The following is a 72,089-nucleotide window of genomic DNA, read 5'->3' as shown; positions in this document are numbered from 1 at the left end:
TGACATGCTGTACAATCATACTTTCCATTTCTTTATCAGTACAAAAAATAATTTATCTGTAAGAGAGTTGAAGTTTCTTCACCAGTGTATGGGCAGCATGGGGGCAATACAAAGTTCATTCCATTTGTTTGGAGCTGGGTAGATTTAAATTATATAAGTTGTGTCTTCATTTGTTAAATGGGAAAGCAGTGTCTACCTTACAGTGCTACAGGTAATATAAGTTAAATGTCTGTCACAGTGCTAGAATACACTCAGTACATAACAGTTGTTCTGTTGCTTCAAAGTAAAATTATAAAACAACTGACATGCAGACAATTTTATCTTGTGAGTTCTGGAACGATAGAATTTTTGAGGTCAAAAGGCCCTCAGATGAGGAAACTGAAGGCCTGAGGAAGCAAAAAGACTTGCTAAGATCAAACATTTAGTTTTCCTCATTCAATAACTATTTGTTGAATGAAAGAATAACATTACATCATCACCAGAAACCAATTTCCTATGTGTCAGGTAATGATCTATCTCCTACAAGTGTGGCCTGTGACCTACATGTGACAATGTGAAATGTTAAATGTGAACAGGAATGAGAAAATTTTCCATTTTTTATCGGAAAATATGTATTGATTGCACTTCATGCTTAACCAATTTAACTTGTTTATTCAATTAAAAATGGCATTGATTTATTGTTTCAATCAATTGCCTGCTTATACTTTTATAATTATTATATATTACATATTAAAGAAAAGGAGTAAGTCACACATGGCTTATTATGAGAACAACAGTAATGCATTTAATTGTTGGTTCATTGCTCATTCATAAAAAATAAAATTATTGGAAATAAATTCGTTAGCATATAACGCAGCTCATTTGGCATACTTTATATGCTCAGAATTTAGTAAGTTCTATTTTCCATTATATCAGTCTTATCAGATTGATGTAAGAAAAATACTTAAATGGTGGATTTTCATATAAAAGAAGAGGGCATTATGATGTATGAATTTTTAAATAGTGGTTTCCGAGAAATTGCACTGTGGCAGTCCTGCCTTCCTGGGGTTATTCAACAGCACTTCAGCTTATATAATTACCACACATGCCTCCTGTACAGAGCCTACGAGGCTCCCAGGTCGGTCACCATGGCAACAGATTCTGAATGGAGTAGCCCCATCCTGATACCGTGCATAGAGCCTCTTCCTGGAAAAAGTTTTATTCTTTAAATTTAAACACCTTCTCCCAAATTACAGATATACAATTTCAGAGTACTTGTTCCAGTTTTCTTATAAGTGTAATGTGAACACTAAATGTCTGGGCACACACAATTTCTTGAATAACAAAGGAAATATAAAGCAAACATTTAAATACAGATTGCCTTTTCATTCTGAGCACCATTTTGAAAAGAAGAGGAAAATAACCTTTCAGAATAAAAAACACCTGAAGGAACAGCTATGGGAGGAAATCAGCTCTCTTTGATCATTTGCTGCAAAAGGAACTTTTACCCTTTCTTTAAAAAAAACTCCTAATCCATAGATCTAAGCAAATGAAATGCAATTTTTACATTAAAAATGTTTTAAAATAATGAACAAACACTTGTAGACAGGGCCACTTTGATAAATCTTGTGCAATAAAAGTATATTTTTATCAATAAAGCGGAAAGTACACATATTTGCTCAAGATTCTCTGTCCACCCCCACACCTCCAGGAGGTCGGTAAGAACTCTCTGAAGCTGTGGTGTCAGATCCTTTCTCATTTCCTGTTTGCTCTTTGGACAGGCCTGGCAGCTGTGGCGACTGAATCTAAGAAGAAAGGCTGATAATGCTCTGGCTGGTTTCATAATAGGACTTTTCAAGGCACTGTCCCATCCATTAACTCATTTGAAATGAAAGGTAGGGTTTTTTTTCTCCCCCCATTAGGAAAGATACTTACATGTTTTATTCAAAATTCTTTTAAGCCACCACCAAAGAAGAGAAAGAAATTAACATAATAACTCTCAGGGTGGTTCCCTGTTTACAAAGTAAGTTTTAACTTTTACTTTGTTTTCCTTCAGAGCCCTAAATTCAACTCCTACTTTATTCCATATTTCCATTTTCAGTCATCCTTGATGCCTGAAATGATTTAGTTGATGCCATATTGATTTTGTTCTTGTTGGCTTCCTCAAAATGTCTCTCATTTTTCTGTCCCCTTGGCTCATTTCTAAGTGTGTTTTCTAATGTCCATATCCTGCACAATTGCCAGCAGCACCACGACCTAGGGAGGACCCTCATTATGAAGTGGGTTCTACAGAAAAATAGACACACGTCCCCTTCAAATGATGTGGCTTGCCCCATGGAAAACAGAGTTGGTGTCTGAGTCAGGTTTGCTTCCCCAGAGCTCCAGGGCCATTGCTATTGTCCTCTTTCCTGCAGGCTTCCTCATTTGCAAAACAATGTGAATTCTGTTCTTGCTCTTATGATTAAAGGAAAAATGAGGATGATCAAGAGTGGTTGCTTCAGGGACCTTCCACACTGCTAAGAAGGCCACCTCTATTTTTCCAGGCTCCAGGTATATTTTAAAATGAAGACATGTCAAAATAGGTTTCTGTTGTAGTTAAAATGTTTACACTTATTAGCAATCACATTTGTATGAGAGTTGAAGGCTCTTCCAACACTGTCAGTGTACTTCTGTGACTGTATGTATCTGAACTCATTTGGAAATAAACAATAATTGTCTAATTTTGGCCCTTAATTAACCTGAGGTCCTGGCCTAATGCCCTTTTCTCATAAAGGAATGCCATTACATGAACATTAGGACTTTAGAGGACAGAAGTGGTGGCAACAGCGGAGTTGACTGCAGCTGGGGCAAAGGTAGCAGGTTAATATCAGCTAACACCTCCAGAGCATTTGACATGTGCCAGGCACAATGCTATGTATTTTATGTGTGCTAACACTGTGCTTTCTTAGGCAGGTACCATTATTATCTGCTTTTTTTAACAGATGAAGAAACCTTGCCACACAGAGGTTAAATAACTTGCCCAAGGGTGCACAACTACTAGTAGTATTGAGTCTATACTCTTAAGTATTGTGTCTATACTCTTAAGTATTGTGCTATTCAATTTCTTACTGAATACAAAGCAAAAAAACATAAGGATCAGAGGAGGAGTGTGAGCGTCCTCATACTCACAGCAAAAGGAGGTGAGTGGGTGTGTGTGGTGGTGGGAGGGGACTTACAATATCAATAATGTCACTAGGTGGGGGCTCAGTAGCTCATGCCATTTTGATTATCTACCAATGTGTGGGTGTCCCCAGGCTGAAGGAATTGGGTTAACAAGGTTTATATCTGCACTCATATTCTTTCCCCAAAGGCCATATGATGTGTCCAAAATTGAAAGTGCCATTTTTCAATGACACATAGAATCTGGGCAGTAGCACAGGACCCTGTGTTCAGAATGACCAGATGGCTTAGACGAATGATCTGTTGCCGCCATCTTGAAAATCTCAATACTATTTAAACAAATCTCAATAATATTGGAACATTTTGCACTGGGCCCTGCAAATTATGTACCTGGTCCTGTGTGGAATTCTGAGCAATTTGTAGACACTAGTAACTCCAATCTGCTGGGGGAAACAAGGTTCTATCTCCCTGTGATTCCTGTGGAATTGCAGTGCTATAAATCTGCAGTTGCCTGTTAGTTGATTTGCATTTTACTGCAATGTAATACTTTTCCTCACAGGGAAAAGCAGTCTACTCTCACTAATAGGGGTTTTAATGATGCTCTGCCAAGGTCCACGTGCATAGCCTCAAGCAAAAAGGCTCAGGACAGGCTGTGAATTCCACAGCAGGGTTAACTACAAGGGAGCTTCTTTGCAGTATGATAAAACACGGTTAACCTCAGCTAGATTTGCAGCTAGCCCCAAGGAGCACTCCTCAGGAGCAACACAGGTCTATCTATAACATTTCAGCTCTGGTCCACCCAGAAACGTGCACTTCCTGTCCCACGGTGTTTGCATAATTTAGGCATGCTATAGTTAAGATTTGCCAAAACTTGTAGAGAAAAATCAAACTGTCTCAGTACAAAGAAGCCAAACCGCTAAATCCTCTATTTCCTCTCTTGATGCTTCAGCAGTTTGGCAGTAGAATAAATGATTGCTCACCAGTGGCAAGTTTCCATGGAGGCGGTAGCTCCTAATGTCTTTTCTGAAGGGACAGGCAGTGAGCTGATTTTCTCCACCAGGGAAGTAATGATCCCAATGCTCAGAAACTAGGAGAGAAAAAAAAGTCAAATTCTCAAAGAAGACAAAAAGGGAATTTCTCACCTCTATCCGTCAGAGGAGTCAGAGCTTTCCCATTCAAGGAGACCTGTCGGGTTGCACTGAATTAATCATGATAGCTAACATCTTCTAGCATTTACTATGCCCTAGATACCCTTGTAAGGGCTTTACACATGTCAACTTAGTTAATCCTCACAAGAACCCAATGAGGTATTATTATTATCTCCATTTTAGACGTGAAGGACCCAAGACACAGAGAGGGTAAGCAGTTAAGTCAGGAGAGCAGCTGCCTAGCTGTGAGAGCCACAGGTTTATCCAGGACAATAACAAGCAGTGATGAGTTCCCAGCGGAGCCTGGCTGGGTGTGCAGCTGCTAGGCCTCGTACTGTTTCTCCTTACAATAAACCCCCATTAATGAGGGAAGCACGATTGGTCTCCCTTGCTCTTGCAACCTGAAAGAGCCTATAGAATACAGATGCCATTGTGAATGCTTTTGTAATTTGGAGATTCCTTTTTTTTTTTTAATCAACGGAATAATCAGCCTCTTCACATAACCATAGGGAATTCAGGAGAGGATTGAAGAAGCGGTTCCTGTTTTGAGGCATTTGCAATCATTGCTGGAGAGACAGAACCAACAGATGGGGAACAATGGCCAGGGACTCAGGCCCGGTTTAAGCAAATGCCGCCCTGTGGTCTTTACCCATGAATGGTGTGGAAAGTGAGAGCAAGGAAGAGGATTTACTCACTGGCTGTGGAGTTAGGTCAGAGGGGGGATGGAAAGAAGGAACTGGATGGCTTTGGGGACATTTCTTAATCTTTAGGCTTCACCTTCCTTAACTGAAAATAAAGCCGTAAGTTACCTCCAGAACTCTTTTAGCCTTAACATTCAATGAATCTCGATCTTTTCTGTAAAGCTAGATTTTTATGTGTGGTATTTGCTAAAAGTTGGGGCGCATCCATACTTGATCTGGCCCAGACTATAGATCACATGAAGATCACGTTAAATCAGGTCGAAAGACTTTTCTGACTTCACATTAGCGCATACGTGTGCTGAACCTTAGTCTTTTCCTTTTCTTGAAAATTCAGTTTAATAATCGTCTCTGCCATTTTACACATTTATTTTTCTTGGCTATTTATATTTTCCTTTTGGGGAGGTCAAATATAAAAATAGGATATACATGGACTGTAGCGGTTGATAATAACTTGTGTGCTTTGATTTTTTAAAGAAACAAAAGTTACCAAAAGGGATCTTGCTCACTTATCAGTTTGTTTTTTTTTATATCTCTGTTTTTGTACATATCTCTTAACATTTTAAGTTATTCTAGCCCCCTACAACTGGACACCTGGTTATGATTGCAGAATGTGCAGTTTAAAATCCTATTTTAAAACTTAGTTTTTGTTTTTCTTTTTGAGACAGGGTCTCATTCTGTCATCCAGGCTGGAGTGCAGTGGTGCAATCACAGCTCACTGCAGCCTTAACCTCCTGGGCTCAAGCAATCCTTCTACCTCAGCCTCCTGAGTAGCTGAAAGTACAGGCACATGCCACCATGGCAGGCTAATTTTAAAAAAAATTTTTTTAGAGATGGGTGTCACCATGTTGTCTAGGCTGGTCATGAACTCTTGGGGCTCAAGCAGTCCTGCCTCAGCCTTCCAAAGTGCTGGAATTATGGCATGAGTCAGCACGCCTCATCTAAAAATTAGTTTTTATATCATTATGCATACCGTGTTTTCAACAGTAAAATGGTTTTACCCCAAATAGGCGTGTAGCTAAGGTAAAAATTATCTAATGTTACTGATCATTGAGATTTAGAAACAGTAATTAAGGAGAAGGGATGCAGGAGATACTTTTGCAGTATGATCCTTAGGACGAGGTGGCTTTCTATAACCTGGCAAATGTTCTGTAGAGTCTATAGACAAGCTGTTTTTTATGTATAGTGCCTAGACCAGCAACACTGGCATTTAACAAGAACTCAGATCTCACTCAGACTCTGTCAGGTGTGACCCAGCAGTCTGTGTTGTAACAAGCCCTCCAGAGGACTCTGAAGTACCAAAAAATTTGAGAAGTGCTGTCATAATCCAGGCTGTCAATAGAACAGAGTAGGGTCATATACTATACACTCACTACACTATAGCCAATGACCCTCCTTCTTTACATAGTCCCTCCCCATGCCCACCTGGATGTAGAATTTAGAAGTAAAATCACAACCCAGAATATTGGCAGTGGTCAGTGACTCCATTGCAGGTTGAATTTAATTAATTAATTATTTTTTGAGATGGAGGCTGGCTTTGTCACCCAGGCTGGAGTGCAGTGGCTCAATCTTGGCTCACTGCAACCTCCACTTCCCAGGTTCAAGCAATTCTCCTGCCTCAGCCTCCCGAGTAGCTGGGACTACATGTGCGTGCCACCACACCCAGCTAAGTTTTGTATTTGTAGTAGAGACGGGGTTTCACCATGTTGGCCAGGCTGGTCTCAAACTCCTGATCTCAGGTGATCCACCCACCTCAGCTTCCCAAAGTGCTGAGATTACAGGCATGAGCCACCATGCCCAGCCTTGAATTTATTTAATAGCTGAATTGCTCTACTTGCATTCAAGGTCTTCTGTCTTTATAAAACCAAATCATGTATTCCAGTGTCATCTTCTATTTTTCCTGCTCATATTCTTTATCTTTTAGTAAAATTGGATGGCCATTCTCTCCCCCATCTCTAATCCTTGCCATGAGCTGGCAAGATTGTGAAGAATCTTTAATTAGTTAAGATTTATGGGAGTGCCTTCCTAAATTGCATCACAGTGTAAACAAAGAAATGAAGTCACCTGAACTTCTCGGTCTCTATGTATCAAGATCCCAAGATCCTATTTCAAATACCATTTCCTCTGTGAAATCTTTCTTGATTCCTCAAACTTTCCTTTTTATAATGCCAGCCCCCTGTGTTTCATATTTCTTGCACCATAGATTCTGGTCTGCCTTATTGTATAACCAGTATGGTCTAATTTCATTCGTCTATAAGTTCTTGAGATTGGGGCTGAATCCTACACATCTATCGGTCCCTACTACACCTATCACAGTGTCAGACACCTAATAATAATTCAGTCAATAGTGTTCAAATTGTGGTATGCAGTGGCAACGCTTCCAGCCCAGCCCAGCCCAGAGTCATCAGATAGCTTTCAGCCAAGGCTGTTAGCTGTGTGAGGTAGGTGTGTATTGCATGCTTGTCCCAAAATATTCTCTTGCAGGTGACTGACATTCTTTTTTATATTTAAAAAAAAAAAAAGATTTATAGAAAGCTCACAGCCCATGTTTAAAATAGAAAATTCACCTATGAGAAATCAAGAAATAGAAGGAAGACCTAGAGGACAAGCCTAGTTCTTTTACCCCCTGGAGCAATCAAGGGGCAGCTACAGACACTAGAAAAGACCAGGGCTGGGAAACGGGAACAAATCTTTGATTTCACAGTCTTGCCTGGGGCCTTGACTGACAGTAGCTGCTGCTTTAACCTCCATCTGTGGCTTCACGCCTTTTTAGAAAGGACTCAGGAAATCACACTCTGGTCTTATAGGGAATATTTTCAGCCTAGGAGAAAAATTGTGAGCATGAGAAGCAAGCTTGTCTTGCTTTCCCACACCCAAAGACAGAGACTCATAAGACAACGGTCTGTAAAGAATCTGGAGACACATGGTACGAAACATAGTTAGCTTATTATTTTGAATGTTCTTCTTAATACCACTGTAGCAAAAACAAACAATAAAGGGGCAACACACTCCTCCTCCAAACAATGTTTAATTTATATATTTGTTAGATACATATTGAAATTCATTTTATGAAATCATAAACCCATAGCAAATTCTCAGTAGAGAAATTCATTGTAGGAAAATATGATCAGGAAAGATATGGTTTACGTGGATTAAAACAAAATTTTCAAAATCCACATTTGTGGTTTAATCTGGATCATGTTTTATCCGCATTGGCTCGGATTTTTTTCCCCCCAGGATACTGCAGCTGTTCCTCCGGGTTCATTTATCAAGGAACACTGCCATCATGTGGCCTGACGTGTTAACACAGTCCCTAAAAGACAACTAGCAGCACGGTTTTAATTTTGATTCTCTAGAAAAATGTTTGTGGCTTTAAAATGTGCTTCGTTATTTGAAGCTGTGTTTGTTAATACCTTTCTGAAATGGCATCCTTAAAATGTTTGCCAAAGGATCAACTCTACGTCACCTTTTGAATTTCTCAAGTATATAGTTATCACATCAAAAAATATATAAAATAATAATTGAACATTGCTCATTTTATAAATTTGTCAAGTTTTCACAAACTTATCTACTGTAAAAAGAGTGGAATGCTTTTCTTATATACACTAGTGTGGCTGCTTATTTTTTCTTTACACTGTCAGTTTAGGGAGAGGAGATGCAAAACTATAGAAAACTACAGAGAGGCAGCGTTGTGTAGTTCAAAAACTAAAGTATGAAGCTTGACATTAGGTTGGAGACTTTGCTTTGCGACTAATTAATTATGCAATTTTGTGCAAACATGTAAGTGAGATGGCCTCAGTACTTTTTTTCTTAAATGAGAAGATTTGATACCCTTAACAAGAACCTTTTTTTTCTTTTTGCTATAATTCTGTGATTCTACAAGCAAAATTAAGTTCTTTTAAAAAGCAAGAGTGTTGTTTCTCTTTAGGTATACTATTTTTCTATGGTTTTCTGAAAATATGTGCCCCCTTTCTCTCTACTCCTCTTTCCCGTTCCTAACTACAGCTTTGTCTGCATAATTTGTTGTGCAATTTTTTTTTTCCTGCAAGGTCCCATAGTTTTGGTGTTGTATTGAGGATTGCTCCAGCTCAGTTTTCATGAATTAGATACTTCCATAGCATAAAATAAAACTGATGAATCTTTGCAGTTGGTAAACAACTTATTGGCTTCTGACAATTGTGGGTGTAAAAAGAATGTTACAAAAGACAATTCAGAGGACAGTCCAATTTCTTTACCCCTTAAAAGGGAAGGATAATTTTTTTCTCTTACTGCACCTCTGCATCATAAATTTGTCAAAAGTAAAAAGAGAATGCAAATGCTGCCTAGAGTATAGCTGTGAGGCTAATGTTCTGATGAGACAAAATTATGGTAAATTATTCCCTCGAGTTGATGTTGTGAAGTGTGTAACTGGGTGAGGGATGGAAATACAAGCTGGTGTTGATGTTTAAACTGTGCTGGACGGCGTGTAAATGCAGGTCAGTTGCTAGGAGACCTGGAACACAGAGCTAATGCCCCCTCTGTGGGGCAGGAATGTTTGATCTCAAGAAACCTTGTTTTTCAGTCAAAGATGACATGAAATGAATAGTCTGTCAAAATTAAGGTGAGCCAGTGCTTGGTTACTGCTTATGTCAATCCAGCCATTCTGACATCCACCACCTGTAAAGAGAGTCGCTGAAAGGGAACAGTCTAGCATCCTGCCAGTGACCAAGATTCTCCGGAAACACTCAGGGTAATTAGCTATGGATTCAGTTTAAATACTCTTACATGAAAGGCAGCTGGTTTGTTCGCTGATATGGGATCCAAGAAGTGGGCAGTAGGGGCTAAATAATCACTTCAGCATTCCAAAGAGAGGGATGCCAGGCCACAAATAGAGTTCCAAGCGAAGATGTGCTTGCGTAGGACTTTGGACCCTCCCGTTTACAAAGCAATCATTTCTGCCATTTGTGGGGATTGTTGAACAGATTTTATGTTAAACACACATGCTCCCAGTATGTAATTACGATTGAGAATAAATACGCCGAACTTTAGAGCTGAAGCATCTTAGCAGTTCTTCCAGCGCCCCCCACTGCTTGAAGACAGAACCTGAATCAGTCTGTGGACAAGGGCAGCCCGTAACATGGCTTCCACAGGGAAGACTTTCAAAAAATCTCAGCAAGGTCTTCTGCCCTTGCAAAACGGTGTTAATCTTTGCCAATGTCCAGGACACTGTGTTCCATAAGGGAGAAAAAAGCCCTAAACGCTGAGGAGTGTGTCTAGTAGGTCTCATTTTACTTACAGGAAAAGAAGTCACTGAGAGGTATTTTGAATTATTTGAAACACACAGCTTATGACCACCAGAGCTGGGAATACGATCCAGGTGTCTCAGTCTGACGGTCTTTCACCGTAACACCACTTAGTATTTCTCAGGAAAAACTGTGATGTTCTGTTAGTCTACTGATATGAACAACAATAATAATATGTAACTCTCCTATAATGCTTCACAATATGAAAAGTACGTTTATATACGTTGTTTCATATGATTTTTACAAGCCTGGTAATTATTCTTATGAAATAGTATGCTTAGTCCACAGAATTGATCTGTATTGTTATAAAAGTATAGATTTAATTGTACTAGCTTGCTGGCTCTTTATTATAATATTGTGGCCATGCCCCCAAATCAAGATGGCCTCTGGGAATAGATCACTGAAATCCTAACGTGGTTTGAAAATTTTTTGTGTGTTTGCCCCACTTTTTTCTGTTAAATATTGAATATCCACTGATAAAATATGCACTTTATTGCTTGTCTACGGAACAAACAAAACTATCATCAATTATAAGCCATTTTGGAGAACCTGCTATGTATCAGGCCTAAAACACAGCAGATAATGAGGATGCTGTTGTGGGTTTAGCTTTGAGAGAATTGGACTTGGGTTCAAGAAGTAGAAGAAAGGAAATAAATGCATATTCATCAGTTCTACTCCTAAGCTTCATTGAGCTTCAAAAATATCTGAAAAGAGGTGCAGGCATCTGAATAGGATGGCTTCCTGCTGTCCCTTCCTGTTTCTTGTCTCAGGGTCTTAGAATCTACTGCTCCCATGGCCTAGAAATCTCTTTCCCTAAATATCAGCATAGCTCATTCCCACAATTCAAGTTTTTGTTCAAGGCAAGTGAATACTTCTCTGACCATTTATTTGAATTTGCAGTGCTTTCCAGGGCCATAACACCTTCCCAGGACCAACCTGGAAGTGGAGGAGACTTTACTTACTTCTTGGTCCACAGGAGCACACCTTGTTCTGATCTATACAAGGGTGGCTTGTGGTGTGGCTGCAATCCTAGACCTTACCCAGTTTACTTTTCTTGGTAGCACATATTACCATGTGACAACCTATGTATCTTACGGTCTGTTTTTTTGTCTGTTCCCTTGTAGCCCCTCCACTGGTATAAAAGCTCCATAAAGGTAAAGATTTTAACATGTTTTCTTTGTGTATCTGCAGTACTTAGAAAAAGTACAGGTGGTAGCTAAGATGGACCCCATTGATTCTCACTTCCTGGTTTTCACACCTTTAACAAAATCCTCTCTCACACTGAATCGGGGCTAGTCAGTGTGACCATAGGATATGATAGAAGTAGTGGTATATGACTTCCTAGGTTAGGTCATAAAAGATGTTGCAGCTTCCAGCTGGCTTTCTTGGATCTTTCATTCTGGGAGAAACCAGTTACCATGTTGTGAGGATACTCAAGCAGCCAATGGGGAGAACTACACGGACACAAATCATATAACCAGCATCAACTTGTTAGCTAAGTGACTGAGCCACTTTTAAAGGGGATTGTCTAACCCCCAACCTTTGTGTCTTTAGTTTGAGGCCACAGACATCATAGAGAAGAGACAAGCCTTTCCCACTGTGTCCTGATCCACAGAAACCATGAGAGATAATAAATGATGACTGTTGCTTTAAGCCAGTACATTTTGAGGTTATTTGCTGTGCAGCAAAAGATAACTAATACAGTGTCTGGCTCATAGTAAGTTCCCAAAAAATATTTATTGAACGAAGGGCTAAATGTGAGCTGATTTCTTACTAGATTACTCAGTGATCAAATAGAATATCTAATTAACCTGAAAAAAACCATATAAAAATCCATTTGAGCAATAGGAACATTGGTTGGGAGTCTCAAGATCTAGGCTTGAGTGTTATATCTGCTGCTTATTTGCTATCTGACCTTGTATAATTCATTTATAGTCTTTGATTCTTAGCTTACCTGATCTGTAAACTAGAAATAAAAATAACAATTAAAATTTTACCACAAATAATACCTCCTGCCTGGAAGAGCCTTGTTGACATCGAGAACTTCTGGATCAGACCTCTGCTGAAACCCAAACACTACAACTGGTATTTTCCATTATAGGAACCAATAAATCTTTACTGGTTCAGTTCCAGTTGCCGGTGTTACTTACAAACAAAGGCATCTTTATGCTAAGCATTAACCCTAACATATAAAAGAATAGCAAAAAAAAAGGAAAAAAAAAACCCAACAAGATGACGTGTAATAAGTAAGATGCTACATATTAGAGAAGTATAACAGATGAGAAGAAAGGGATGTCAGACCACCTAATCATCCATTTCTGTAATAGCAAGGACATCCTAATTCAGCTGCTGAGAAAGTCAGGAGTCCCAAGGGGTTCTGTTGCCACAGAAATTCTAGTTTCCAATTCTAGCTGGCTTCAAATTTCTTCCCTATGGTTGCATTTGATAAGTGATTGTGGCTTAGTAGCATCAAATTCATGTTTAAATGCCATGATAAACCAAGGAGCTATTTGTGTTCTAGAGAAGATACTCCAAGTAGACAGATTATGTTGTACACAGACAAGCAGCTGGGACTTTGTGCCTGCTGTCTCAGCCATGGGTCCCCAGAGAGTACACCACGGTCTTATGGGCCACTTGCCACACCATTGCCATGTCAGAAAGGTCTTCATACTATTTCAAGAGCAAAGGACACTGTTCTGGACATGTCATGAAACAGTAATAAAAAGCTTATCTTATAGGATGGAGAGTTTTCATTTTTAAGAGCTGAGGAGACAGGAATTTCTGACAGGCCTGACTAGACAGTGTGAAGCATGACCACTGTGTAATTTGACCTCCTGAAGTGACTTGAAGTGGTGGCTTGGATGGTGGAGGCAGGTCTCAAACCTACTATTAGCATTGGTGGCGTTGCTTCCTCTGTTAGAAGGACTTTGATGGGCAATTTAATTAAGCTGCTATTTGCTTTGTACGTGCAAATAATCTGTAAGTTTTATCCTTTGCTGCTCGGGTAAATTGATCAATTGATTTTTAGCAGAATTATATAGATAACATTTTCAACTTGATACATTTTTTAAATGAAAATTTGCTTTGTTTGTTTTCTTGGATTATTCCACCAAGTTTAGATATAGTATTTATTTATATAGCTATGGGATAAGACTGAAATAGCTTCTGTGGGAAAAATTATAGCCATCTCTTTAGGCTAAAATTTTAAATTTGTATCCAGATATTAAAGCAATGCTTTAAAATTTCATTCTGAAGTCATGTTCCCTGTGGCCTTCGACCTTGAGGGCCAAGTTTTGAAGTTTGCCAACCCGAGGAAAGGACTGAAGGACAATCTGTCCACTGATCAGCTTTAATTCTCAATGCAGACACTTAGAAAGACAGCCATTGTGAGACTCAAGCATTAGGAAATGAGGATATTTCTAAATCACCTTATCTCATTATTTAGCATTTCAAGGACCATGCCTGAAGGACTCACGTCATAGGGTTTCTTTCACAAGGCAAAGATGATAACCGTTCCACCTCTGGAGGGAGATCAATAGGCTTGCTGACGTAGGGAGAAAAAGAAAAGCTAGAGAGGCGGTAAATAGTCCAACTGGACCCTTGTAGCTCAGAAGGCTAGAAGTCTTGATGGATTATGAGAGGATATATAGCCTGATCCAGGGGTCAGATGGCACATACTCAGCCCTCCTCACACACTTCTTCCGGGGTTGAACTTTGATGGGATGGGGGGTGGTTTAGAAACAACCAGATATGCCTGAGGAAGTTCGAGGACGCTGAGGTTAGCAGTTCAGCATTAGAGAGAATGTAGACCCCTTGGAAACTCCATTCCTTAGCTTAGGTTCATGTCTATTCTGGCCCCAAGAACATGGCAAGAAGGTGGCACAATAGAAGATGACTTGGTCTTCATCGTCCTTGTCAGCCGATGGGCTGCAGTGTTTGAGAGCATCAAAACTGTAGTCAAATGACCAGAATCACACACTCCAGTAGCCAGATAGGACCAAGTAAGTGAGGACCCATTCTGCCACAGAGATATCAGGGAGGGTCCAGAGGACAATGACTCCATCTGAGGATCCCCTTGTCTTTCAGTCACCATGAGGTCTCGTAAGCTGCACTCTTACTGCTTACTGCTATTCACTTGATACACGTGGTCTGGCCATACTGGTAATTTATGACAAAAGTCTCTTCTAGTTAATACCAGTTGTTAAATATTGGCATTGTGAATATTGTTCCTCCGTGTATCCCATATTCCCTGAAGCTCTCTGAGAGGGAAAGCCTGAACTCTCAAACACAGAGAATTTTATTCAAAGAGACTGATCATTTACCTAAAGAGACTGCTAAATATTTGGATCAGATTAACACATCAGGTTGGACCAAAATTAAATTGTCCTTCTTTTTGCCACTAAGTTTGGTGGGGAGACCCATAATGGGGGTCAGATCAAATGATTAGATGTAAACAAATTATATTATTTTTGTATGAAATTTAGTATATTTGCAACTTTGTGACAAATTCTAGTGTATAGGAAATGGAGGCGATCTAGGGATTCCCGTCACCACTTAAATCTGTTAGTGAGCTAAGTTACATACGGGCAGGGATTTTTGTGTTTGTTCACTGCTGTATCTGCAGTGCCCAGAATAAGTGTCTGACAAATGGTAGATACTCGATGGGTATTTGTGGAAAGAATCATAACAATAGCATAAAACAGACTTGCAAACTGCTCCCTAAAAATGCCAATGCAATTTCAACAAAAGCAGTGTGTCACAGAGAGTCAGCTGGGAGCCAATCCCTTGGTTGAGGAAGTATTTCCATATATGGCTCTTTTTGTTGTTGCTATTTTTCAAAAATTATATAATTTAAAATTTTCAAAAATTGTAAAATGTTTAACATTAAAACGTAAAAAAAAAAAAAAATTGGCAGGCATGGTGGCTCATGCCTGTAATCCCAGCGCTTTGGATGGCCGAGGCAGGAGGTTCACTTAAACTTAGGAGTCAGAGATCAACCTGGGAAACGTGGCAAAACCCTGTCTCTTCAAAAAAACATACAAAATTTAACCAGGTGTGCTGGTTGCGTGCCTATAGTCCTAACTACTCCAGAGGCTGAGGTGGGAGGATGGCTTGAGCCTGAGAGGCAAAGGTTGCAGTGAGCCCAGATCACACCACTGCACTCCAGTCTGGGTGACAGAGTGAGACCCTGTCTCAAAATAAAATAACAAACAAAACTAATCTACAGTATTAGAAGTTAAGATGTATTGTTATCTCTTTGAGGCAGGTGTTTTGATTGGAAGAGGACATACAGGGGCTTCAGGTAAACTTGAACTAGTCTATCGTTTAACCTCAGTGTTGGTTACATGAGTTTGTTCACTGAAAATTTGACAAGCTGTATACCTATAACTTGTCAATTTCTTGCATTTATATTACACATCAATAAAATAAGTTTAAAATTATGTTGTGATTTGCATCATTTACATACCTAAGTAAATTCTAAGAATCAAATAGTATCATTGTAAGTTTTTAAAAATTCATGTTTTTAATTATTCTGCAGGAAATTTGCACTAGTTTTGACTTCAACACACGACATATAAAAATGCAATTTATTTGCATTCTCTTTAGTACTTGCTATTATAATTTTCCTAATTTTTAATGATTTTATGTAAGAAAAATTAAGTATATACTTTTCTCTCCAACTTTTTATTTGAAAAATTTAAAACTTACAGAAAAGCTGAAAGAATAATCTAATGGACACCAATATATCCCTTACTAGATTCACCAACTCTTTAAGTTTTTGCCACACTTGCTATCTCTCTGTTTCTATTTACACATACATATATATGTGTGTGTATATATGTATATATGTATATGTGTTCATATGTATGTATATATATGTGTATATAAGTATATATATGTATATACACATACACACACATCTATCTGTCTGCATTTCTGAGCTATTTTTAAAGAAGTTTTAGACATCATGACAATTTATCCCTTAATATATCACTTAAAGTAAGAATATTTTTCTACATAACCACAATACATTTATCATTACACTTCTATATTGTCAAGTAATATCTAGTCCACATTTATAGTTCCACAATTGTCCCAATACTGTCTTTTCTAGCTGACTAAAAAACAGGATTCAATAAAGTTCATTCACATGTTGCATTTAGCTGTTTTATCTCTTCAGTTTCTTTTTTACCGAAAAGAGTCCCTGCCCCCGACCGACCGTCTCCCCATCCCCTCCCCTCCCGGATTTTCATATTAAAATGTTTCAAGTCTAGGTCACTTGAAAACCTCCTGTTTGTCTTCAAATATGTATGACCATGGTTGATTTTACAAGCTCATACTGCAAAATTATTACAGGTTTTTAGAAGCAAATGTATCAACAACTGTAACAGATTTTCATTTTTGGATATTGGCTAGTCAGAGCAAGACGCTGGATCTCCAGCCAGGCACCAGATGTTTTTATTGAGGGGAAAAAAAGAGCATTAGGAGCTTTTAAATCTTATGTTACTACTTTGATCATATAAGAAATAATTGTGACATTTCATGCTTGGAAATGTATCATGGGGGCTTTCCTTCATATTGACACTATATATAACTGAATGGATCAGTTAATATATAACCAGTTTAAAGGACCTGAAAATGTAGTGACAGCCAAGAAGGATATTTTGAAGTTTGAAATGATCCCTATATAAATAGAACGGATCAGCATAACTTTGGGATAAAATTAGCCGACAGTTTGTGGACTCTCCAGCATGCGCCTGTTTGCTCGGCGCTGTTCTCTTGATAAATCACAACAAAGCTTCCAGAGGGAGAGGAAGGATGGACGGCACCACTGCCCCTGTCACTAAATCTGGAGCTGCCAAGTTAGTTAAGAGAAATTTCCTTGAGGCGCTAAAGTCCAATGACTTCGGAAGATTGAAGGCTATTTTAATCCAAAGGCAAATAGATGTGGACACTGTTTTTGAAGTCGAAGATGAGAATATGGTTTTGGCATCTTATAAACAAGGTAAAAACAAATAGGTGTTATTGTAGAACTGGTAGAAAATGTTTTTTTTTAATGCACAGTGTCAGTTATCCACTCTAAACAGTAGCTTTTATTGTTTCTTTAAGTATTCATTTAAAAATATTTCTAAATTGATATTTTCTTTCTTTTTGAACTAAAACACATCGTGGGCTGATATATATGTATAAGTTGTGTCTCTCCTTTTCTTTTCCCACCCTTGGGCCTAGGACTTGAAATCCCAGACAATCATTTTTAGCAATGCACTCTCCGTTTTTAACTTTTCTTCTGACTATGATGATATAGAAGGAAGAAAACATTTTTAGATTATGGCTAAGCAGATTGTTGAAACCCTATCTTAGACAATGTACCTGGTTTAAGAACAGGCTGCTAATTCTCCATTAACAGCTACTTAAAGATATGTCCTCTCTACGTCCATGTGGATGAAAAAGAGGAATCTCCCCAGCATTTGGAGGGTTAATAAATGGATAAAGCAGTGCCACAGGCACTTTCATGGTCTTCATCGTTTTAATGAGTTTTCAGTTCAGGCACAAAAGCTGAATTCAGCAAAACCAAAAAGTTAACTTTTTTCCTGGACTACAATAATTGTTCAAAATTGTAGATGTGTTTAATACAGAATACCTGCCTTATAAAGACCTAAGGAAAACAAAAATTAGAACAATTTTTTTTAGCAAGGAAATTTCTGGAACCCATGCTTAATAAATCAGAAATAAATTAGAGTTCCACTGATTCTGATTTCCCAAATCAACTGGTTAATGGGGGGAATGTGAGTAGTTAGATCATCTAGTGAGCATACTGCAAACATGCTGCTCAACGTCACTAATGTTTAATACAACATAGATGCTAAGGTCTTGTGTATAGCATTTAGAGACAGTCATTATTTTAATGTTTAAAGATGATTTCTGGCCATCTATAAATCGTCAGTATAATACATTTCCAGATACAAATGCTAATGGTACAGTATATATTTCTTCATTAATTTACTGTCCTCTGATTGTCAGTTCTGAGGGACATATAGAAGAGTTGAGGCTAGCTACTGTGTTTATGATTTTTACTCAAGGGCTTTATAATATTTTGGCATTAATGGCATTAATATTTTGATGGGAAGACAAAGAAGGGATCTATTTTTTCAAAAGTTTACGGGGTCTGTTAGAAAGAAAATTTGTATACTATATAATTAGATTGCTTTCATCTTATAACTTTGTTCAGTGATAGAATGTCTGAATGCTAAACTAATTTTTAAGGTGTTTTTAAAAAGCTTATATTTGTGCCTAGGGTGAAAGAACTCAGGTTTAGGTCAGTGGGTAAGTTATTTGACCCTGAGTTGCAAAGACTGTCTTCTCTCATCTCCTGAGCAAGCCAATTTGCACAGATTGTGTGAAGTTTCTGAGGATATAAGAAACCAAGTTTTAGGTGCAGGCTCTAGGGAAGTGGAGGGGAGGGGTGGGGTTGGTTCTCCTGCTTCCACCGGTGTCATCACCCGTGAAAGAAAAGAAAATAAATTTTAAATTCTTCTTGTCAATATGAGCTGACTCCTATGGTCCTCATGGAGCTAAATTTTCATTCACACGAATTGAGGTGTTTTCATAGTGTTAGGACTGTGGGATGTAGCTTTCAATTAGGGAGATAGCAAATTACACCCTCTGGAAAAGGAAAAGAACAGTTCCTTTCTTATGTATGCCAGGTGGATGTTTGCACAGAACTAGTAAAATTCGTGGTCTTACTTTTAGGGTTTATGCAGGAAATTTGTGTCTGTGCACACATGTGTAGAAAGAAACACACTACTCCACTACTCTGTTTAATATGAATATGGGCACAAGGACCTGTCTCTTTAGTCTTAAACCCAGGTTAAAACATCATCTTTCTTAAAAGTTTCTTCAGGCCGGGCGTGGTGGCTCATGCCTGTAATCCCAGCACTTTGAGAGGCCAAGGTGGGCGGATCACGAGGTCAGGAGATCGAGACCATCCTGGCTAACACGGTGAAACCCTATCTCTACTAAAAACACAAAAAATTAGCCGGGCGTGGTGGCGGGCGCCTGTAGTCCCAGCTACTCCGGATGCTGAGGCAGGAGAATGGCGTGAACCCGTGAGGCGGAGCTTGCAGTGAGCCGAGATCGCGCCACTGCACTCCAGCCTGGGCGACAGAGCGAGACTCCGTCTCAAAAAAAAAAAAAAAGAAATTTCTTCCAATTTGTTTCACATGCTTTCAGCCTTGTCATCGATCCTTTTAAACTTAGGAATGGAAAGTTAGGAATGGAAATGATAAATAGAAACCTAGCTGCTAGTAGATCTAAGTGGTTATATCAATTTCTTAAGTCATAAAGTCATTGTCAGGCAACAGCGTGGAGCTGAGCAGTCTACAGTGGTTAGTTAGTTCTTGTCTAAATAGTTCAAAGGAACAGGACCCATTTCTGTGTGGCCTTAAAAGGTATGTGGCTGGATTAAAGTTTGTGAGACTTTATTAAATCAAAGAAGTTTTGGACGTTGGACGCTGTTGAACTGCTGCATACTGCTCTTTGATTTTTTTAAAGCACTTTTGAAAAGCTATCCACAGAAGTGCATAAATAAGTGTGCAGCTTGATTACTTTTCACAAAATAACAAACCTATGTAACCAGCATCCAGATGAGGAAACAGAACATTCGTGTTTACTTTTAAAGTGTGGGAATCTTCAGGTTTCAGTTATTTTTGGCTTAATAAGAAAGACAATGCACAAAACCTATAAAAATCTCACGCTACTCTTTAATTTCCTTGTGTAATCAATACTAAAATTCTATATTCAACATTTGATAGTCCTATAGAAAATGAAAACTAGTACAATCAATTCTAAACCATTCTTATTTATTTAGAACATACAGCATTTTTATAGGATTTAAGAAGTAACTAAATTTTATCCCTAAATATAGTGTATCTAAGCCTATATGAAAGTCAGTGTATAATTTTTGAGAAGGGAACTCAGAACTCTGCTGGCAAATAAATCACCTAAAATCTAAATAGTGCTTCCCAAATTTACAATCTATTGGGCATAACAGTAATCAAAAGTTTAGCTCATAAGCAAATATGAAGTGTGTATTTTGTGAGGAAGACAGAATAAAGCTATTGGATTACAAATAAGTCTGGAAGCTCATTTCTGCTTTCCTCTGTAGCACTGGGCCCATCTCATTGAGTAGCTTCTCTTACCAGTTTGACAGAGAACAGATTTAGAAGCCAGCCTCCAGAGTTCGTGTTCAAACTGTGGATCCTGTCTTTCTCCAGCACCTAATCATGATTCTTAAAGTTAGAGAGCTCTCACTTTACTTTTCTAAGTTATTTTAAGCTTCATAGTAAAATCTTCAGATGAAATAATGTTTTATTAATTTAAAGAAACTTTTCTCACATTTTGTAAAGCAAACATTTAAAATGTGCTGCTTGGCATTTGAGAGACCTCCCTGGGAATGGCGGAGATAATGGGTCTTAAAAGCAAAAACAAGTAAGCAAAAATTGCGTTTACCAGATGATCACTTTAAAATAAAAATGATACAAAGAAAACATAAAGAATAACTTTCCAACTGCCAAATGCAATAAGTCATTGAAAGTCAAGGGCTGTCAGTGATATAACATTTATTATGAGCCAACCACTGAGTATTTAGAGTGAAGTCAAGCACAGAAGAAATCTTTAAAGAAAACACAAAGGTCCCTTCTATTGGTTTTCACTGGTGACCTCCATACTGGAAACATGAAGGACTGTCCATAAAACTGTTTCCAAAGGCTTTACCAACTTGATCTTCCTTCAGATGTATAAGCTTTGGCTCATAAATGATACAGGCAGAATTTCATATTTATCTCTTTGGTGGGAAATTCCCTAGTCAGCAAGATTAATCAGAGTCCTTTTATTAATCAGGGTAATGCACTTTAAGTACTTCATTTATGGCCCATAGCCACTGATTCCTTGGTTGGTAGTCATATTTTTAATTAAAATAACCAGTGAATGATTTCACTTAAAAAACTTTCTGGCAGGTACTCTATCTACTTTACTAAGTAGCAACTTATATCCAAATATCGTGAAAGCTCTTATTTCCACTCTCTGAATGGATAATTTCTTTATCACCTAATTTTCCTCTTTGCCAGAAATTCACTCTCCTGCTTTCCCATTTCCATCCTAGGGTTCTTTTCCTTTCTTTGATGTTCAAACTTTTTTCTTTTACATTTTACACTTCAAACTTGCTTTTATCCCCCCTTCCCAGGGGAACTTTGAGTTATCTGGAAAATATTAGCTATTAAAAAATAGCCAAGAATTGTGCTTCAGTCTGTAATCCTTCAGGACTGTGTAAATACGTGGACACAGGCAGAGCAAATGTCTGCTAATCCAGCCACGAGCAGTGTGTGTAACCTTTGGCTGTAATAACAGAGGCTTCTCGTGTGTGGGGTTCTTTTGACTCAGATAACGTTATAGTTGATAACTGTTGCAGAGCCCAGGCTTAGCTGAAGGTTTACCAGAAATGTGTGCATCCTCTCCAAACGCTGAAGCAGAACCAATCCCCTCTTCCAAAAGAAGGCCCGAACACTTTGCTCCTTGCTATATTTCTAGGCAGCTTTCTACTCAGCTATTGGGGCATATCTCTTTGGTTTCAGATTTAAATTAAACACACACACGCGCGCGCACACACACACAAGATTAGTCTGCATATTTTCTTTTCGGGGATAAAACTTCTAAAATTCCTTTAGAACTTTTAGCTACAAGTGATACCAGTTTGGAGGTAAACTGCATGTAGCCTTTGGATCATAGATGGCTATTTAAAGATTTGGGGGCAATGGAGTTTGAGAGTTAGAGTTGATTCTGTGGGTACTTGTTATATGAACATGAACACTTTATACTACTTAACCTCTTCCAGACTAATTATCTTCATTTGTAAAATGGAAGCTTTGACAAGACCCTCTCTAAGTTCAGATTCCGGCATGCAGATAATTAATCACATTATGAAGGTGAAACTGTGTAAACAGATTATGTATCATAGTCAAAGCCACATGGGCATGGCCTGTATTTGGGAGTTCCTGTGGGTTTTGTACATAGGGGAAATAATCTGTATTTTTCTTTTCTTCTTAGTGGAGCTTCTTATTCAAACAGAACTCTTCTGCAAGGAGCTGTCACTGCACACAGACTTTAGACATGGGGTAGCGTGTGAGTGGTTTACATTAGAGGGAGGCAGCCTCTGCTTCACCTCCCACCCCCAGCTCCCATGGGCTTGGTTCCCCGGTTCTGCCTCACCTCTGTCCTTTGTGAAGTCTAAACACATAGTAAAAGGGCAGCCTGAAATCTGCAGAGGTGAGCAGAGGGGGGCTTTTGAAAGACAAATACTAGGAATAAATCACATTCTAGGTTTCGAAGCACTAGGAAAATTTTGCTGTGGGAAGAAGGGAGTGTGTAAAAAATGAATATGCCTGATCAGTTAATTGTGTTTCTAGCATGCTGTGATCATTGGTGGTTATATTTTGGGGGACAAATTCTGATCTCTTGACATATCAGCATCAGCAGAAGATTGTGAACAGGCACAGCCTCATCTGTGGTTTTTGAAGATAGCTTTACCTGGGGTTTGGTCCTCCATGACAGTAAGTGTATTTACTTCCACACTTGCTACACAGTGACCTGTAGGCCCAGCCTCATTTTAAAGTGATGATTGTACGTTGATGGCCCTTTTGCCAGGGGCTGCTCTTTTCTCTGCTCAAAGCAGCAGGCTTTCCTGGTATGCTCAGGGCTGAATTATTCAAAAATCCCTCACCCCACATTACCACCAAAGTTTTGCAACACAGCTTCCAGATACACTTCAGTATACCCTAAGCTATAGCCTGCAATCTGTCCTCTTCCCATTTCTCCACTTCAGCTCCCCAGGGGCAGCAGCTAAGGTGTCTTGTTATCACCTACCTACACATATTCCTATCTTAGGAGAGGTGAGTTGTAACCACAGCTCCATTCTGGGAGTTGACTGAATTCCAGGACCTGTGAGCCTGATTGACCAGTTAATGTTTATGATTACAGGAGATGCAGAAGAAACTGACTGAGAGGCCAAGGATGACTGATTCACATAATACATGAACAGGATAGATTCTTTAGGTAGTACCTGGAAGTTAGGAGGAGGAAAAAAATTCAACTAGCAAATGCATTTCCATATCAGAGATGCGAAATATTACAGATGAATTGAGGATCTTCTTCCTTTCCTTGTGATTTGTGAAACAGGCTTGGAGGTAATTCTATTCGGCTTCCACAAAGACAAAGACAGATGGAAACTGCATTGCGGGTATTCTGAGTCCATGAGTTTGGATTGAGGCAGGCGACTCATGGCTCTAGCAGGCTGAAAAAGTGGCAGTTTTCTCATCTGGAAAAGGAAAGGCTTGGACTGGATAATCTTCCCTCCAGTGCTAACATTCTGTGTTTCTTGGATTTTACATCAAAATGGTGTTTTCTTAATCAGCTCTCTGCTGCTTCCTTTCTGGGATCATTTTTCTTCCCATTGCAGAGCAGGCGCAAATTTCCAATCAGTTGTCACAGAGAGCTGCCTAATTTTTGCTGTTAATCAGCAGGCAAAACACATCCTGGTTTTCAGACCTGGAACAAACTTCTTAGGCAGTTAGAAAAGACTGTTTTTGCCAGTTGCTTTTTGAGGAAATTTGAGTATTAAAATGACTGATTAAGTATTGAAGTTAATGTGATTCATTCATCATCAAAAGCAAGCTGCAAGACATACAGCTTAGGAACTCTGCTTGGAACAGAGATTCAATGTACATAACTCAATAGAAATGTATAAATGAATCTATATGTACATACATTGTGTGTGCATATCAATTTGCACACACATACACACGAGGCGTGGAGTTGATACTCCCCAGCTCAGACTGTCTATGACACTACTTAGTTTTGCCATGGAAAGTCCATATAATCCAACACCATCTCTTCCCAGTGTCTGGAATCTCAAATTAATATCTTAGAATTTAATTCTATTGGCTGAATATAGATTCTTCCATAAATTCAGATAATCCTGAGAGTGATCATACTTTAAACAATCCTCAGTCCATTAGACCTTAATGTGAAATAACTGGATTTCTTTTTAAAGAGTAGATTTGGATAAAGGGAAAGGTGGGAGGGAGAGAAAGCAAGATGGCTCTAGAATTCTGAATGGAGTAAAAAAGGGATTAAAGTTGTGTGTGTGTGTGTGTGTGTGTGTGTGTGTAGCTAGGTTGGAGGATACAGTGCAGAAAGACAAACTTTGGGTTGAGTTCATTCATTCCTGTGGGATTAATCACTGTGCACAACCTTGTAAATAGCTTCTTTAAATTAAATTATTCTTTCCCTTCTGGACAGAGAGACAATAGGTTATTTTAATTTTATTTATTTTTGTTAAAAAGCAATACATGCAAAGGATACTAAATTTAGAAGTAACAAGAACAAGTGCACGTCTGTCCTGATCCCCCAACCCCCGAGTTCTTCTTGGAGGCCACCACTATAACCAGTTTCGTGTTCTCAGTGTATACAAATACATTTGCATATGATAGCATAGTTTGTACACTGTTTGGCTCTCTGCTTCTGTCACTCAGTAATATATCTTGAGATCTTTCCATTTCAGTCTATATAGAACTGCTCCTTTTTTAAATGGTTGTATAGTATTTGATTGGATGGATGTATCATAATTTATTTAAGCAGTCTCCTATCAATTAACATGGAGGTTGTTTAACCATTCGAACAATGCTGTAGTGTAGTGCATGTTCTTGTATGTAGACCAGGTTGGCAAGATTCCTAAGTCCAGGAGCACATTTCACAGAGTACAATGCGAATGGTGTTTTTTGTGGAGTTGTGCAATACAGTGGTCCTTTAGGACATTTCACATGGGTGTTTACGCTTATAGGATAAACACCCAGGAGTGGCATGTCTCTAGTGTTTTTCACTTAAATGAGAGAAATTTAATACCTGATCACCAGGCCCACTTTTAATGTTGTCATCATCCTCAGAGCACCCACTAGTAGTTCATCATTTCTTGTAAGGGGCAACGTCCAGTAGTAATCGTAATACTCTAGATTTCTTATGACCTTATCTAATCAGTGAAGAATACAACGTTTACTTCTCTTGTTCTGGGCACTACGCTTTTATTAATGTAGTTTCAGATTGTATTAGTTTTTTGGCAGCACCATCCCACTGTTGGCTTATTTTGAGATTACAGCTCAAATCCCTGGGTTGTTTCTCAAATAAATGACCATTAAATCATATTCTGCTTACTTTGTACTTATAAGTGGAATTTTTATAATCTATAAGCAAACTTCTGATTTATCCATGTTAAAATTTATTTTGTTGTTTCAGCCCTAGTAACTTCTACACTGTGACTGTTGAAGAACTATCTCTTCATCTTCTTGCCCTCAGTATTTTTTCTTTCTGTACCTATTTTCCATTCTCCATTCATAAAAGCTTAAATGCTATGGCTATTGGCACTGACATAGAAAGAAGGTTTATAAAGTCATCATAGTTATAGCTTGCCAAATGTGGCAATAGTTTGGAGATTTATAGAAAAAAGACCAGCTCAGCGTATCGAAGTCAGAGATCAGTGGGAGAAAAGAGAGAGAGAGAGGCAGAGAGAAAGAATGCACATTTCCAAAATCCAATGGGAAAAATTATTGAAGATCTCAGTTCTAGGCCCATCTATGCTTCCCCTGCCCAATTCATTTATATATGGATTGTAGACATAGTTAATTATGCAACATGTCTTATTTTCCTGTTTATTTTGGCTGCTAGGAAATTCAAAGGCAAATTTGCAACGCCATTTTAGGGTATAGGATACAGTTTATATTTTGTGTATGCATTTGTCTTACTTTTGACATTTTTATTTTCCTACTTTTTAATTTTGCCCTTATGTTATAAATCGTTTGAGAAATCTTTAAGTGTGTGAAAGTTGAGAGTTGCCTTAAATTCGTCTTTGGAAAGCGATATTGCATAAATCAACAGGCAGGCAAATAAAATCTTGGAGTGATAATTTTTTAAAAAAGATTAAATACATTCATATGTTGGATTGACAACAACTATAGGAAAAAAATTTTGGATAGAATAAAAATTACAAGCTTGCAACTGACAGCCTTGGAATCATTCAAGACAAACTCTCAATGATTGAAAGTTTTTTTAAAAAAAAATCCTTGAAGCATCTCAAATAACTCAGCGTGCAAAATAAAATACAATTACATAAACGAAGATCCCAAACTTAAATGCCTTCAAGACCTAGAAAGGTAAAGTAAATAAAGGAACAAGACACAGTAATAAGAAATAGTAGAGACAGTGAGAGCTTGAGAAAGCCTGTTCCCCTGATGAACATCAGAATAGGCTATGAAACAAAACGCCTGCAGACCCATTAGCTGTTAGTTTAAAACCTCTGTCATCCCCTCTCCACCCCACTTTTATAAATGTGGCCAAAATAAAATACTTGTAAAAATCCTCACAAAACAGGGAGAAAGCCTAGGTCAAGAAGTTAAACTTTCTTTCCTTTTCCTTTTTTTTTTTTTTTTTTTTTTCCAGGTTACTGGTTGCCTAGCTATAAATTGAAGTCTTCCTGGGCCACAGGCCTGCATCTCTCTGTCTTGTTTGGTCATGTGGAATGTCTTCTGGTGCTACTGGACCACAATGCTACAATCAACTGTAGACCCAATGGGAAAACCCCTCTTCACGTGGCTTGTGAAATGGCCAATGTGGATTGTGTTAAGATCCTCTGTGATCGTGGGGCAAAGCTCAATTGCTACTCCTTAAGTGGACACACAGCTTTGCACTTTTGTACAACTCCAAGTTCCATTCTCTGTGCCAAGCAATTGGTTTGGAGAGGTAAGCCTTTCTGGGTGGCCAACATTGTTGTCTTCTTGTACACTCATGGTTTCAAGACTTTGTGACCCCTACCTACCTCAGGTGATGTAGTAAGCATAAAGATGCAATTATGCCTAGTACAGAAGCCCCTAAAAAATACATAGTTCTGTTGATTCAGGTAATTCAGTGATGATCACATTAAAATCTTATTATTATTATCTAATAGCAGGAAGTTCATTCATTTACTCATTTACTTAACAAATATTTATTTAGCTCCTATTAACAAATATTATTTAGCTCCAGGTAATGCACTAAGTAAATGAAAAAGAGAAAATACTCCTGCCCTCAAAGGAAGTATATTCTAATAGGGGAGATAAATATTAACAAAATAAATTCATAAATATATAATTATAAGTTGGGAAAGTGTTGTGAAGGAGAAAACAGGAGTTATGAATGAGAATGTCAGAAGTGAATTACTATAAAATGTGTAAAGGCTTCTCTAAGGATATTATGCTAGGTAGGCTGAAACTTTAATAATGAAAAGGAGGGCCAGGTGCTGTGACTCATCCTTGTGGTACCAGAACTTTTGGAGGCTAAGATGGGAGGATCACTTGAGCCCATGAGTTCGAGACCAGTCTGGGCAACATAGGGAGACCCCATCTCTACAAAAAGTAAAAAAAATTAGCCGGGCATGGTGGCATGCACCTGTGGTCCCAGCTACTCAGGAGACTGAGGCAGGAGGGTCACTTGATCCCAAGAGCTCAAGGCTGCAGTGATTGTGATTATGCCATTGCACTCCAGTCTGACTGACAGAGTGAGACCCTGTCTCAAAACAAAAAACAAAAACAAACAAACAAAAAACAAATGGGAAGGAGATAGACATTAAAAAAGAAAGCTGAGAGGAAGAGGGGTCTAGCTATAGGAAATAGCTTGAGCAAAATTGCTAAGAGAGCAATAAAACTTGGAATATTAAACAGATAGAAAAGGGCTACTATGACCAGAGTATCATGGCTATGGGGTAGGGTGGGAAGGACAAGAGGGTAGAGGGGAGTGTCACAAGATGACATTAGATGTGTTAGATCCTACAGGGCCTTCGAGGGTCAAAGTGTAGGGCTCTGAAATAGAGCCACAAGAAAGTTTTCAGTAAGACAGTGACATCATTTAATTTTCCTTTAAAGTCATTATTCTGGAGTTATGCAGAAAATAGATTGGAGGTGAACAAGAACGGAAGCAGGGAGACCAGTAGGGAAGCTATCGTAATAGTCTAGGTGAGAGAAGATGGTGGCTTGCGCTAGGGGCAAGCTCAGATAGGAAGTTTAGGAGATGGGTTTGCAATACATTTTCGAAGTAGAATTGTGGGTGGTGTATGAAGGAAAAAGGAAGCCCCAAGTATCATTACCAGGTTTCAGGTTTTAGAAAATAGGCAGATAGTGATGCCATTTTTTGAGATAAAGAAACTTGAGGAAGAGGCACCTATGTAGGGATAATCATTAAATCCATTTTTTAAAAAGTCAGTTTATGGAGGTATAATTTTCACTCAGTAAAATTAACAGTACAATTTAACATTTTGAGAAATACTATTTTTGTCAAACTATCATGCCAATCATCTTAAAAAGTTTCCTGACGCCTTTTGTAATTAGTCCTCTCCCCCTCTACATCTATAGACAACCACTGATGTTTTCTGTCCCTATAATTTTGCCTGTTTTCAGAATGTCATATACATTAAAATATAAAATATGTAGGCTTCTGAGTCTGGTTTCTCCCACTTAGCATAATACATTTGAGATCCATCCATGTGGTTGCATGGACCAATAAATTAGACCTTTTTATTGCTGAGTAGTATTCCATTGTATACACATAACAAAATTGATCTACCCCCCAGTAGAGGGACATTTGGAATGTCCTTAGGTTTTGTCAGTTTTCAAAGGAAGGCTGACATAAACATTTGCATACAGGTTTTTATGTGGACGTTTTTATTTCTCTTATGTAAATACCTAGGAGTGGGATGATGGCTGTGTGGTAAATTTATAAGAAACTGCAACACTCTTTTCCAAAGTAGTTCTATCATTTCGTATTTCTGTCAGCAATGTATGAGAATGCCAGTTGCTTGGCAGAACTTGATAATGTGAGATAAAAAAAATTAGGCTGGGCAAGGTGGCTCACACCTATAGTATCAGTATTTTGGGAGGCCAAGGTGGGAGAACTGCTTGGGTCTAGGAGTTTGAGATCAGCGTGGGCAACATCAGTTTGCAATCATTACAAACAAATTAGAATAGCTAACATATTGGCTAACATTCTAAATGTCCCTCTACTGGAGGGTAGATCATTAGAATGTTAGCCATTCTAATATGTTTGTAATGGTATCTCATTGTTTTAATTTGAATTTCCCTGATGACTAAGGATGTTGAACATGTTTTCATGTATTGATTTGCCATCTGTATATTATTTACTTTGGTGAAATGTCTGTAACTTTTGCTCCTTTAAAAAAATCGGTTGCCTGTATTCTTATTGATTTGAGAGAGTTCTTGATATATATTCTGAATACTAGTCATTTATCAGATACATAGTTTGCACGTAGTTTTCTTCATTCTGTGGCTTTTCTTTTCATTTTCCTAACAGTATCTTTCAAAGAGAAGAAGTATTTAATTCTGATAAATTCAATTTATCAATTTTTTGCCTCCTAGCAACAAAATTTGTTTCCTATGTTTATTTCTGGAGGTTTTGTCATGTCAGATTTTACTTTTAGGTGTAGGATTCATTTTGAGTTAATTTTTTTATACGGTATAAGTTATGGGTTAGGTTCTTCTTTTTTTATATGGATGCCCAATTGTTTCAATACCATTTGTTGAAAAGAATATTCTTTCACCATCAAACTGCCTTAGTATTTTTGTCAAAAATCAATTGGCAATATATGTATGGGTTTATTTCTGGACTCCAGCCTATTCCATTGACCTATATATCTTTTTATTTTTTTTCCCTAATGCTCCACTGACTTGATTGCCATAGGTTTGTGTCAAGTCAGAAATCAGATAGAGTGAGTCTTCCTAGATCAGTTTTAAGTATGAGAGTTTTGATATATCTTTGAAACTTCAGTGAAAATGTCAAGGATGCACTTTATATAAAAGTATAGATTCCAGAACAGAGCCCTGGACTAAAGCTATAATTTCAGAATTGTTGGTCTATAGATTGTATTTGAAGCCAAGGAAATCAATGGAATCACCTGGATAAAAAGTCTATATAGAGAAAAGTGAATCTATGAAAAAGCCCCAATGAATTCTAACATTTCAATGTTAGAAGGATGGGGAGAAACCAATAAAGGAGAGTAAGATATACTGATAAGTAAAATTGGAGAAAACAAAGAGTATTTTGGCAACACAAGGACAAAGAAAGAGGTAGTAGGTTCCAGAAGCAGAGAGTGGCCAGCTATAGTGATAGCTACACAGGGTTAATTAGATGTTCATTAGATTAGGTGACAGAGTTATCACTGACAAAAATAGTTTTGGTGAAACAATGTTAAAAGCCAGATTTGAATGGTATAAAGTGCAAATGGGTGGTAAGAAATCAGAGATGTCACAGGTAAACAATTGTTAACAATTGTTAAAAAGAAGTGAGGCTGCAGAAGTGAACATAAGAAGGGCATGATTGCTGGAGGGGGCTGGAGGGAGGTCACAGGCAAGAATTACCTACAGTTGGAGATCAAAGAAAAGGCTTGTGTGCTAAAGGAAATGATTCATAGAAAGAAAACAGTTGAAGATGTACGAGACAGGATAACTGAAAGTCTTTCAGAAGTTGAGATGAGATTAAATCCAGAGACTATGGGATACATCCTCTTTTATTTTTATTTTTATTATTTATTTATTTTTTTTGAGATGGAGTCTCGTTTTGTTGCCTGGGCTGGAGTGTAGTGGCATGATCTCGGCTCACTGCAAGCTCTGCCTCCCGGGTTCACGCCATTCTCCTGCCTCAGCCTCCCAAGTAGCTGGGAGCATCCTCATTTTTAAGAAATGGGACAAAGTAAAAGATGGTTTTAAATGCCAGAATATTTATAGATTTGATGGTGCTAAGATGAGGGAGTTCTGATGGTTTTTCCACTCAACACTGTGTCAAAGTCACCAGCCAAAAAATGAGAGGAGAGCAGAAAGCATAGACATTTTGATAAGAATGGAGAACGAATGAGAAGTTCGGGAGAAAAAAAGTGGGAGAAGAAGCTTACTAGAGAAATGTAGTAGGATTACTGGACTTATAAAAGATGCCATGTGGCTAGGAGCCGTGGCTTATGCTTGTAATCCCAGAACTTTGGGGAGGCTGAGGCAGGAGGACCACTTGAGGCCAGGAGTTTGAGATCAGACTGGGCAACATAATGAGACCACATCTTTACTAAGGGAAAAATAAATTAACCAGGCATGGTGGTGCATCTGTAGTCCTAGCTACTCGGAAGGCTGAGGCAGGAGAATTGCTTGAGCTCAGGAGTTTGAGGCTGGCTGCTGTGAGCTATTATTGGACCGTTGCACACCAGCCTGTGTGACAGAGCAAGATCTGTCTCCGAAAAAAAAAAGCCATGATCTTTTCAACCTGTGGAAATGAAGGGGAAGAAAAAATTCAGCCCAGCATATTCTCCTTCTTCTTTGGTTCACCTGTTAAAAATGAGGATGTATCCCAAATTCTCTGGACTTCATCTCATCTCAACTTCTGAAAGACTGGAACCTTTCAGTTATCCTGTCTCATGCATCTTCAACTGTTATTTCTATGAATCACTTCCTTTGGCACACAAGGTTTTCCTCTGATCTCCAACTGTAGATAATACTGGCCTGTGACCTCCCTCCAGCAATCGTGCTCTTCTTCGCTTTTGCAGCCTCCCCCTTAGGAAGGAAGCTACTGGGACAAGATTAGGCATAATTTGGAGCTTACCCACATTTTCTATGTGTGGCCATCACCACTCTTCACATTTACTCATTCATTTATGTTTAGATTTAGTTTTTATCTTTATTGATTTTTAAATTTAATTAGTTTAAACATGCAAGCTTTTTAAAAGTTTTAGGAATTTTAGAAGTTATGTATTAATTTAATCATTAACTTTTAAATTAAAATATTTTTTGTCTTACTTTTTGTAATAATGAAATGAAAATGAAAGCTGCCCGCTTTACTCTGCATGAAGCAAATCCTGACAGTAGGAGGAAAATTTGTTACTGCAGGAAAGCCATAAAAATTCAAATGTTTCTTAGCAGAATGTAGCATGGGGGCAATGTAAAGGGGACCATGCCTTTTAAAAGACTGTTCCCTGCTACTTTATGTGACAGTGACACAAGTCACCCACATATTAGGAAATTCCCTGGTCAATGAAGTGGAACATGGTAAGGCAAGATGTCACTGGCCTTCATTTTAATCCGAAATAGATATGCCTGCTGGACAGACGCTGCTCTTACTACCTCACCGCGTTCCATCTTTTCATCTTAATCATAAATAAGAACACTTAAGATCTACTTTCAACAAATTTCCAGTAAACAATGCAGTGTTACTAACTATAGTCATCCTGCCGTACATTAGATCTTCAGAACTTATTCATTATCCGATGTAACTGAAACTTTGTTAACTTTTTACATTGCCGCCTTTTCATGTGACTTCATCAACCACAAACTGACAGAGTGGCTAAACCTTTCACTCCCTAGAGGTGTCACCTTTCCCAGCCGGTACAGTTATTCCCCATCTCTTTTGTTCCTGTCAACAGAGGGAGACTACCTAGAGATGAGAAGGAAGAAAGAGGTAGGGGGAAGCTTGGGCAATGCTTGTAGGCTGACACTAATGAATTAGGCTCATAACAATCAAGGAGAGAGAATAGAAGTCCATTAAAGATCCACTTACTCTTTCAAGCCATGTCATCAAAGGCCGAATTCACAAAGAAAATAAAGATAAATTAGAGAAAGCAAAAATGTTCAACTTCAGTAGGGCAAACACCATAAAATTAAAAGGCAATCGTAAAACTGGGGAAAGTATTTGAGACTATATGACAAAGGGCTTATTATATACAGAAGTTTTTCAATTAAAGTAATGAGGCTAACAACTAAAAAAAAAAAAAGAGAGAGAGAAAGTGGTTAAAAAAAGAAAAAGAACAAAATGACCAAGAACAGGAATATTTAAGGGAAAAAAAAGAATAATCAAATAAACAGCAAATAAATATATGACATAATGATAGCCTTCATTGGTAATCAGTAACATGTCAATTAAAATAACAATTAGATATTTTGTTGTTGTTTATTACATTAATAAGCATACGAAAGATAATACATATGTGACAAATACATAGGGAAGTGCTCTTACACACGCTTAATAGAATGTAAATAGGTACCAGCCTGCGGGGGCAAATTCATAACACATATCAAAAGCTTAAAACTTTCTTGTAACTTAGAAATTTCACCTCTAGGATTAGTGACCAGTTCTAGGCAGGGGACCTTTTTACCCAGGGCTGTCATTTACTTAGGGCCTCAAATTGAGACTTTAGATGTTATCTCTGAACTAGGTTATACCTAAAGTCAAAGAGATAACTGGGGAGAAAGAAAAAGAAAGACACTGATCATGTAACTTAGAATTGTGCTTGGTCACATGACCTGCAGTACACTAGAAATTACAGACTTTCTCCTAATTCTGTAAGAGTTTTCAGAATAATGCAGTTAGAGTATATTTTACTTATTTTACCTCATATTTTTGTCTTGGAAGTTTTGATTGGTTAAGAAAAACATTTAAAATGTACCACAATTGAAAATATATAGACAGGCACTTTTAATTTTTAAATGTATTTAGAGTCTCAAAAAATTGCCTGATTCCTGTTTGCCCTCAGAGAGTCATTTATATTACTGAAAAACTGAAAAACACTTACATATCTAATAGAAAATTTCATGTCGTTTCCGCCATACCATGAATATATTTAAAATGATGTTTAAAAGAATGTCCGTTCACATGGGAAGATTGTAAAAAGCAGCTTATGGGACAGTATGGACTGTATAGATGTATTTTTCTAAAAATTATATGTGACTATGCATATCAAAATAATATTTAAAATATCAGAGTCAAACTTGATATCATAATGAATGTTTAACCGTAGCTAAGCAATTTCAAAAAGGCAAATCTATTATTTTAGATTCTTGCTGCTAGAATAATTTTTTAAAGTGTGGCAGTGGCAGATATATAAATAAGAATCAAACCTGTGAATCAGATCATTGGGTAAAATTTCAACCCATCTTATGGATGAAGAAATAAAAGGAGAAAGTAAGTGTTTTGCAGGTAGGTCTTCTAACCTGGAAACTAAAAGACTGTGAGCATTTTGTTTTCTTTCCTTTGCATTTTTATGCCTCAGCTTCTTGGACAGCGCTTGGCACATAGAAAGTGCTCAATAAAGAGTTACTGAGATTACTGACAGATCTGGGAATGGCTCCAGAAGCCCTGAGTGCATGGATGGGGACCCAGTGCCACCTAATAAATGAAAACTGTGTGGTTCATGGTTAATGAAATGCTGCTCTTCATCAGTTTTACCCTCTCAGTCTCTAGAGATATAGCCAAAGGCTAAATTTTCTCTCTCTTAGATTATGTCATAGATACTCTGGGGGAGAACTCAAATACATCACTTTGTAGCTGGACAGAGGGAATTGAGACAACATATAGACATGGAAAATATGTCAGGCTAACATTAAGCTCAGAACCAGGGAAGTCCATTAGAGGAAGAACCAATGCCATGGCAACTGAAAACCGATGTAATTTCATTTGCTATTTAATGGGCTCTTTGTGGAAAAGGGCTCTTTGTGGAAAAGGCTAATTGAGGCAAAAAAATTGCATCCAATTTTCTCTTAAAGGATTTTCCCCTATTTTTTCAGTGTTGCAGAGCCTGCTTTGTCCCCATGCTGGATTTTGTCTGCTATTTTTCTGTTTGCCTTTCTACTTAATGCCCCCATCTCCTGGCCTTTGTTGCCTTTGGTATTAGTAAAATAGTGTTCATCAGTTGAGAAGGCTTATTTACCTTGGTGAAAAACATCCTCTCCTTGAATCCTGCATTTCCCTATGAATAAAGAGAGTCAGGGCAGGTTTAGGTGGCTGCTAAGCAGCATATTATTTCTACCTATTTCATTCGTAAGAGGAAAATGAAAGCTGCCCGCTTTACTCTGCATGAAGCAAATCCTGACAGTAGGAGGAAAATTTGTTACTGCAGGAAAGCCATAAAAATTCAAATGTTCCTTAGCAGAATGTAACATGGGGGCAATGTAAAGGGGACCATGCCTTTTAAAAGACTGTTCCCTGCTACTTTATGTGACAGTGACACAAGTCACTCACATGTTAGGAAATTCCCTGGTCAATGAAGTGGAACATGGTAAGGCAAGATGTCACTGGCCTTCATTTTAATCCGAAATAGATATGCCTGCTGGACAGACGCTGCTCTTAACACCTCACCGCGTTCCATCTTTTCAGCTTCTGTGTTACACGTTGTAATAGCATAAATCTGACCATGTTAGTCATTTGCAAACTACCGTGAGGATTTTTGCCACATCTGCTGTATTGTGAGTACCACCTGTACAATATGAATTTAATGTTCTCATCAAATTGATGTTACTTATTAAATTCAATTTTAAAGGAAACTTGATATTACTGTAAAAATTGTAACCCAAAATCCCTTGACATACATTGAGGGTAACAGTAACAGTAAATAAAAGGCAATTAAATTCTTGACCTCCATCTGCTCAGAGACCCTCTGTTCTCAGATGGCAGAAAATGACTCTAAAAGGCCGTGTCTTCTGGTCACTGCTTTTTCCAGAAGCCTTGCCTCCAATCATTCTGCTCTGAGTGAGTGAACTTGAAATGAGTTTGCAGTCCCTATCTCACACTCAGTCAGTCAGCAATTACTCCAGTCCCATAAAGAATGTTCCACGAAAAATCATACCACACTTCAGGAAACACAACCTTAAGCAGTGCTTTCAAGTTGATAGTCTATTTAGTGGTGAAATTGTAGAAGTATCTCTTTAGAATCACGAATGAAACAACTTTTCTGCTCTCATCACAGTCTCTTTAGCCCTGTCCTGGAGGTCCTAACTGGCACAAAGAGAAGAGAAAAATAAATAATGTATGATGATTGAAAAGAAGGAAGCAAAATGGCCATTACTTAAAACAGGATGTTTGTCTACATAGAAAATCCAAGAAAATCTACAATTAAATGGTTACAACTAGTAACTGAGTTCAGCAGAGGTAGTGCATTTAAGATCAATATACAAAAATTAATTGCATTTCTGTATACCAGAAATAAGCAGCTAGAAATTGTAATGTAAGAAAAGATATATTTATAATATCACAAGAAATTTAAGGGGCCTAGAAAATATATTTAGCAAAAGAGGTGGAAGAAATATGAAAATTTTTTTTTTTTTTTTTTTTTTCTGAGACGGAGTCTCGCTCTGTCGCCCAGGCTGGAGTGCAGTGGCGCAATCTCGGCTCACTGCAAGCTCCGCCTCCCGGGTTCACGCCATTCTCCTGCCTCAGCCTCTCCGAGTAGCTGGGACTACAGGCGCCCGCCACCGCGCCCGGCTAATTTTTTGTATTTTTAGTAGAGATGGGGTTTCACCGTGGTCTCGATCTCTTGACCTCGTGATCCGCCTGCCTCGGCCTCCCAAAATGCTGGGATTACAAGCGTGAGCCACCGCGCCCGGCCATGAAAATTTTTTAAAAGACATTAAGAAGATACCATATTCAAGGTTTACTATGAAAAATGTAGTACTAGATTATTCCTTCTTCAGAGGCAACCACTTTTACTTCCTTGAGCTGATTAGTTTGATATTTAGCTCCAAATTACTAAGTAAATATCATTTATTTATCCATAAAAGTGGAAAAGAATAAGTAGCAACAGAAGCAGCTTTATGAGAATCTATTGATTTATTCGAATGGAAAATGAGGATCTGGCTCCTTTTCCCCTATCCGTGTCTCTCCCCCCAAGTACTTATTCATTCCCTGTCCCTTATGATGGAGTTATATTATAACTATGAGGCTCGTGGTCAACTATGATAGCTTCTTTTTTTGTGCAATGTTTGTTATCTCTGTAGAAAACTGTCTTATTTCATTCTTTTGCTTAATTTTCTACATACTCATTGCTATTTAACCTCAAAGCTTTTGCCAATATTTTTATTTTATTTTATTTTATTTTATTTTTTTATTTTATTTATTTTTAGAGACAGGGTTTCACTCTGTCACCCAAGCTAGAATGCAGTGGCATGACCATCGCTCACTGCAGGTTTGACTTCCCAGGCTCAAGCAATCCTCCCACCTCAGCCTCCCAAGTAGCTGAGACTACAGGCGCATGGGCCATGCCTGGCTAATTTTTAAAAAATTATTTTTAGTAGAGACAGGGTCTTGCTATGTTGATGAGGCTAGTCTCCAACTCCTGGCCTCAAGTGATCCTCCTGCCTAGGCCTACAAAGTTCTGGAATTATAGGTGTGAGGCACCTGGTCAGACAATAGTTTTAATCTTTTCTGAAATATTTAAACTCAGTGGGTATTTTATCAATGTTATTTTCTTGAAAAAGTTCCTTCTGGAGTCTTCAGACCTGCTCCAACTAGGTTCAGGTTGATGTGCATCTGGTGAACCACTGTCATCCTGGGATCCCCATTCCCTACCATCCCAGGGACACCCTTTTCCTCTCCCCTGCTTTCTGGACCACAAGTCTTCCTAAATCTTGGTGTGTTGCCTGTTTGGGTTAGATATGTCTTCTGGTACATTTTTGAGAAAGGTTGCATGAGACTATACATGCACCCCAGTGCATGGATTCTACCCCCGACTTAGAGTAGAATTCTAGATTCATAAACATTTTCTTTTAGCATGGTGAAGGCACTGCCCCATTGCCTTCTAGTTTCCAGTACTGCAGCTGGAAAATTGAAAGCCATTTACATCTTCATTTTTTTGTGTGAATTATTATCTTCCTATTTGGGGAATTTAGATTCTTTTTTTCTTGGTCTTTGATGTTCTAAAATTTCACAATGAACTGCCTTGGTAGGTTTATCTTCATCCTTTGTACTGAGTCCATTCAATTCCAAAATGCTTCTCTATCAGTTCCGAAAAATGTTCCTGAATTATTTCCTGCATGAGTTCTTTTCTTCTGCTTTCTATATGCTCTCTTTCTTGAATTACTCTTATTTGGATATCGAACCTCCCTGGACTGTTTCTCTAATTTTCTTGTATTGTCTCATCTCTCCTATTTTACGTTTTTTTATTCTCTACTTTCTGGGAGATCTTTTCTAGGTTGTTTTTCTCTGTTTTTATTGTCTCTCTCAACTATATTAGAGGTTTTACTTCGATGTCTTATAATCTTTGGCTATCTGCCTATATTTAAGATCCGAGTCACTAAAAGCTGATTCGGAATCTAATTATCTACATAGAGGTTTTTTTTTTTTTTTTTTTTTTTTTTTTTTTTTTTTTTTTTTTTTTTTTTTCTGTAGAGTATCTGGCTGGACCTTTCATCTGAGGAATCTCTGACATAGTCTCTTATGAATTTTTTTTTCTTGAGATTGGTCAGATTCTCCGAAGAAAAATCTAACTGCCTTTTTTTCTAGAGAGTCAAGACCTAAATGCCATTTTTTCCAGGTGCTAAGTTAGGGGAAAAGGCTGGGGATGCAAATATAGCATACCTGCTATCTAGAATGCTCTGCTCCTCTTCTTTCCTGAGCAAACTTCTACTCCTGTGCAAGGACTTAGTTCAGACTTCACTTCTGAGGATCAGTCTTCCTTAATTCCTTTAAACTCAATTAGGTCCCTATGCTATGTTCTGTATTCTCATAGCACATTGTAGCTTTCCTTTGTGGCACTTACATTTTATTTGTTGAATTCTTTGATTAGTATCTGCCTCCCTCACTAAACCATAAGTTTCAGGAGAGCAGAGACTGTTTTGCTTGGCAGAGCCCAGTGCATAGTACATATTGGGTGTTGATTGTTAAAAATTTATTGAGTGTTCAGTTGACAACAAGTTCTAGCACTAGGGAAAAGAGTGCGGTTGAACCAGAGCAATTTCATGATCATTACCAGTAAAATCATGCTCAGTTGTACACGTTGCTTCTTTCCCTTATGAAGAGAGTATATCAGGAAGGAGGGAGAAGTCAGAAGTGTTAAATACTACGGAGAGATCCAGTAAGTTGAGAGTTAAACAGCTGCTATTGGATTTAGTGCCATGGACGGAACTGAAGATTATACCAATCAGTTGAGCAATGGATGCAGAATTCAGAGCGGGGGGGATTGAGAACTAAAACGGAGGGTGTCTGAAAGTGTGAACAAGCCTTTTAAGGAGTATTTGTGAAGAGGAGATGAGAAGGTAGATGAAGAGGAAAATGGGCCTGAACATTTTTTTTTTTTATTTTAGATGATAGAAACCTGAGCATTTAAAAAACTCATGGAAAGATACACCAGTAGGGCAGAGATTGAAGACAAAGAAGAGAGGAGGGATAATTTTTGGTGTGAGGATTCTGAGGAGTTTGGGAAATGAGATCCAGAGCAGGTAAAAGGATTGACTTTGGAGAGGAGAACCTCTGTTCTATCATAGCCAGAGGCAGAGAAGGAGAGAATGAGAGTTGATGTGTGTGGTGGGAAGGCTTTAAGGAAGCTTTCCTTTGAAGGGCATTTTTTATGTAAAGTAAAAAGTGAAGAGAGTTGAGAGTGAAAAGAGAAGAAGTATAAAAGATTTGAGGAAAAAAGAGGTTTGAAATAATTGTTAGAGAGAATATATTTTCTATAATTATAGAGAATAATTATTATAGGGAATTACAGAGAAGGGGAAAGTAAGTCAAACAGAGAAACATTGGGTTTCCGAGCAGTCTGGAGGGTCCAATTGAGTTTTGATGTTTGACTTTATGATGGTACTAGTCTTGCACAGGTGGCACAGGTGGTTTTTGCCACACAGCACTCAGCTGCTTGGGTGCAGGCACTGAGACAGCAGATAATTGGGCTCACGCAGGGTTAGGGTAATTCATAATGGCCCCAGATAGATGCTGTGAAGAGATGAAGGGAATTTAAAGTTCCAGCAAAAGAGTTATTAAAATGATAAAATATGGAACTAAGCTGGATAGAGAAGGAGAGAAGAAAGGAACATTTAATGGACAAAGAGAACACAGAGAGGGATCTGATGGAGTCCAAGAATGGTTATAGTGGACACTGAACAAGCAAGATGCAAAGATAGAAGATTGTGGGCAGAGAATTGGATATGTGAATCAGTGATTTCTGGAGACAGATAAATTTCAGATAATGACTTAGTCCAGGTATGACTGTGGGTTGGAGTCATCAAGTCAGAGTAGGAGAAAGTCACTGAAGTGAATGAGATTCAGAAACGGGGAGACCAGGAGATTGGGTGGGTCATTCATGCGGTATTAAAGACCCCCAGAATAATGTCAGGAATTTTTGAGGAGAGGAGTAATGTGAGTTAGGTGCAAAATCTTAAGAAACAGATGGGAAGATAATTATATTCGGGAAGGAGATTAGGTGGTATAGCTGAAAAAGCAAAGCCCTAAAGAAGTAGGGGTGTTCTTTTTATTTATCTTTCCACGAGAATTAGGGAGTAATTGGAAGGAGCAATGGGGAGTCAGATATATGAAAAAGAACACCCAGCTATATGCCACAGGCCAGAGTTAAGCATCCCACGTCCGTTGTTTGAGCTTGGAACACAGCAAAGCTAGTTTGGTTGCCATGGTGACCAACGCCATGTCTCCGGGCTCATTAATCCTCTGTTCCAAACTAAGCACTTAGCAATAGCTTCTGAATAAATGCAACAAAGCTCTGCATACTGAAAAGGGCACATTCATGTTAAGCAGAGGAAAAGGGTTTTCAATTTCATTCATTAAACTTGAGTAAATAATTTAATATCTTTGTGGGTCAGTCCTCCTAGCTAATGAATAAGGATAAATGCTTAATGGAAAAATCTAGCTTAATAAAGTTAACAGCATCGGCGCTACATATAAAGGAAATTGATGCTGCCAGTATATATGCATATGAAGGGGAAAACTGAAAGGAAAATAATATATATTAAGCATCTATGATGTGGCTATGTCAGGTACTTGAAAATAAAATGTTTCATTTAATCCTTGCAACAACCATGTGAGGTTGCACATTATTCTCCTTATTTAAAAAATGAGGAATCAGAGACTCAGATAAGTTGAATCAGGCCTCAGTTCACAAAGCTTGTCAGATTCAAGCAGATCAAATTGTCAGATTCAAGCAGATCCCACTGTGTCTTGCTGGAAACTGAATAATGCTTATCCTTCTGTGACATTTGGCTAATTAAAAAATTAGGAGAAAAGACTGTGCTAAGGTGACACTTAATATCTAAAAGAGAAGCTTAAATGCTATATCAGAATCCTATTAGCTTAAAAAATTAACTATCCTAAGATTTTTTAAAGGCTTTCCTTAAAAAAAGATGAGAAGGCAGCTGGGTATATTAGAAGTGTGTTTAATTAAAAGACATGAAAAACTGTCGATGTTTCTTCCAAAATGAGTCCCATCAAGGCAATTGTTTATCCCCATTCTGTCGTTTCCTAACATGAAGAATTGGAGTTGCAAAGCACACTCTCAACACAGAAACTGATTCTTTCCTTTTAAGTATCATGCCTTTATTTTGGTTTCTGGATTTGCTCCAACAAGGGTGTAGATAAGTGATTGAAAAAGATATATTGAAAATCCATTAATTCATTTTCCTTAAAATTAAACTCTTTAATTAAAAGCAACACTTTGATCAATTTCTAATTTCTACCTCCAACAATGTAATATAGCAAGGTTTAAAATAATAGAAATAACTAGGCATATGTTAAATATCCCTGTCACTAAACTTAGATGTTAACATTTTTCTATTTTTCTCCAAACACTAATTGTTTTGGTCTCACCTATACGACAATTTTAGGTCAATTTTCTCAAGTTTGGGTTGCTTACTGCAGACAGGTGATTCCCAAGCGCATCTTCAGAGGAAAAGTAGTAATCACAGCCTTCTTTCCCACCTGTTAGCATTATAGGTTTCCTTCTCTGACCTAATCTCTTTAAATTCTACAATCAAAAACCATATGTGTCTTCTGTTCTGAGTTTTCAGTCTGGATGTGTTATCTTTGTTTTATAACTGGAAGCATCTGAAACCGGAAATTGAAGGATGAAATTTCCTTAGGCCTGTACTTCTTTATTTATTTTCTATCAGCACCTTAATTTGTTTCTTACTTAGGGGAGCCTGGATCTTATTATCCTCTGAACATTTTAAATATCCATTTAGCAAAAGATATCAGACTTACAGACAGAAATGTCATCTCTGTAAGTAATAACTTATGGAAGATAATATAAACAATTTTAGAAGGTTTTTCCATTAAGCTAACCAAGAAAACATACAAATAGGGGAAATGATTAAAGCTCACAAATGGATGCTAAGAATCAAGCACATGCCAGCTGCTTGAAGTTTTTACTAATTAGAAAGCTAATGGGGACAGAATAACGGTGGACCCCTCTCTTTTCCAAGACAAAACATTTTGTTGGCAGCCAGCCCCTACCGAGAGCCACCAAGAAGTGAATGCTGCAGGGAAGGCCCAGTTAGGGAGTCCGCTGAAAGCAAATCACTCCAGCCCCCTTTGCTTTGTTTTCTTGCGGCCTCAGAATTCTGGCAGCCCTCAGCAACACTCTTAAATTAAGAGGGCCACACCAACCAAAGACCTGGGTGGTAAGAGTAGGAAGTACGTGAACTTCTTACAAGCATAGTTGAATTAACCTGGGTGGGGGCAGGAGGAAGAGCCGTGAAGAAAGATCGGCTTGGACTTAATAATAACCCTGTAATCACAGCTACTTGGGAGGCTGAGGCAGGAGAATCGCTTGAACCTGGGAGGCCGAGGTTGCGGTGAGCCGAGATTGCGCCATTGCACTCCAGCTTGGGCAACAAGAGCAAAACTCCGTCTTAAAAAAATAAAATAATAAAATAATAACAACAGCTAGATATAGCATTTATTTTGCATGCTTGGCACTTTGTCTATGCTTTCACTAATCCTCACAACTATCCTATGAGGTTAAGACTGTTATCCTAATTTGCAGATTAAAACACTGAGCTTGAGACATTGCTTAATAGTGAAACCAGGTTTTGACTGCAGTGACCTCAATACAGAGCTGTCGTTTTGTCCACTAGGTGGTGCTGCCTTCCCTTTGCTACTTAGAGTCCTGCCGGTAATGTAAATTAGTCTTGCGACTGCCCTGAGGGACTTTGCTGTTTGTGCCTTATTCTGTGAATCTCATCTCCACTGTAGACTCTATATGTCAGTCAGCAAACCTGCCGCTCCCTCAGCTTCTTCTATAACTGCCTTGCTCCCAGCCCCTGATGAAGGGGAAGCACAGGTTGCTATCTTCTATAACACTTGATCCTCCCATGCTGTAGCCTATTAGACCAGGGGTGGTGTTCAACCAAGGGCTGGCCAGGAGGCTCGAACATGGCTTGATATGAAAAGAGGAACTCAAGTACAGTGCTTAAAAGTGAAGGTTCTAGAGTAAGACGGACTGGGTTCAGACCTTGACTATTCCATTCATGAGGGCAAAATTTAACTTCTTTGAATCTTAGCCCTCACCTACTAAATGGGGCTGTGGATAATTCAAGTTGATTCTAGGGAACTCCAGCAAGGCTTTATGGATTATGTAAGGCTCTTTTCCCCCATTCCTGGACCTGTGAAGGTATCTCTGTGTTGTCTAGAAATGCTTTTCCCAAAGTCCACTGTATTAAGCAATGATGCTGGAGCTGTTAATAGGTGTTTCAAAAAGAGAATTCCTTGGAAAAATAAGTCCTGGAAAACCCATGTTAAACTGGACAGACTTCCTCATCATAAACTTCTCAGAATCTTTCATATGCTAATGTGAATTATAAAGATACAAAGGCACATAAAATCTACACATTTATTTAACCACAGAGCTTTTATTTTTAATCCATCTTGCAATACTAATATGCCACAGAGCAGACTTTGGGTAATGCTGGCTTAGAAGAATGAAATTAGGGCCTATAGATAGAAGGGGAACTCACATTTGGTGCAGCAAGAACTCCATTTAGCCCTGTGTACATCAGTCTTCTTTCCAGCTTCTCTTCTGAGGGCAGATTCTATCACTGTGTTAGGCAGAAAAATGACCCTCCAAAGATGTCTAAGTCCTCATCCCTGGGGCCTGTGATTACATGTTACTTGATATGGCAAAAAAAAGCACTTTGCAGATGTGATTAAATTAAGAACTTTGAGATGAGAAGATTATCTTGGATTATCCATGTTGGTCCTGTCTCTTTAAAATCAGAGGACCTTTTTTGGCTATAGTTAGAGGAAATGTGGCTATAGAAGGAAGGTCAGAGAGATAGGATGTATAAGAGATTCTACCCACCATTGTTAGCTTTGAAGATGGAGGAAGGAGGCCATGGTCACGAAATGTGGGAAGCCTCTACAAGCTGGAAAAGGTAAGGAAATGGACTCTTCTATATATTCTGGTTGACTTCAATCTTAGCCCACTGTCAGGGTATTTGTTAGAAATCGAGCCAATAGAATGTGTGTGTGTGTGTGTGTGTGTGTGTGTGTGTGTGTGTGTGTGTGTGTGTGTTCGGAGAGAAGGAATGATTATTTTAAGGAATTGGCTCATGCAATGTGGAGGTGCAAGTCTGAAATCTGGAGGGAAGGCCAGTAGGCTGGAGACCTAGGGAATAGATACAGTCTGTTGCCAGAGCTCTTCCTTGCTTGTGGGAGGTCAGTCTTCATTCTATTAAGACTTTCAACGGAATGGATGAAGCCCACCCACATTAAGGAGAACAATCTGTTTTTAACTCAAAGTTTGCTGATTTACACGTGAATCTCATCCCGAAAAACATCACAAAAACATCCAGAATATTGTTTGACCAAATAGCTAAGCAGCATGGCCCAGCCAAGTTGATACATAAAATTAACCATTACATCCACTGAGACTTGTATCAGACTTCTGACCTGCATAACTGTAAATAATCAATTTGTATTGTTTTCAGCTGCCCGGTTTGTGGTAACTTGTGACAGCAGCAATAAGAAGCTAGGACTCTCACCTACCCATCCTAGGCATCCTAGGCATTACTATCTGCTATAATGTAAGTGATTTCCTTTTGAGGACTTGGTCATCTGTCTCTCAATTCTGGCCCATTTATCTAATTCTGCCATCATCCACGAAGGATTTCGATGCTGGCATAAATTACCAGTCCAAAATCACCCTCACAACTCCTGGACCTCCACAATTCTAACGATCTTCATTTCACTCCAGGTCAGCTATGCACTCACATGATCTCATCCTTGGCCCTTTATGGCCCTCCAGTATTTTCTCTTCTTATCTTTCCATCATTCTGTCTCAGTTACACTGCACCAATTCTTTAATATCTTCATGACTCCAGTTCCTTGCCCCTTTTTGTATACAGGTCTCTCATCCTCTCTTAACATCAGTTTTTTCTCTACTCAGTCTGGGCTTCCTTGTTGATTACTTGAATTTCTGTCTCACCGACACTGTAACTTTGCCGCGTACAATCCTTCTAGATAAGCACAGACCATATACACCTCTAATACACCGTTCCCTGCCTACTATTAAATCATCTATAAAAATACAGAAAAACTTACCAAAGCCCTTTAGCAATAGCTGTGTAAACTAAATATATGAACAAATTATAAACCAAAGATTGGTGAAATTTCTATTAATTACATCATAAAAGGGAATGAATTTGGATGTCCCTCTTAAACAAAATGGACAGACAACCCCTCCAAGAGTTAGAGGAAGAGGCTGACTGACATGTTCAGTGTCTCGCTTCAGGGTACACAAATTCTCCTTCCCTTTAAATTCATCATTCTGACAGGCATGCAACCTGTCAGGTATTCGAAAAGATACTCTCAGATGATTAGTCACTACCTGTCTTACCCTTTCTCAGTGAAGAAGATGGTACTAAGAAGTGCAACCTGGATCCATGAAAATATTCTGGCCCAGCACAGAGGGAGCCTCACCCTAACTACGCAGAGGAAGATAATTCTGAAATGGCCTTTCTGCAAGAAACAGACAAAAATTGTGAAGGCTTTTGCTTAATTCCATCCAAAGTGTGAAGGGGACTTGGCCTCTATGAGACCGAAGGAGATGATGGACTGAGATAAAGGCACAAATGGAACTGGAGAAAAAACTTCCCTCTTCAATTCACCTAAGGGGCTGTTCTAAATCTTTATGTAGCCATAGCTCTAGTTTCCTAGCTGGTGACATAGACAGTATCACACCTAGGTACCCCTGTGTTTAACAACTGTGGTCCTCCACATACTTGTTAGCAGGGAATCTTGTTTCTTCAAGGTACTCCTTCCTCATATGAATTCCCAGCAGAGACAACCTCTGTCCAAGCAATTGTTTTTCTTTCTTTCTTTCTTCTTTCTTTCTTTCTTTCTTCTTTCTTTCTTTCTTTCTTTCTTTCTTTCTTTCTTTCTTTCTTTCTTCTTTCTTTCTCTTTCTCTTTCTTTCTTTCTTTCTTTTCTTTCTTTCTTCTTTCTTTCTTTCTTTCTTTCTTTCTTTCTTTCTTTCTTTCTTTCTTTCTTCTTCTTCTTCTTCTTCTCTCTTTTTTTTTCTTTTCAGACACAGTCTCATTCTGTCGCCAGGTTGGAGTGCAGTGGTGCGATCTCTGCTCACTGCAACCTCTGCATCCTGTGTTCAAGTGATTCTCCTGCCTCAGCCTCCTGAGTAGCTGGGATTATAGGCATGTGCCACCAAGCCCAACTAATTTTTGTGTTTTGCGTAGAGACGGGGTTTCCCCATGTTGGCCAGGATGGTCTCAATCTCTTGACCTTGTGATCCCCCCGAACCTTGGCCTCCCAAAGTGCTGGGACTACAGGCATGAGCCACTGTGCTCAGCTGCAGTTGCTCTTTCTGTAAGGCACGGGTTGTAGAATAAACCCTGGTGTTCCCCCTGGACTAAAGGACTCCTTACTTATTATCAAAGATGCTGGCTGCTCCAGAGATGGGCATCATCACCCTTGCTTTTGCTGCTGTTGCTGCCACTCAAAAAAGTAGGCTCACTGTTGCTTGACGAATTCCTTCTGATACAATTGGCTTCTGATAACCCAATGCCCTATTGGTACCACTCTCCTTCATGCCATGTCATCTCCCTGTTTCACTCCAGTCCTGCCTCCATGAGCCAGGGCCATTCACCTCTACCCCAGGGCTGGTCCAGGCCTCCTCTTGCCTTTGAGTCCAGAACAGACGGAATTTTGTCCCTGAGTGGAGGAAGCAGTCCTTATCACTTTATCCAAACTTGTACCCTCTAAAAAAATCAATCTTCCTCAGGGTTAACCTCTTTTTCAGTTGAATGATAATAGCAGCATTTATTTCCTTCAGTGAAAACACCTTTCTGACCATAATATATGGTCTGATTTCATGAGCCCAACAGATTAGTGCAAAATAATACAGTAATGGTACATATTCCAAAGTCTGAGTTATTCAGTCTTATCAATGGTTACTTTGCAAAATTTTAATCAATGGTTTTTTGGAATTAAAAAGATAAAAAATAAAATAAATACAGGGTGACTGAGTTCAGTGTCTGCATCTTGGTTATTCTCCAATAGCATGTCTAGAAAGATATCTTTTCTTTAAGGTTGAGTAAATTAAAAATAAACAAAATGATAAATAAACATGGGTTCAATGAAAAAAATGTGTCTCCCAAAGGATGAGAAGCAATATTCTGTGGAGTTGGCAGATAAGCTTTGATATGAAAAAGATTTGCTTCAGGAGACAGGGGAAATAGTTTGTGATATTTGCTTCCTGTTTTCAATGTAGCTTAAAAAATACAAGTAGCTGTTAAAGAAGAAGAAACTTGTTATGGGAGCAGACCAAGTGTCAAAAAGTTTGGTTTAATAAGCATTTATAAAGCCGAGCTGTTTTCCTATTCCTTCACTGGTCTTTGTTCAGTCGTATTTGCTGGATCTGTTACTCTTTTCTGTGTTTAAATATTTGCATGTCCTAGGGCTCAGCCTAAGAGGCCCTTTTCTCCATCTGAACTCAAACCTGTGTGATCCCATCTGCTTCTGTGACTTCAAATGTCATCAAATGGTGTTCACTTTCAGCTTGGTATCTCTAGCTTGAGCCTCTGCTCTGAACTCCAGACTCATCTATCCAACTATATATAATCTGTCTCCACTGGATGTTTAGTTATCCTCTCAAGCTTTCCATGTCCAGAATGAAAGTGTTTCCTATCCCTGTGTTAATGATCATTTGCGTGGTTTATTCTTGTAGAAATGTCTGTTTATATGCTTTATCCATTTTTAAATTGAGTTATTTGGCTTTTTCTATTGAGTTGTAATAGTTCTATTTTTGTTGTTGTTATTGTTAGAGACAGGTTCTCATTCTGTTGCCCAGGCTGAGGTGCAGTGGAGCCATCATAGCTCACTGTAACCTCAAATTCCTGTGCTCAGGCAATCCTCCTGCCTCAGACTCCCCAAATGCTGGGACTACAGATGTGAGCCACCATGCCAGGTCTAGTTTTAATAGTTCTTTATGTATGCTAGACACGAGTCTTTTATTATATATATATATGATGATAGAATTTGGGGACCTGTCTGTTCACAGATAAAGAGAAAATAGTAGTTTTGATTGCTCAAGGAAGTTATGTATAATAGGAAGTGCAAGGAGCAAATGATGATGCCCAAAGTGAAGCAAAAATTTAGGGAGTGGGAAGAAAGGAAATCACAGAAAAATCATCACAGACTTTGTTTTCAGAGAGGGAGAAGAAAGCACACCCAAGGAAACTGAAAACAAAAACAAAAACAAAAACAAACCCAAAGAATTTCAAGAAATGAGTCATCAATACCATTAAATGGAAGGTTGAAAAATGTAGATAATCAATTACAGGCCACTAGTGATCTTCATCTGAGCAGTTCCAGTGGAGTGTGGGGACGGAGGCAAGGTTTGATGGACTCAGGAGTGTATGGGTGGTGAGACAGTGAATGCAGAAAACAGAGGCCACCTTTTCAAGGAGTTCAAACAAAAAGCAATTGAAAGAAATTGGAGGTTAGCTAAAAGGGAGAAAAGAGTTGCAAAAGCTTAAGTATGCTGAGAATATGAGGGCAAAGAGTCCATGGGAATGGAGATGTTGGGTAAATAATAGAGATAAATAACTTGAGGAGCAACGTTCTACTGCTGGGTGTATGATCAATTGCAAAGAGGAAGGTGTTGGTCTTAAATTGGAAGAGAGACCCTACTTCCCCTAAAAGGATAGAGAAGGTAAAGATGCGAATTAGTCAGCATTTTCTGTTTGTTTTACCAAAACCCACAGAAACTCAATTCAGCAATGGTAGAAATAACTAGTTTTCACCAATATCTAGTTCTCTTCCACTCCAGGCTCATGGAAGACCACACTTTCTAGTCCACTTGAAGTTCAGCAGGCATATGTCTCTTCTAGCTAATGACATATGAACAAAAGAAATGAGAGTGGCTTCCAGGCTTAGACAATGAAAAGTCCATGAGGTATTTTTAAAGTCTTCTTCTCCCCATGGTATTGTAATAGTGGGGCAAGCCTCAGAGAGAGATGGCGAAGCCATAAGACCGAGGCAGCTTGGAGCCCTGAGGAATCAAATGGAGGGCCTTGATTCTGAGTTGCCCCTTGGAACTGCAGTGCACTATGTGACAGTGAGAAATAACCTTCTGTTGCTCTAAGCCACTGAAATATGAGTGTCTTTACAACAGCATAATTAAGTTTATTCTGATGAAATCCTAACCTAAGGAAAAAAATTAGACTATATTGGCACTCAAGAAAGAGTTGAATGACCTAGATACCTAGATAAAGGTAAGATGGAGATGAAACTGGGCAACTGGAACCACTAACTCAGACTGAGTCCAACAAGATGATGAACAAATCTTTAACAGGTCATTCATTGCAGGAACGACCAATGAGATTTTTTTATCATTGCCATACAATTTGCCCCAGAAGGTTTAGAATTGTGAGTGCAAGTGTGTTGGATGGGCCATCCACAAAGGTTTCGCAGGGTGACGTCAGGACAGAGATAAAAGGAAGACTTGAGCCAGATACCTGTGCCTTCAGGGAAAATGGGAGAGTCACTGGGAGTTAGTAAGATTATAGATAAGAAGAAATAAAGAGTAATTTCACTGGACGACATAAATCTTAAAGAATGAGGTGCACAGGTGAGGAATTAATGGTTCTTGTTGCTCTGGAAGAAGGTAGTTCTGAACCCCAGACTCTAGAGAATGTGAGTATTAGATAAATGAGAACTTAAAGGAAATGGTATTTCATTTAAGATTTCATTTGAGACAAGACTATCGAAGACACAAGAGAATATATTTGCCATAGAATGTAGACTGAAAGGGCAAAATTGAAACTAGAAAAAAGCAGCCAACTGAAAATATGCTTTGGTGACAGTTCATAACATACTCGACACTGTACAAAATTGCATCCTTGAAAAAGAAGCAGACTTGAGAAATAATTCCAGAACACGCAGAAAATGAAAAGCCCTGAAAAGAATAAAAGGGACCTAACCTTTGAATAATAGATGTTTCTAAATAATTCGTGCTGTGAAAAGTAAGCAAGACAACATATGTGAAACTCTTGGTGAGTGCTCAAAAAATAGCAGACACAATTAATATTTTCATAAAAGAATGCATGACAAATGTGCTGTTCTTTATCTGCACAGAAGCCTATACCAGCCCAGAAGGGTTTTGTACTGAGGCAGGTGCAGGTCAAGGTGATGAGAGCAAGTGTAAACCAACAAGGATCAAACATCTCAGATAAAATAAACAACTAATGAGGATTCTGAACTTCTACCTGAAGTTATAGTAAATGGAACAAAATTCCTTCTCAAATCCTTACTAACAAACCATGATAATATTTTCTCCATGGTCTTTCTGACCTGTCTTAATACCTTTTCTAAGAAAAGTGTAATTTTTTAAGGTGATGTTAAAAAGGCAGCCATTAGTGATTTATTATGTTTTAAGTCATGCATTTGAGGACTGGAGTTAAAAATTTTAAGAGGGGATTTTTTTTTCATTGACTTTAACTTACTTGATAATTGGCGGGTCGTGAATATTTTAAGCAAAAATGATTTTATAGTTTTCAATACATAAAGAGATGTTTTCTTTTTGAATACGGGCAATGTTTCAAAACAGTAGAAGAAAAAAAATCTTCATCAAAAAACATGCCTTTGTTTGGAGATGAAATGGGTAGGTTCAGTTTGGTAAAATTAATGAAAACATCTAAGCCCAGAAAAACCTTTAATAAAATATTAAATTTCAGTGCTGGGGCATTATATTCAATGATATGCTATATCCCTGAGTCAAGGAATAATTTGAATTCTGAATTTTGAAAGTGTTCCCCCAACAGGGGCACATGTGTCTCTGACACGGTGGTGGGTACTGCATTGCAGAATCTTTAAGGAAGTTACGGACAAAGGGAGCAGAAACAAAGTATACCATTAACAGCTGTTCAGCTGATCTCTCCAACTCTTCCAGCCAACTAAGAGACTGAACAAAGTGAAAACAATTAACATCCTGTCTACAAACTCAGGTTTATTGGAAAGTACACAAACAAGCTCAACTGGTGGAAGAAATAAAAAACAATGCTCTGTTGTTTCAGATCTAATAGAAGGCTTGGCTAAAAACGTGCCCATCAAAAGTAAATAAGTTGAAAGGATATTCTGGAACCATAGTGACTGAATACAGAGTATTGCCCGTTCTTTTCCAATCCCTACTTCTACATCTTTATCTTAGAAGCTTATTATTTAGCTTTTCATTTGCTTTTAATTTATCTGAAATTAAACACACACTCCCACTCCCCACCCCCCATTCCCATCCACACACACTAGAGATGAAATCTGTGCTTTCATAACATTGCTAGTCTTTGGTTCCAATACCTTTATTAATAGTCCATTATTTATCCATGGCCACACCTGTCATTACAGATGCTTTCTGTAGGTAGGTCTGTTTCTAGGCTTTACATTCTATTTCATTGGTCCAGTTTTCTGTTTGTGCATCAACACCACATTATTTTAATTAGTTTGCTTTGATATTTGGTGGGGTAAGTACCCCTTATTCACTGTCTTTTCTTTCCATCTTATTCTTTTTTAATTTAAAAAAATTTTTCTTTTTCATTCTTTTTACTTCACTTTTCCAAAATTGATTTGTTATTTTTGCTCTTTACTCTGCAAATTTTGTGGGGAAAAATGTTTGAATTGCATTGAATTTATAGATTAATTCTGAAATAATTGCCATCTTTACAATAATGAGTCTTTCTATTTACGAACATAGTAAAACTTTCCGTTTATTGAGTCTTTTGCCTTCAATAAAAATTTTATCATTTCCTTCATAGTAGATCTTTATATATTCTGATTATGTTTTCAATATATAAAGAAATGTTCCCTTTTTGAATATGACCTTTATTATGAAAAATAAATAAGAAAAGCACAACCCAGTGAAAAATGGGCGGAAGCTATGAAGAGAAAATTCTTATAAGTGAGATTCTGTGGCCTGTAAACATATGAGAATACACTTTACTGGTAATCAGGAGAATGCAAATTAAATCAAAATACCATTTAATTGGCAAACACTAAGAAGTTTGAGAGTATCAAATGTTGGAAATGATTTTGAACCTTTAAACTCTACTGATGGACATATACATTGATATATACACTGATGAATATAATTTAATATGGTTGAAAATGTTCATACATTACTTCCCAGTAATTCTATTTCTTCCTCTCAAGTAACTACTGCACAATTTGAAAGATATTTACTATTGGGTAAAAGCTAAAACAACTTTACCATCCTTCGTAAAGGAATAGCTAAACTGTGATTTATACAAGATAATTCTGTTCAGCAGTTGAAATTAAAAAAAAAAGTTCTCTATTCAAAGACATGTTGTGATGGATAAAAATAGGTTGCAAAAGTGAGATACAATGTATATGGCTTTTAAAACACAAAATAATAGTATATTTTTAAATGGATACACATATAAATAGTAAAAAGAACAAAAATTTACCAAGCAATGACAAGCATCAATTTTAGAATAGTAGTTATCTCTGTGGTGGAAAAAAACATGGGAGGAAGAAGAAAGAAAATGGCTAGAGTTTTCTGTAAAACCCATAGGACAGAAGAAAACTAAAGCAAATATGGCAATAATTAAATTCAGTCAAATATGGGTATGGTATACAGGTGTCAATATTTTCTGGAATTTTCTCTATGTTTGACTATTTCATAATTCATTAAAGTCTTAGATTTGGCGCTGATGTAATAATAGATATTTAGATGCAGTAACACAACAGAGTTCTTTTATATATAAACACAAAATAATTTTGAGTTTTTAAATAACTATAGCATTTTAAATAACTATAGCTGCATTTAAATGCAGCTGTGGTATAAATCAAGGTGAGGCTGAACTTTGGTTTATTAGAACTTTACCAATAATTTTTTTTATTTTGGAATACCATTCATGATGGCAATGATGCTCGTGGTATTTGAATTACAATATAAAACACCTCTATCAGTTCGAATATGTAGCTGTTCAGATTCTACACATGGGTTCAAGCAAATCATACTTCATTATATCATTTAGGATAATCTTTCCTAAATATTAACATATTGAATTTCACACTACATCACTGTAGTTTATTTATATTATTTGTAACAATCATAAATTTGCCTCTACATGTTAGCCAGGGAGTTATATTTATTTTTAAAAGATTATGTGTAGATGATACTCTCTATGGCTTACACTGCAGCATAGGAAGTGTCTGGAAGGGTTGGGAAGCACTTATCTGAGTTGGTGCTCCCATTTAGTACCAGTCTCTTTCCACACAAAGGCTCTTCAAGAAATCAAGACCGTCAGGACAGGAAGGGGTCTCCATCTTCTTTGCTGAAATTCTTATCCTATCTGTCCTGTTCATCCCATTCTCAGTGCACACAAACCAGTGTTTCTTTTGCCCACAGATGAAATCTGAAAATTCCTTCTTTATCATGCAGAGAAAATTCAATTTTTTATCTGTCTCATTTACTATAATTCTAGACTAGTTCTGGAGACCCTCTTGCATAAATTAAAAGGTTCAAGAAGGAACTTCTCCCATTAAAAGTCACTTTACCCCAGAAACAATGTGCCCACTTAGAACGAAAACTGCTACAAATTTTATATAGTTTATAGAAATGTAAAGAAAACTTTTTAGAGAAACAGATTATATGTCTGCATGGAAGGACTCCACACTGTAAGAATGTCAGTTCTTCCTAAATGGATGTGTACACCAAAATAAAAGCCAGACGAATCAAATTTTAAACATTTTTTTAACATTTATAAAAACTAGATTATAAGTAATCGAGATTGTTATGCAACTTCCGAAAGGAGTAGGACATTCTGGTACAAAGGAAAAGGCAAGGGAAAACTTGACAATCGAAAGTTAACATCACTGTGTTTAGGAAACATCAAACTGGTTACAATGTTTATAGCAATTATGATAGCATAAGCTTATATCTTGATGAAGAGCTCATAAAAGTGCAAACAAAGCAGAACGATTTCACCTAATAAAGAGACAATGAACTAAATTTGGACAATTAACTAAAAAAGAAATACCATTAGTTAATAATTACAGAGAAAGTGTCTAAACTCTAATAATCAAATGAATTTGGATTTTAAAAAATAAGACTTTCTTTTGCAAGAATTTCTCTTTAAATGTATAATATACTGGTTAGTGAAGTAAGTAGTCTTATGCATCACAGAGAGAGATAAAAATATAACTTTTGGTAGTTATTAATAAAGACTCTTAACGTAGTTCAAATGTTTCAGCTTAATAATTCTATTTTGGGGGAATTTATTCCAAGGAAATAATCCTAAAATTTACATATAAAATTATTAATGTAGCATTAATTTTAAGATCAAAATTTTGGAAAAAATCAGCGCAGTAGGGTAAACTTACCCTAAGGAGTATGTAGTTATTTTAAATTATGTTTAAAATGACTATATAATAACATGGAAATGCTTATAAGAGTAATATAAAAGCACTGTTGGTCAGTAAAAATATTAACGTGTCTAACTTCATTGGTAATTAGGGAAACCATTCAAATGCAATGAGATATCACTCTGCAACCAACAAATTGGCTAAAATTAAATAGACAGAAAATACCAATGCTGACAAGGATGTAGTACAATGAGAAACCCTCACCCATGGCTTATCGGAGTGTAAGCTGGTACAACTGCTATTTGACAGTACTTAATGAAGTTGAAGGTATGCATACCAGTGACCCTGCAATTCCACTCATAGATGTAGAGCCCAGAGAAACCCCTGCATGTGAGCACCAGCGTACAAGAATGTGCAAGAATGCCCATGGCATCAGTGCTTGGGATAGCCTGACACGGGCAATGCCCATCCCCAGTTGAATGGATAAATTGTGGATTACTCGTGCTAAAAGACAGACATAATAAAATGAACAAATGAGAACTAAACAGCACAAGACAGATTATTTTCACCAATACAATGTTGAGTGAAAGAAGCAAGTCAAAAGAATTTGTGTTTATGATTCCATTTATTCAAATTTCAAAAATTGGAAAATGGAAGGATTTTCTGGGGCTAAGAGTGTCTAATTTCTTGACCAAGGATGTGATTAGGTGGTGATGGCTTTACAATAATTAAAAAAACTGTACATATATATTTTATATACTATGTAATGTATGTTACGTGTTATGGGTTGAATTGTGCGCCACCCTCCAAAACACACACACACAAAGATACGTTCAAGTTCCAATCTCCAATACTTCAGCACGTGAATTTATTTGGAAATAAGGTTGCTGCAGATGTAATTACTTAAGTTATGTTAAAATCATACCAGAGTAAGGTTGTTCCCTATTGCAGTATGACCGGTGTTCTTATAAGAAGATGACCATGTGGAGACACAAATGAGACAGCCAAGTACAATGGGGTCCCCAGAGACCCTCTAACCAGCCTGCGCACTGGGAGAATGGGATGGAGCTATGGAAGTTCATGCTGTTTGCAGTGGGCAGCAGCCTGGCCTCTCCTTTTCCTGGGTGGTAACCTGGGATTGAGTCTGTGAGATGGGGGCCTGTTAACAGAAACCTGTCTCACTTTGCTGACAGTCTTTTTCCTTTTTGCCGAATAAATTCTGTAACCCCTCACCCTTCAAAGTGTCTGCGTGCCTAAATTACCTTGGTCATGTGACAAGAACCCCGATTTTCCTACAACACAGAGACACAGAGAGAATGCCATGTGAAGGTGAAGGCAGAGACTGGAGTGATAGGTCTACAAGCCAAGGACTGCCAGCCATCACCAGAAGGTAGGAGAGAGTTCTGAGGCAGATTCTCCTCCAAAGTCTTTGGAAGAAACCAACCCTAGACACTTTAATTTTGGACTTCCAGTCTCCAGAGGTGTGGGAAAATAAATTTCGGTTGTTTTAAGCTACCCAGTGTGTGGTATTTTGTTAGGGCAGCTCTTGGAAACTAATACACTGTATTTTCACATTAAAAATGTATTTCAAAGTTTCCAGGAGTTGATGTTTCTGGTCTCTAATTTATTGAATAAATCACAAAATCTAAAATAAAAAAGTAGCCAAATAATTGTACTTTGTATATTTCCTGGAAAAGTTACACTGGCCACACAATTCAAGTATAAAAATAAGGAACTCCTATTCAGAAGAGGAAACCAGGTAGCATATCTAGTTGCACCAACAGGTCAAAGATCAATCGTAAATGTCCAAGTACATTAAAAAATAAAGGATGTGGTTTGTTCCAAGTTGGCCTGTAAGAATTTCATCCTGACCGTTGATTCTCTTCCTTACTGGAAACTCTCCAGCATCTGAAGTGACCCTGCACATGGCTTCTGCGAAGACATTCTCATTCATTCCATTTCACTCCAGAGCAAAGACGAGCTGACCTGAAATAAGACCTGACCCAGAACTTCTCTAGGCAGAATACTGATAAACACAGATGGCTTCGTGAAAGACCATCTTTGGTTACAATTCTGCCTTCTACAAGTTAGAAATACAGTCTTAGAGTTTACAGAGCAATGTACTCGTAGGTACCTTCCTTGGGGACTGAGTTTGTATAGGATATTGAGCATGCTTGTAGGAGTTTTGGCTTTCTCAAATATGTTCCATATGATCAGGAGATGCCATAAATAAGGGCATAAAGGAACAATACATGGTGAACGGATTTTTTTTAAAGCTAACAAAATACAATGTTATCTTTCTACTACTTTCTGATTTTCATATAGTAAAAGAGAGTAAACTACAGAAAAATTTTCCTTCAGAAAAGTAATATGAGGTGGAACAGAACACTGATAAGGAATTTCAAAGCCAGGCTGTTTTCAAACCTTGGTTCAACAATGAGGAAGGGGGTCCCCAGTGGGAGAGAGCCCCAGGTGGGGAAGAACAATGAACAATTGTTCTGAGAAATGGGAAATCACAAGCAATGACTTCTTCCTGGCACAATGACCTTGTACTGTGGGCACAATGACCTCCTTCAGCACAGCAGCTCCCTCCAGCACAACCCTATAAAACTTCACTCCAGTTGTACCCTGCCTCTACACAACCCCTTCTCTGCTGTGCTGCCAGTTGCAACCTTGCAATGTATTTTCATACTTTGTCTAATAAATCTGCCTTCCTTTACCTACAACTGTCTTGGTAAATTACTTTACCACCTGTGACACCGGCCCCAGCTAGTTGCACCTGTGACAACAACTAGCTGGTTGTACTTTTGGCCAATTATTAACCTCTCTGAGTACAAATTTCTTCATCCGTAAAATTAGGATAAAAACTGCACCTACTGCAAAGGATTATTTGGAAGATTCAATGAGGCAGTATATGAAAAGCATTTAGCCCAGAATGTTGCACATGGTTAAGTGCTTAATAAATACTAGTTACTAGCATAATAATAACAATAATAGTAAGTCTCTACAGACTTATATTTGAAGTAGCTATAAAAAATTCCAGTAGCGTTGATATTAGAGTTGGCCCCCTAAGGGTCATTTGGTTCACCTCATTAAATTAGGCTGAGAAAGAAAATTTCAGCTTCTTGAGTTGACCACTCTCACACTTAACATTTCGAATTAGAAAAACAAAATTCACTTAATTTTTCTAGTCTGTTAAATAAGTGGGTTGGATTAAGTAATTCTAAGGAGCTTTCCAAATACAAAAAATTCCTATTTCTAACATCCTTTGTCAACCATAAATCAAACATTTTGCAGTCTCTGAATCATTTTCTCTCTTTCAATGAATATTTCTACTATACCAGCTTCTGCCCCTTTTGATGAAAAATATAACCTTTAGGCTAGTTTGGTGACTAAAGTCATGCGTGTGTGTGTATGTGTATGTGTGTGTGTGCATGCACAAGCATATGTGGTTGTGGTGGTGCTGTGTTCCAAGAAAGCCTCACAGACTTGGGCAGCCCTAATACTGCAATTTCAGTCAAAGGGATGGGAAATTTCCATACTACTAAAGTTTACTTGCATCAAACTTTTAGGTTCATCTGCTATGAAAGAGAAGAAAAGTATTATTTTGTAGAATATTCAAAACAGTTGGTTTTTAAAGAGTCAAATGTTGTGACATAACATTTGCTTTTAATGATATTAGCAAATATCATTGTTATATTGATTAAAAAGATTTAGTTGTAGAAATCTCTTGGTATTTCCAAATTCACCTGGGAGTAAGAAATGAAATTCAGCAAGGCGCCAGCATTCTGGCACAAATCCTTCCTTCTCCTCCCCTGGGTACCTTTGCTGGTTGTCCAGGAGATGGCACTGTTGCTTCAAGGGAATGGCTTCCACGAGGCCCAGGAAGGGAGCCTGGGGGCAAAGGGGTTGAGGGTTGGGATTAATATATGGCAGTCGGAAGTTAAAAGAGAAGGAGTGAGAAAAGTCTTGTTTAATGAACCTTAGGAATAATGATAAAACATGGTTAAATAATTGTCTTCCTCAATTTCCCTTTATAGGAGCGAATGTGAACATGAAGACTAACAACCAAGATGAGGAGACGCCCTTGCACACGGCTGCCCACTTCGGCCTTTCGGAGCTGGTGGCCTTCTACGTGGAACACGGGGCCGTAGTGGACAGCGTGAATGCCCACATGGAGACCCCCCTGGCCATCGCCGCCTACTGGGCCCTCCGCTTTAAGGAGCAGGAGTACAGCACGGATCACCACCTCGTCTGCCGCATGCTGCTTGACTACAAAGCCGAAGTCAATGCCCGGGATGACGACTTTAAATCTCCCCTCCACAAGGCAGCCTGGAACTGTGACCACGTGCTCATGCACATGATGCTGGAAGCTGGCGCCGAAGCCAATCTCATGGATATCAACGGCTGTGCTGCTATCCAGTACGTGCTGAAGGTCACCTCCGTGCGCCCTGCTGCCCAGCCTGAGATCTGCTACCAGCTCCTGTTGAACCATGGGGCGGCCCGAATATACCCTCCACAGTTCCACAAGGTGAGGCTCTGCCCAGTGGTCGGCAGGTTGAGGAAGACTCAAATGGCAGCCCTGTCTGAAATCTCCAAGTAACTCAAGCTTGCTTGAGGCTTGAGTCCTGGGCTAACTACCTCTGATCCTCTTTGACCTTCCATTACATACCTAATCCTAGCTGTCTCCTCATCTCATCCTAGTCTAGGTTTGCTTGAAATTGGGTGTGAGAGCTAGAATGAGAACAAGAGTAGCAAACAATTTGTTATGCCTTGTGTGAACACCAGTGCACTGGTGGCTTCCTGGGGGACTGAGCTAAGTCTACCAGAAAGGTGAATAGTGTTAGACAGGCATACATTTGCCATCTTTTAAACAGAATGACTGATCTAAAGATGACTCAGCCTGCTTTGAAATTAGCTTGTAGCCACGAAAAGTCCACCCGATTTTCCAGTTTAATGAAAGCTAACATTTATTAAATACTAAAAATCATATTTATTGTATATAATAAATAGCCACACTGTTATAAGCATTTTGTATGCTTTCATTTCATTCTTACAACAATCATACAAGGTACATATTATTATTGTCCCTATTCTACGGAGGAGGAAACTGAGGCACAGTTAAGTAACTTACCTGAGCTCCCACAGTGCCAGTGCCAGGATTCAACCTTAGATACTTTGGTTCCAGCATCTATTCTTATGATATCACACTGCACAGTTTTTCTTAACAACATTCATAATCTCAAACAGGCTCGTAGGGACCAGTTGCTACCAGTATTGATATGACTAAGACATGGGACCTATCCTCAAGAAGCTTAGAATCTAGCAGATGAGACAAGCAAATAAAGGGGTAATTTTAATATGCTGTGGTAAATGATAAGGTAGAAGAATAATGAGTGCTACAGAAATATGGAAGAGAGTGAATTTTGCATAGTTTTATTGCTGGTAATTAATTTGGAGGCCAAAATGCATTTTACCTGAAAATAAATCAAATAATACTACACTTAGGATTCCCCCTTACTCTAAACATTTAATTAACAACAAGAAGAGTTTGAAGTATACAACAGCTGACTAATTAGGCCACAGAAAGCAAATTAACAGATGTTTTTCTGAATTCACAGCTTAAGTTCTACCTCTTACCCGGGTAAAATGTCAGGAACTCGTCTGAAGTCCTGCAGTGTGAGGCTTAGTTAGAAGAAAAGTTCTACTAGAGAATTTAAGGGTAGTGCATTCAGTCAGGGCAAACTCCAGATGGACAAACCAGAGAACTTTCAAATGAAGATTTGATGGGTTCAGCAATCCTGTGATCTCAATACGGAATTTTCTCTTGGTTATCAGGATGTTAATGGAAGATTAGCTAATTCTTTTTTAAAAATTATATATAAAGCCCAGAATGTCTTGAATTTTCCAAAAGTTTTTTAGAGAACTACAAATGATTAAGATGAGGAATAGAATAAGAATAATGTTACAGTAACTGTCCTGTGTTGAGCTCTAAATAGGTTTTATACAGACTATTTCATTTTATTTTTATAATAGACTCTGAGGTAGGCACTGGCATTACTCACATTTAAAAGGCGATTAAGCTAAAGCTAATAGTGTTAATATATTTTCGTAAAGTCACACAGAGTAAGTGTCAAGTTCACTCATTTGTTTATTTAACAAATATTTACTAAACACCTCCGAAGTGTCAGGTACTGTCCTATTTGCTGGAGGCAGAACAATGAACCAAAGGCCTTCATGAAAGAGACTTTCTAGTGGGAGACAGAAAACAAACAAAACAACAACCAAATAAATATACTCTGATGTGTTAGGTGCTATGGAGAAAAAGCAGGGCAAAAAAAAAAAAAAAAAAAAAAAGGGAATGCCAGATTATGTGTGCTACTTTAAGTTGATTAGAAAAAATAAGGATGTGGGGGCCGGGCGCAGTGGCTCATGCCTGTAATCCTAGCACTTCGGGAGGCCGAGGCGGGCAGAATGCCTGAGTTCAGGAGTTCGAGGACAGCCTGGGCAACACAGTGAACCCCTCTCTCTACTAAAATACAAAAAATTAGCTAGGCGTGGTGGCGTGCGCCTGTAGTCCCAGCTACTCAGGAGGCTGAGGCAGGAGAATGGCTTGAACCCGGGAGGTGGAGGTTGCAGCGAGCTGAGATCGTGCCACTGCACTCCACCCTTGGTGACAGAACAAGACTCCATCTCCAAAAAAAAAAAGGAAAGAAAAGAAAAAATAACGATGTGAAGGAACAAGCCATGAAAATACCTGATGGGGAGGTGGGGAGAGCATTCCAGGCATAAGGAAAAGCAGGTGCGAGGGTCCTGAGGTAGGAGAGGCTAAGCATGTTTGAGGGAGAGCAAGGAAGCCACAGTGGCTGAAGTGGAGTAAGCAAGGGGAAGATAAATCCAAGAGGTATATATGTGGGTTGTTTGCAGACCATATACGTCGCCTTGTAAACGGTGGGAATGTTCTTGGTCTTATACTCTGCATGAGAGAGGAAGTCACTGAAAGATTTTGAGTTGAGAAAAATAAAAGTCTGATTTATATTCTAAAATGATCCTTTTGACTGCCTTTCAGAGAATAACTCTGAGTGGGGGGCCGGCAAAGTTGCAATAATTTAGATGAGAGATGAGGGTAGCTTCGACTCACAGTGGAAATAGTGAAGATAGTGAGAATTATGGACTTTGGGGTCAGACTTGGATTCTGTCACTTACCTGAGAGTGTGATTAAATAAACTGCTGAAAGTTTCTGGGCCTCAGTTTCTTCCCCTGTTGAATGAGTATACCCTGAATTTATGCCTTGGCAGTAATATGCAGACTCAGTCCTTCCCCAGAAGCAAGTTATTCCTACTCATAGCACATCACAAATATGCTCAAAGCCCAGAGGCTAGTGCCAAACATTTCTTTCCTCTTTCTCTTGGACTTCTTTCAGTCCTTGCAGAGTCTCTTTCCCAGTTCCTCCCTTCAGTCCTCTCCCACATCTATACACATCTCTCTCTTTGTTTACTTCCATCTTTTTTTCTTACCTACATCTGCTAAGGGCTGGTCATTCTTCATGATGTTACCTCTAGAAGACAAAAACGTCTACCTCTGTAATACGGCTCACTTCACAAAGCATAATTTTCTGCATATTGTCATTCAAAGACTACTTTCCTTCCAGGGAAAAGGATGGACAGGGACAGAGGGCATGAAGAGAAACATACTCTATCACTTTATCCATGAATAGTAATAGCCTTCTTGTAAGGTTGTTTTGATAATTAAATGAGATAGTATTTGAAAAGTGGTTAGCACGGTGCCATGGGCATGGTAACCATTAAACAAATGATGGCTATGACTATTATTATTCTTACACATGTGTTGAGCAGGAGAATTGGTGCTCCTGAGCCTGGTTTACTATAGCAGTCTTCCCATCCAGGAGAGACAGTATGTGTGTGAGTCCCTGCCCAGAGACTAAACGTTGAGTTGTATTCTGAAACTTGCTGTGGACTCGAGTAGTGGCATTCAACCCTAGTGTTTACTTTTCTCCTCCTCTCAACATGTGCTCTTGGTCCAGCATAAGCATCTCCCCTGCTGGCTTTTCTTGGTGGCTCCACCAACCTGTAAAGTAGGCATACAATTGTGTGTTCCAACCAACTTTGTCCATGGTTAGCATTTTCTTATTCAGTTGTTTTGCTCCTTTGAGTTCCTTTAGTTTGGCTGTATGCTAAAGAGATTTAGTATAGAGTTGGCTACTGGTAGATGGCTGGTATTACAAACATTTTTGTTGCTGCTCAACGGACTATGTAGGAGAGCTGGCCCCCCTCCAAAGGAAAAGTAAAGAAAAACTATTCAATTTACTATGCAGATGCTTCAAAGTGATTTAGAATAACTACTCCACAGCCCGACTTTCCAAAGAGAAAGTCATCTTTACGACAAGTAAGTGACTGACTCATTTATCCAGAAGATAAAGTGATTCGTTCTTGTGTGGATGGGGAATTCAGTTTCCTTATTTACAAGGAACAAGGTCAGAGCTGAAGATGCTTTCTTCCAAATACAAAGCAAATATGTAGAGGGTGTATTTCACTGAAAGCCAGTGTGTAAATTACATAAGCAGGGGAAAAAAGAATTATAGGGTTTGCAATTGCTTTACAGGGTACAAAAGGACATTTGATTTTTTTTCTCCCAGCATAATTCAGAAGAAAGTGACACCCCAGGGAGCCAAGATTGGGTTTTCTTGTAGGGCAAGAAAGATATTTTTCTAGAGGAGGAAAAGGTAACACGAGGGTTTAGGAGAGGTAAGGATGATTTCTGCCATTGAACAATGCTGTATATGAAGCTAGGCAGTTCTCTTTGATCACTAAGTACCTTTCTGAACACATATATATTAATATATAAGAGTGGAAGTAGCTTGAGAATGTTTCTGCTGAAGTGGCTTACAGATGACGTTTGGATGAGAAGAGAGGCAGGGAGACTTACCTTGAATCTCTTTTTTAATAGATTGTGTATTAATCCATGCTTTTGGGGGCTGGATGATGAGATGAGGTGTCTAAATCTCTCTCCAGTAGTCACTGCAGTAGAAATAACTTTTTTGTCTAATTGTTCCTCCATGAAGGGAGAATAGAGATGCCAGAGACTTATCAAGGTGAGCTTACTGAACATCCTCTGTTTTCTGGGCTGGCAAGGTCAAAAGGAGACTGTGGTTTCTGCCTTTGGGGTCCACACCAGTCTGCTGTCTCATGTTTCCTTTGTCTTATGTTTTCATGAGGAAAATGCTGATAAAATAAAACTCCCACTAATCTCTGTCCCCAGCCTTCTCACTTCACTTAACAGATTGATGAGTTGGGAGGAGGAATTGGGTTAGCTTGCTCAACCTTAGGTCTAGAGGATCCTTGAATTCTTTGTTCATTTATGTGGCAAGCTTCCAGTAATAAATTCTGTCTGCCAGGAAGAGGACTGCAATTTTGGGGTATAAATTCAGTTTGGGAGTAGAATGTTAGAAGCTGTATATGGCCCCCTAACTAAACATACGTAATCTATTTTATCAGTAATGAAGATGATATTCTGATCTCTGATTGTCATCTTTATTTCATTTTTTAATGGGTCCTACACTAAAAAGGGAAAATTACTTATTGGGCCTCTAACACTCTTCATGCTGTGACACCAAGGGTCTTAAAGATGAGGACAGGCCAGCCCTAGCTACAACTTTTCATTTATCCTTTAGTTATCCCCCACAATCTGTTCCTTACCTGTTTCAGTCCACCCAACTCCCAGTGACTTGACCTTCTAATTCAATCTGCTAGTATTTAATCTGTCTTCATCTCTTGATCTTCACGACCCCCTTGATAACCTCACTTTGAATGCTTTCTTCATTTGGTATCTTTCACTCTGACATGTCTGGTTTTCTTTTGACTTTGGAGTCATGCAGACTTGAGTTTAAATCCTGACTCTACCATTTCCTAGCTAAAAGACCCAGAGGTTAAATTTTCTCAGCCTTTGGTCTTAAATCTCTGAAATGGGGATGATTATAGGACCAACCTCATAGGATTGTTCAATAGCTGAGCAAGTTAAAGTATATGAAGATTTAACACAGTCCCTTGCATATAGTAAGACCTCAAAAAATGGTAGCTATTATTTTCCTTTATTCTTCTCTCATGCCTATTAGGATTTCTGAAGCTGTAGGTAATGATCCTCTATCTTTTCCATTTATACCCATTTGGAGTGTCACTGAACTTCATGGCTTTAGCCAGCACATACTTTGATGACACATAATAACTCCATCTTAGCCTTCTCATGGCAGCATCTATTGTGTACATTTTTTCTGACATGAATGGCCAGGCGCGATGGCTTACACCTGTAATCCCAGCACTTTCAGATGCCTAGGCGGGCGGATTACTGAAGGTCAGAAGTTCAACACCAGCCTGATCAACATGGTGAAACCTCATCTCTGCTAAAAATGCAAAAATTAGTCAGGAGTTGTGGCATGATTTGTAATCCCAGCTACTTGGGAGGTGAGGCAGGAGAATCGCTTGAACCCAGGAGGTGGAGGTTGCAGTGAGCTGAGACTGCATCACTGCACTCCAGCCTGGGCTAAAAGAGTAAAACTCCATCTAAAAAAAAAAAAGATGAACTATCCTCCTCCTCATTATCTGTCCATCCTAGCTTAGTATGTTCCTCATTTCTGTCAATCAGTGGCAACTCTGTTTGTCCTCTATCTCTGGCTTTCAAGTTGTATTCTTTCCTCCTCCTATCTGATTAGTATTAAGCCCTATATTTGTTCCTTCTCCCAGCTTCAGCCACTCTTCCTTCCCAGCACAAGTGCTGTCACCAGCCTAGGAGCCAGTTGGTACACTTCCCATTAGCCTCCCCTCCGCTCTCTGCCCTTGATGCACTTGTCTTCTCCTCTGTGGGTTGCTGATGGTGCTCAAGGAGCACTTGATGAACTTTATGTTAGTCTTTTATTATTTACTGACTTATATTGCTCTCTAACTCTTTGAAATTATTTGTGTCTTTCCTCTTCAACTAGGTTGTAAACTCCTTAAAGACAAAAAACAGGTCATAAATCTCCCAGAATTACTGTCATAGTACTAAACCCAGTGCTCAATAAAGGCTTATTAATGGAATGGATAGGTTGAATATCATCCCTTCTTGTTAAGAGTGTATAATAGCCTCTTGTTGCCTGTCAAGTCAATCCCAAGCTCTTCAGACTGACTTCCGGGTGTGCTGCCAGCTGGCTTCATCTTACCAGCTCTGACATTTAGCCCTGCCCTGACTCCATCCAGGCTGGCCTCTTTACTGTCAACACACACAGACAGAGTCACACACACACATGCACATGCACACACGTGCGCACACTCTTACTTAGTTGGGTATTAAGATCATAACCTTTCTGTCTCTGTTTTATCTGTGATCCCAAGACATTAGTCTTTACCACCCTACACTGAAAAAGGCAATGCTAGATCACCTATGAGGAAGGTTGTCGAGCATCACATTTCCCTATGGAGAGAAAGTCAGTTTTATGATCTTTTGTTCAACAATAATAGGTTGAGGTTGATATGGTCTGGGGAATTAGGAAGAAATGCCTTTGGAGAAAGTTGTTTAAGTACAGAGGCATGCCTCTCTTCTAATGGTGAAGGATGGGCTTCCTCCTCACCTAACACCAAGTGAAAGGGGCTTTAGGAGGACCCCTCAGAGAGGTTGATTTATGTTCTCCGAAGTTTCATGGGAAAAATGGGACTGATATGAAACTCATGATGAGAAAATTTAGAAGAGCAGATCTGTGGCTGGAGCTGCTTGTCTGGTGGCAATGGAAAGAAAGATGATTAAACTGGGAGTCAGGAATGCCTTTTACTGGCCACACCAAAAGTTGGTTAAGTGTATAAACATCCATGTAGTTTAATCTAAATGTTAAAGCTAAATCTTTCTATCTCCTGAAGGAAATTCTGGCCACCTTGACTCAGCTTTCAAATATTTTTGGTTGGTCAATAAACTGTTAAACAGAGTGTGCTAAGAGCTAACTGAATTTCATGTCATCTTTTATTTGTTAATGAAAGGTAAAATGCCAATAAGTGTGGTTTAGTACATGACACCAGCCCTCTGCAGGTATTGGACTGGGAAGATAACTTGGCTCAGCTTGCATGTTACTCTGTAGTTTACTTTACCTTGTGGTCACCAGTGAATCTAAGTTGATTGACTAACATTGAATTTTTTGATAAAATGTTCTGTAGAGCTGGAAGAGTTTCCCAGGCAGCTGGAAATGTATTCTGTGTCCAGTCTGTCTCAAAATTGCTTCAGTTATGTACAAAGGCAAAGTAATTCTTCAGTTCTCATCTTCTTTGTTAGTGCCTCTTTTTCACTTGCTCTTGGAAGGTGAAAGAAATTGGTTTGATTTTATTAATCTATCTATTTGCCATGGTGGCAGTGTATTGGAATACTCAAAGGCGTGAGACTTCTCAAAATCGTTTTGGCATTCCAGGGAGCTTAATAGGTCTGTGGGTTTTGGTTTTTTTTATGGATAGGGTCTTGATATGTTGCCCGAGATAGCTTTGAACTCTTGGGCTCAAGCAATCCTCCTGCCTCAGTCTCCCAAGTAGCTGGGATTACAGGCACATGCTACCATGCCCACTGGTCTGTGAATTCTTGATGTCTCTGTGAGCAGAATGAATGAACCATATATGTGCATCAAAGAAATGAAACTCTGTGCTTCCTCTGCAGGTGATACAGGCCTGCCATTCTTGTCCTAAAGCAATTGAAGTTGTAGTCAATGCCTATGAACACATCAGATGGAACACAAAGTGGAGAAGAGCTATCCCCGATGATGACTTGGAGGTAAACAATCGATTCCCTTCCGATAGTTTTCACTATCAAGTACTTCCAGACTGCTCTAAAAGTACAGAAAATTCTAATAAAAAAGTTGGTTTTGAGGATGCCTTTAAAGCGTACTCAAATGCAATGAGACAAAGGGTTATAAAATGCAGGTTTGAGAGTTAATATTTCCATCAAATATGTGGCATTAAGGAGTGCCTTGGGGAATTCCTCCATTTAAGGGCAAGTTGAATTAAGTATACAAAGGTGGCAGTTTTCCTTTCTTCTAATTAATTTAGATGAGTTAAATGATAACATTTGGGATTGCTCATATAGCATTTTTACCAGAATATTAAAGCGTTTTGTGTAGATTATTTCATTTACTTTTAAATATCGTGAAGTGACTATTATGCAGGAAAGAGTTTTAAAAACCCTGTCTTGGGTCCTACAGAAAGCCATTGGCAGAGTCAAGTTCTCACTTGTAGACTTTCAAACTTTGCTATCAATGTACACCAGTCCTTCCCGCTGAACACCCTTGGTTCTTGGTTTTAGATGTCAAAGTCTGTCTCTAACACATGGAGAGGTATCAGGCACAGGGTGCAAAGTTCACTGGGCTTGGAGGTCTGTGGCTTAGGTGTAATCTTATTCTGCTACTTATTGGCTGTGTTACTTTTAAAAGTCATCTAACTTGAGTGAGCTGAATTAATCCTTCACTTCCATTAAATATCTGAGTATATGCATCACACCAAGAACATAATGTGTTTAAAATTGCTATTTTGGTTTAGATTCGTCCAGGCAGTTCACACATGCATATTTTATCTTATCTCCTGGGTTCTGAATTGTAGAGTGTTATTCCCCTCCCCTTTCCTTGTATACCACCGCCTCACTGCTCCCATTTCAATATTGCGTTTAATTTTTGCCTCACCAATAGAGACCCTAGGAAGCTGCCATTATGTGTAGAGGTTAGCTGCAGGATTGCTGATTTTTATTGATGTAAACTGTGGGGCCTTGCTAACTTTAATTTCTCTTGCCTTCCTTTTCAGAAATACTGGGATTTTTACCACTCTCTCTTTACTGTGTGCTGTAACTCTCCAAGGACTCTCATGCATTTATCGAGATGTGCCATTAGAAGAACGTTACACAACAGATGCCATAGAGCAATTCCTTTGCTTTCCCTCCCATTGTCATTGAAAAAGTACTTGCTTTTAGAGCCAGAGGGAATTATTTATTAAGCCTTATGAGACAGCAGTTCCCAATCCTAGGTATTTAAGTGGACTCGCTAGGTAGACACAGTTTGCATAAATAAAATGGACTTGGATTGATTATAACACTTCAGGGATTTCAAAACACTTTACAAACACTGTCATTAATCCTAGAATATCATGGTATGGGGAAATAAACAAGAAGTAAAGTTAAGGAATTTTCAAAGACAAGGATGTATTCAGAATGTACTGATAGAACAATAATAACTAATATGTATAGTGTTCTTACTAAGTACCTGAAATATTTTTGTAAAATTTCTCATATCTTATCTCATCTGAAATGGGACCCAGGTTTTCTTCCAACCAATATAATTCTGTGCCTTATCGGTAATATGTTTACATTTTCATTCAAATGGCCATATAGCAGGCTTTGCAATTGGCCTCTTAAACTTGGTGTCTTCCCCCATTACCCCTTAGCAGTAATTACTGTTGCTAGTTTTGCAAACTCCTACCCCCCAAACCAAGCTACTCAAGTTTATTTCAGTGATGAAGGCATATGAGCATAGTCAAAACAAGGAGATCTTGGAGTCAAATTAGAAATGAGAAAGAAACATCAGTCCAGTTAATAGTCAAGAATGGACATTTGAACCGGACATCATTGAGCCAGAGACTGGAGATGCAAAGATGAGTCCCGTGTGACTCCTGCCTTCCAGGATCTCACCATTTAGCAGAGGATCCAGGCATACACACAGCTAACTGCAATATAAAGTGACGGGGCAAGAGTACAGGTGCAGACTCATTTTTAATGCTTATCTTTCAAAGTTGTGTTTCTGACATGAAGTGTGAGTTTTCTTTTAAGCATGAAGATAAAGAGCGAAGGGGTTATGTAAAGTAGAAGGATCTCCTGCTCTTGTTAGGGTATTTTTAAGGTTTTTTCTAGATAGTGTGTCATTTTGTTATGGTTTCTTGGTTACTATTAATACTTTCCCAGACTCCTTGAGAAAAATATTGCACACTCAATGGCTCCAGTGCATGTGACAAGGAAGCATAGGAAAATGGGGGAAAGAAAGTGTGTGAGTGGACCTAGTTGATTACTTCGGTCTTTTTATGTAGCAGACTGACATTTCATAGCATTGTAGCTAAGAGATAAGGAGCACTTTGCTAGTGACAGTGGGCTACAAAAAGTAAATAGAGAGACTTTTTGAAAATGGTAAAAGTTTGAGAAACTTGGGAAGATTAGTGTGTTAATCAGGCTTGCTAGTTAGTGGATTGCAGAAAGAGAAATGTAAGTGATTAAGCTCTGGGCCTTGTGGTTTATGAGGTCAATTTTGCTTCACTTTTTTTTTTTGTTCTTGCTAATCACTTTTAGATAAGCTCATTGCTCTTAGCATCATTTTTTAGAGGTTAAAGCAGAAGTAAATTGCAAACAAATCTGTCAGTTGTGAGCAGGTTTCTTTTATGTGTGTGGTTCTCCATCATATTTAACTTTGGATGCTGGAGTGTTGAATAGAGATGATGTCAGATATTCCAATAGGTTATCATTTAATGTAACTGGCGATCACCTAACTGGTTAATCTCAGTTGAGACTGTGCTTCTGAACTGGGATTGTCTTACTCCCAGGGCTGTGTAGGAAAAGTCACAGGTGGATACAATAATCTCTTTTAAGTATCAGTTTTACTCAGATATTTTGGTGGAGATATTTTGTACTAAAACAAGATCTATATCATGGAATAGAATGCTGAATTTGTATGAATTATTCACATAAAGCTTGATCCTTCAAAAATAGTTTGCTTGCAGCAAGTGGTATTAGAACACATCCTAAAACAGAATGAAATGATGTCTTTTGCAGCAACTTGGATGGAGCTGGAGGCCATTATTCTAAGTGAAGTAACTCAGGAATGGAAAGTGAAATACCATATGTTCTCACTTATAAGTGGGAGCTAAGCGATGAGGATGCAAAGACATCCAGAGTGATATAATGGACTATGGGGACTTGCAAGGGGAAGCTTGAGAGTGGGGTGAGGGATAAAAGACTATATATTGCGTACAGTGTACGCTGCTCCAGTGATAGGTGCACTAAAATCTCAAAATTCACAACTAAAGAATTTATCCGTGTAACCAAAAACCACCTGTACCCCCAAAACTATTGAAATCTTAAAATAGTAATAATTAACAAAGTAAAACAAGATCACACCCTGGAACAATCGGAGGATTGCTTGCTGCCCTGCATCTTAAGGAGTATTCTAGCAGAAAAGCTTGTGATGCACTGACTTGGGGCAAGTAAAACTGATGTTGAGGACAAAGGGAGAAGATGTTCCTCGCCCAGGGAAATGAAAACTTTTCTTATTCACCTTGCTTGTGCTTAAACACTTATGTTCATCTAGTGTAGAATACATGGCTACTTGTTTGTAATTTTTCATTGGTGGAATTAAAGTGATTTTTCCTTATCTTTGAGCTTTTATTTAGAGAACTTAAATAAAGCTCTTCTGTCTCCTTTCATCTTTGTGAGTTGTTTACTTACCAATAAGACTCTTTTTCCTAACCCAGCTTTGACTTTTCAGCAATGACACTGAAGAACTCTACACATTTCATTGCTTTTATCAACAGTTAAAAAAAAAAGAGAATCAGGGATTGTACCTGTAAATAAATAATGTTTTCAAAAGAAAGTAAAGGATAAGTGTGGCCAGAACACAAATACAATGCAGCCTCTTGCTGTAAGAACAAGTGTGTTTCAATAATAATAAAGAAATTGTACTGAATCATTCTCCTCTGCCTCTCACCATCTCTGTCCTCCTGGGGTTTTTCATTTTCCTTCATTCTCACTGTCCACTAAACCCTGGGCAAAGCAACAGAGGAAATTATATCCTCATGACACCTTTGTTACTTTCTTAGAAAACTTTCTGTAAATAGGATCTACTATCTTGAAAAAAATATCTCTCTTCTGAAACTTACATGAGAGGAAGAATCTTAGATATGAGGGAAATATCACCTATCTCGTTTTCTCTCCTTCTTAGGAACTAGACACACTTCTGTTCTATTTTTTAATCATCGAGTGTTATGTCTCTACTTTGTCCTTCTATTCCAAACCCAGTGGGTTCTGATAAAAACACAGTAGTCGAATGATGATTG

General features: G+C 38.4%; 1 protein-coding gene across 1 annotated transcript; it reads left to right on the top strand.

Moving 5' to 3' along the window:
* Positions 1-17,056: 17,056 nt before the first annotated feature.
* Positions 17,057-71,459, top strand: ASB4 (ankyrin repeat and SOCS box containing 4). The gene is made up of 5 exons (XM_055269979.1): positions 17,057-17,272; positions 26,809-27,108; positions 59,028-59,518; positions 67,669-67,782; positions 68,802-71,459. Exons 1-5 carry the CDS (start codon positions 17,086-17,088, stop codon positions 68,988-68,990), a joined length of 1,281 nt encoding a protein of 426 aa, XP_055125954.1. The 5' UTR covers positions 17,057-17,085; the 3' UTR covers positions 68,991-71,459.
* Positions 71,460-72,089: the final 630 nt, after the last annotated feature.

This window comes from Symphalangus syndactylus, chromosome 3 (assembly GCF_028878055.3).
Source record: "Symphalangus syndactylus isolate Jambi chromosome 3, NHGRI_mSymSyn1-v2.1_pri, whole genome shotgun sequence".
In the NCBI taxonomy this organism is placed as follows: Eukaryota; Metazoa; Chordata; class Mammalia; order Primates; family Hylobatidae; genus Symphalangus; species Symphalangus syndactylus.
Note: the sequence above shows the minus strand (reverse complement) of the source record. Positions and strands in the feature narration are given on the sequence as shown.

Coding starts and splice junctions, on each gene's coding strand:
- ASB4 (XM_055269979.1), top strand. CDS start 17,086: ATGGACGGCACCACTGCCCCTGTCACTAAATCTGGAGCTGCCAAGTTA. Junction 27,109..59,027: donor CAAGCAATTGGTTTGGAGAG/GTAAGCCTTTCT, acceptor TTCCCTTTATAG/GAGCGAATGTGAACATGAAG. Junction 59,519..67,668: donor ACCCTCCACAGTTCCACAAG/GTGAGGCTCTGC, acceptor CTTCCTCTGCAG/GTGATACAGGCCTGCCATTC.